The 72,089-nt window shown below is 39.2% G+C and overlaps 1 long non-coding RNA gene across 1 annotated transcript; it reads left to right on the top strand.

The window, feature by feature from the left end:
* The first annotated feature begins 28,142 nt into the window (after positions 1–28,142).
* On the top strand, positions 28,143–58,128 carry LOC137167169 (uncharacterized). The gene is made up of 3 exons (XR_010924036.1): positions 28,143–28,300; positions 54,619–54,714; positions 57,916–58,128. It is a non-coding gene; the product is annotated as an uncharacterized lncRNA (long non-coding RNA).
* Positions 58,129–72,089: the final 13,961 nt, after the last annotated feature.

Genomic DNA, 72,089 nt, shown 5'->3' with positions numbered 1-72,089 from the left:
TATTTTCTGTCTTATCTACCCCATTCCTAACCATTCCTAATATTCTGTTAACTTTTTGACTATGGCTTCACATTGAGTAGACATTTTCCTTCCTCTGAGATCACTTTCCTGAATGGTAAAAGCTAAAATAGACCCCATCATTTTTCATGATTACCTAAGATTATGTTTTCCAATGTGCATTACTTTGCACTTATCAACATTGAATTTCATGTGCCACTTTGTTGCACAGTCAGCCAGTTTTGGGGGATCCCTTTGTAATTCTTCCAAGTCCACTTTGAACGTAACTATATTGGGTAATAGCATGCCCTCTGCAAACTTGCTATTTCACTGTTAACCCCTTTCTCAGATCATTTATGAATATGTTAAACAGCACAAGTTATGGTAAAGATCCCTGGCGGACCCCACCACTCTCTCCACCTCTCTCCACTGTGAAAGCTTGCCTTTCTTCCTACCCTTTGTTTCCTATCTTTTAACCAGTTGAGTGGTACTTCCCTCTAATCCCATGACTACTTATCTTGCTTAAGAGCCTTTGGTCAAAGGCTTTCTGAAAGTTCAAGTACACTATATTAACTGGATCAGCCTTGCCAACATGCTTGTTGACAACATGCTTGTTGACCCCCTCAATCTAATAGATTAGTGAGGCATGATTTCCCTTTACAAAAACAATGTTGACTCTTCCCTAACAGATTGTGTTCATCTATGTATCTGATAATTCTGTTCTTTACTATAGTTTCAACCAATTTGCTTGGTACGCTGTCATGACTGGGACGTGGGTGGTCTGACCTGGTGGTCAGAGCAGAAGTGGGGAGTCAGACCAGATCTAATAGCAGAAAGACAGAGTACAAGACCAGCCAGAGGCAAATCAGATGTCAGGAGGCAGACAGGGTCAAATTAACAGGTATTAGGAGCATATAATGCCCCTGTTCAAGTTCAGCTGCTATTATAGCAGCTGTAGGCAGGTCACTGGGTGGCATCTTAGGCCTGCTTAGGTCTTAAGAGCCCTGTGGACCAACATTCAAGATGAGTTGTCTGTGACATACCAAAATTAGGTTTACTAGCCTGTAATTGCCAGGGTTGCCTTTGGAGCCTTTTCCTAAAATTGGTGTTACATTAGCTACCCTGTAGTCATCTAGTGCAGAGACTGATTTAAGAAATAGGTTACATACAACAGTGAGTAGTTCTCAATTTCATATTTGAGTTCCTTCCGAACTTTGGGCTGAATACCATCTGATCCTGGTGACTTATTACTAGTTAATTTTATCAATTTGTATCAGAACCTTTTCTATTAATACATCAAACTGGGACAGTTTTCTTAGATTTGTCTCTTAACAAGAATGTCTCAGGTTTGGTAATTTCCCTCATATCATCTGCAGTGAAGACTGGTGAAAGAATTCATTTAACTTCTCTGTAATGGCCTTGTCCTCCTTGAGTGCTCCTTTAGGACCTCGATCATCCAGTGACCTTTCTTTAGCAGAAAGAAAGGATTTTCACATATAAAGACCAGTAGATTAAATCTCTCTTTCTGGGCATATGAGTTAACATTTATTCAGAAGTAGGTGGCCCCCACGTCCCATTTTTGTAGCTGTCTTTTGACCATGACTCTTCTTGTTTGCTAATGTAAAATTGCACAAGTGCTGAAAAGGTCAGATCGTTTAAGAGCATCCTTCCAGGCTCTGTGGAATTTGGAGCAAGATTGACTGACTGAAGAAAGTAATGTACATTATATAAGTTTACAATAAGGATTGATTTTGTAAATTGATACAGTCAGTCTATAACATTTAGAAAAAGGATGTAATCTCCTGTGTGATGCTTTACTAAAAGTACAGTGAGAACAGGTAAAAGTTTTAATTTCTTACATTCTCACTCTAAAAGGAAGATCCATTTTAATGGCACATCAGTGGAGGAAAAAATTGCATTTCTATTTTGCTATTGAGCCATAAGCGTGCCCATCAGCATGGCACACACTATTCTATACCTCCTAAAACTGTTGCAGTGAAGCATTAAACTTGAACTATACAAACTATACAAACATTTTCCGATCTTCTGGATTATTTTATTCCATCGTCAGATTCAGTAATTGTGGGTGCTACAGCATAATGCACAGGTGGCAACCTCATCTTTTTTTCATTGAAACATTTTGAAGTTGTCACCAACAAAACAAAGGAAAAGGTAGGGTACCTTGAGTTATGTGGGCAGGAGGTACATATTTCACTCCTTTAACACTTCTAGTTCTGCAAATATTTCCTTTCTGAATCAAATTTTCAAAATCTGTCTTTTATGTTTGTACAACTTGAAGTTAAAGTCACACTCTTAGGAACAAGTGAAGGGCATTGAATATATACATTCTAAATATATACATTCTATAAATAAAACTTTCACACACAAAAATAGACAGTGTTCACACCATCAGTGGACTTTTTCAGAATGACTTAGATCTAATGTGATATTTCTAACCTTGATACTACTCATCTTGATTAAAAATAATGAAGTAGTAGTGAAGGCAGAAATTTCAAGTTACTTTCCCACTAAAGTAAAATTTCTGGCTAGAACATATATTCTTTAAAAAAGCTGATTCGTGTTATCCGCATATCAGTAGATAACATATTCCAAATCAAATATATTGGGCTTTATAAAAACATGCTGTTCCCTAATGTGAGACCAGATGGTTCTTTAAATATAATCATCACTATTAATTATAAAGCTACAGTATAAAGTAAAGCTACCAATCACAGCAGTAAATACAATTTCAATTTGGTCCCATGTTTCATGGTTGTTTTTTTCTCCTGAGCATTTATATTATGAAAGTTCCTCAAGTCCTCTTCCTTTCCAAAAAAGCTTTATTCATTTCCTCGTAGAGAAGAATCGTTGGCTGCTGTTCAGTTGTCCTTGGGGCTCTCAAATACTAAAATTATTTCCTTGCATTCTTGATCAGGATGTTCTGTTTTCAGTGGAATGAACTTCTTAGTTAAGTGAAGATTTTCCCAAACAAAAGCTGAAACATAATAAAACTGTTTAAAAGCACACCCTCAATTTAAAAATCACTCTTCTGTTTGAAAAAATTGTACCTATTATTGATACAAGTAGCATCTAAGATTATGACAGCTAAAAGAAATTAGAGACAAAGATGTCTGATCTTTGTTTGTTTTCTTTGTTCAGCTGTATTGTCAGCTAGGGCTCAGTTCCTCAGTGCTTAGGTACATGAGTAACTTTACATGAGCAAGTAGCCCCACTGAAGTCTTTATGTAATCTGCTTTCCCAGATGTTTATGCAGATCTTTCATACAACAAGTGAGAAAAACATTTTCAAACATAAGAAATTGAAATGGTAAAATCATAAACATTAACAGGCAGAGAAACTGAACCACTTACTGCATTTTAAAAACTGACTAGGATTCAAATTAACAATGGCCCTTTGGTCTCAGAATTGTTGGGTTTGGAAGCAGTGGTTAAATCTGATCCCATTTTCCAGGTTGGGCTATGATAATTTTCAGTCACATTCTTTCTGCTCAAGTTATTTGTTTATTTCAATTTATCCAATACCTATCCCAAACTCTCATCAGCTATAAAATGTGAAGTCTTCATTGAAATAACTTACTTCTTAAATTTTTAGATTTCCTAATTCATTACTGGTTATTGCCATATCTGCTGCATATTTGCTAGCTCTACAACTGGACACTAATAGCTAGATTTTCATAAATTCTCAGTATTCAGCTGCTCTCATTAACACATAACATTTGTCACTTTTGGAGAAAGTAGGTTATAGATCCTATCCAAAGCCCAATAAAGTAAATGGGAGTGCTCAGCATCTAGCAGCATTAATTAACAATTGGAGGAGTTGGTTTCTGAGCATTTGTTAAAATATGGCCACAAAAGTGAAGTGGGATTGTCAACCAAACAATATGAGCTTGATATACAACCCACAGAAGACCATAAATATAGTTCCTATTACTTCAGTTGGTTTTGGATCAGGCCCTATTTTGACCTTAAGGATTTGGCATCACTAGTGAGTTAAAAATCTATACTTCATGAGTTTCTGTTAACCCAATCCCAGTTTTCCTATCCAAATAGAAACACCTATCACTCATATAGTTGTGGTAGTAATATGAGTTGTGGCATGACTGGCGCAGTTATATGGCAGTCCTCATGTTACATTAATACATTATAAGACCAGAAGGGACCATTGTGACAATCTAGTCTGAATTCCTGGAATATTTATTCTAAATTTATCAATAGTGAAATAGGTGATAAATCTGAAGCCTGATGGTTATCAATATTTGTTACCATCTACTGAGATGAATGGAAGCACTGTGTACCTCCTATAGTTTGCATGTCTGTCATAGACTGAGGATGGCAGGGTTGCATCTGGTCACAATCAGAGTATCTTCCAGGTTACTACACCCAGAGGGTTAGAGATGTAATTATTTTTTTAAATGAAAGCTTTGTGTTCTTTTGGAAAAACTCGTAAGGGCGTGAGGGAAATTCTGGAAAAGCATATCACTGAGTTTTGGCTTGGTCTGATTCCGGATCATCAATTCACTTTTTCAACAGCAAAGTCACTTTTGTAGAGTGAAGGAGGAAAATGTTGTTAGAGGCAGAAACAGAAGAGTTCTATGTTGAAAGAGATCAAATGATTTTATAAAGATTCTCAATGAGACCTAGTTGGAAAACCTCTGTCAAAACAAAATTTAGATGAAACACTGGTGGGGGGAGGGGGGAGGGAAATGAATCTGTTTGTGATATATGTTTTCATTTTTTGGCCAGCTGTTCCTAACTCTGCCTTCTTAACATGATGTGTAAGAAATGGAGAGGATACAGAGACTCACAAATTTTCAGCCAAAGATATAATGTGCACACTTATAAAAATGTTCACAGGCCTTCAAATCAGATAATACTACATACAACTATTAGTGTGCACAAACAGTTGCCCAATTTCAGTGCATCTAGGTTCTGATGGACACAATGGGTGTGAGTACAATGTTGCAAGTGTACTTGTGGCTGAAACAAGATTTCAGAGTCATGGTATCCTCAAAGATGCTGTCAATACATTTATATACCTATTACAATATTCTCCACACAGCAAAAAGTGTCCTACATAAAGCAATACTCACAAGCTTTGATTTTCTTTTAAGAAAATGGAGGGGAAATCACTCCTTTTGTAGAAAGAAAGAATGGCTTTCTAATTTTGGGGAAGGCTTATAAAACAATCCATGTATATACATCCTATAGGGAGAGTACAATATTGCCTCTGAGATTGTTTTGTTTGAATTTTTTTATTTAGTGGTTTTTGTATACCCTGACAACTAAATGAACAAAACATTTTAAAAAGACACAGAAAACAGCTATTAACTCATTCATTCTAGAAAAGGAGATTTCCTGTTTTTTAAAGAAATTTATTTAAGGTGCCATTTTGAGAGGCACCGGACTATGTGGCAGCAACTCTTCGATGAGCAGTGACATCACAAGGAAAATAATGAATCTTTAAATTCAGGGGTTATACCCTATGACTGGAGAATTGCTATTATGGTACATACTTTTAGGAAAGGGGGGGGCGGGGGGGAGAAAGTGATCCGGGAAACCACCGGCCTGTAATTGCATGCAAGGTATTGAAACAAATTCTGAAAGAAAAAGTAGTTAAAGACAAAGCGGTAAACAGTAATTTGTGGTAAAAGACAATATGATTTTACAAAAGGTAGATTGTTCTAGACCAATTTGATCTCCTCCTTTGAGACAATAACTGATTTTTTTTAGACAAAGAAAATGCAGTAGATCTAATATACCTGGATTTTAGTAAGGCATTTGATACTGTTTCATTTGGGAAATGATTAGTTAAATTGGAGAAGATGGGGATTAATATGAGAATTGAAAGGTGAATAAGGAACTGGTTAAAGGGGATACTATAACAGGGTCATACTAAAAGGTGAACTTTCAGACTGGAGGGAAATTACTAGTCGAGTTCCTCAGGATCGGTCTTGGGACCAATCTTATTAACATTTTTATTAATGAGCTTGGCACAAAAAGTGGGAAGGTGCTAATAAAATTTGTGGATGACACAAAGTTGGGAGATATTGCCTATACAGAGGACTGAACTATCACACAAGAAGACCTGGACAACCTTGAAAACTCGGGTAATAGAAATGGGATGAAATTGAATAGTGCAAGGTCATGCATTTAAAGACTAACAAGATTTTTTCTATAAGCTGGGGACTTATAAGTTGGAAGTAACAGAGGAGGAGAAAGACCTGGGTATATTGGTTGATCACAGGATGATTATGAGCTGCCAATGAGTTGTGGCTGTGAAAGAGATTAATGCATTCCTAAGATGCATCAGGCGAGGTATTTCTAATAGAGACAGGGAAGTGTTAGTACCATTATACAAGGCTTTGGTGAGACCTCATCTGGTTTCCCATGTCTAAAAAAGATGAATTCAAACTGGAACAGGTGCAGAGAAGGTCTACTAGTATTATCCGAAGAATGGAAAATCTACCTTATGAGAGGAGACTCAAAGAGCATGGCTTGTTTAGCCTAACCAAAAAAAGGCTGAAGGAAGATACATTTGCTTTCTATTAAAAAGATCAGAGGGATAAAGCCCAGGGAAGGAGAGGAGTTATTAAAGTGCCAACCCCTGCATGGCACCATTGCCCTGTGGGAATGCCCCTGTAGAGCAATCCCATAGAAGTGAAACTTTTGTAGACTTCAGTAGGCAGAGCTCTTGATATAAGAGATTTTTCAGCTGCTCTGTTTGGTGTGAGGAATACAAGATTAAGGTTATTGTCCTGCCACCACTAACTGAAGCAAGGAAAAGATCAAAAATAATTAAACGTATTTAAAATTAAAGTGGTGACAGTGAATCATATTGTTAAAATGCATATAAATGTGTAATTGCTTATAGTTTTAAAGGCTTTAATAATAATTAATAAAGATAGTGTTAAGCGGTTATGGGCAGGAAAAACAAGATGGAGGTTGCAGGCAATCACAGACAGAACAACTAAAATGGTGGTCTTGGAGCAATTCGGCCTATAGAGAGCAGGCAGGCTGCGGTGAGAAAAAGATCACTCCAAAGTGTGATGGGAGAGGTCAGTTAAAGCATAGTGCAGGTTTTCAAAAAGGACCAGCTTGATTGACAAATGAGTTTAGTGGCTGTGATTGTTTCATAAGATGGACCAATAAGGAAGACTGATGGATGAGTATGCTAATGACAAGAATCGAGAAAAGAACCAATCAAAGTAAACCAAAATCTGTATAGAAGGCAGAAAGCTAACAGGCTTGAGTCAATGTGAGTGGAAGGTGCTGGAGTGGACATCAGGAGAATCATCAGGAGACATCAGAAGCTGAAAGATAAGACCTGAAATCATGGAAAAAAAGAGAAAGAGCAGCAGACAGAACAGAAGGACCCATTGAAAGAGCAGAGGGATGGAAGACTACAGGAGAAATAAGCATGATGATTCTCAAAAGGAAACAAATAGAATGTATGAGGATGTGTGTCTGGGATAATAAAGTTGGATATTTGTCTGTGTATGTGTATGTATACTGTTCTAGTGTATAGGTAACAATTTGCTGTCAGTGCATGCAACTTGCTGCTACATGTGACTGTCTATTGCATGTAGAATGTAACTACTTAAAAGCTATTTCCTATTGTATAATAAACGCTATACTGAGTACTTCAGCATGTATATGAGCCAAGGGAATTTATTTTACCTTTTAGTATATGTCTTTTGCAGAAATAATTTATAATGCTTTTAGATTCATTGTATTAAAAATATTGCGTTAAATAAAGATTATTTTGTTATCAAAGATTACTGCTTGAGTGTCAATCCTTTGAGCAGAAGGCTGAATCTGTGTCCTTCCAAGGGTCAACAGAGTTAGTCTGTTCTAGGGAGTTTTCCAAAGGTCAGAAGAAAACCTCTGGTAAAACCCTGGCAATTCCTTTAGGGTGGGCCACCTCCTCTCACCTACAAAAAACAGAAAAATTGACAACTGAGTTACTGATGTAGTCAGGCCATTGTCTAATTTTGGGGGGTAACACTCTGAATGGGAGTTTAAGGAGCAGAAATGATTGGTGCTAGCTATTCTTCTGGTCTGCAAGGGATAATCAATTGAATATTCCTTTCTTGTTTAAAAAACAAACATGGTTTTTGTTGGGGGTGGTGGAGCTCTGTGAGGAGCACAACTAGCTCCCTGTCTTATTGCTAGGCAAACCAGCAAGCTCAGTGTGCCCAATGAGCCTTCTCCAAATGGTTGTGCCTCCTGATTGGGCAGTAGAGTATGTGGCCTGCTGCTTGAGCCTTGCCTTGACCTCAGCAGCATAGTAGCTGCTCAACATGTACCATGCCTGCTGCTGCAATTGCCATGCTCCTGCTTCCAATCCAACTCTAGCATGGTTCCAGCCCTGGCTTACCTCCAACTTTTCCTCCAGTGTTACTCTAGTTCTGTTCCAGACTCAACTCCTGTCTGCTCCAGGCTAGTCTTTGCTTCCCTGCTCTCCCAATCCTGACTCCGATTCTGACCTATGGCTTGGCTTTTTTACCTTGACTTGGGCTTGATGTACCAGTTCTGATCTCTGGCTTCTGACTCTGGCTTCACCCTTAGCCTGGTACCTGACTCCTGGATCTACACTCTCCACTACTCTGAATTGCAAAGGCCCTGTTCCACCCTCTAGGTTGGCCATTTAGGACCCACCAGTTTATAGTTTGAGCAGCTTACAAAGACCAGATACAGTGAGGGCGCAGGTTTAACAACATGGAGATCCCTTTGTAATGACTGCAGCAAAAACCCAGCTCACCCTTGTAGACTATGTTGAGGCCTTACAGGAACTTCAGTTCTAGGTTGCTGCACTACAAGACAGTACTGCTACCCTCCAGGCCTAGGCCCAGATCGTGGCTGGGGACACCCCACAATCCTCACATTTACTGTTCCCAAGCCCAACATCCCCCTATCTGACAAGTTCATTGGGGACTATGAAACAATTCTGCCTGCTGTTTATCCTGTGACTGCTGTCCCAGACTGGTTCTCAGTAGGACTTGCAATTAGCATAGTTATTGGAGGGTCCCTGACATGGGCTAGGCTTGCCCTTTTTAGAATGCTTTGTCCAGAGTTTGTCCAGGCAACGACAGGCATTTTTAATTACCCTAATAGACAGCACACTGAAGAAGCTGCACTCCAAGCCCTCAGGCAGGTGTCCTACCCTGTTTCCACATACACAGCTGAGATTTGATGCTTGGCAGTTGATACTCACTGGAATGAGGTCACGCAATGACATTATGTCTGGCAATGACTCAATAATTCTAATTAATGATGAATTAGCTGAGGTGAAACCCCTGCCTAGCACAGGAGTCTTGATTGATCTGTGTATTAGGATTGATGACTGGCTAACAAAACGAGGCCAGGAAAAGAGGCACAACACCAACCCTCATGGAATTGGAGCCTTCTGTTCTATAGACCTCTGGGTAGTCATCTAGACATCGAGCTGATGAAGATTGAACAAGTGTGACCTCTTCTCTTTGCTGATGAAAAGAACCAGTGTCCAGCTATAGGACTCTCCCTTTACTGTGGGGAATGCAAGCATTTGTGGTAGGGTTCCTGGCCAAGAATCAATGCCCCTCGGGGTAGAGAAACACCTTAATTCAGCCCTTATAGTACTTCACTCTGCCCACAGTGAGTTACTCTGCCAAAAATCCGGATAAACCCTAATGAGCACATTACTTCACTTTTTTTTCCCCTCCACCTTCAGCACCCACCAATGCCTGACTTCTGCTTGGAGGCATTGGTCAACTCAGCCAATCTGTTAACAACAGTGACCAAGAAATTGTCAAAGGTCAGGGGATTCCTATCTGCAAAGGTTCCCTGAGCTCGTTGAGATCATTGAAGGGTCACCCCTCTTTTCTGGGTCCATCGTGTATCAGAGGACGCCCCTGGAGGTCATCACCAGTGGCGGACACTGGGAAATTATGCAATTCAGGGTGCTAGGCACCCTGTAGTCATCAGTCATCATAGGTGCCCCTTGGCTCATCACCATGACCTCTAACAATCAAGGATAGTGTTCTTCAGCTACCTGTCGTGCCAACAAGAATGCCTCCTGAACTTCTGTCCATGGGTGATGGCACTCGATGATGCTTTCCAAACCCTGACACTTCCAGAGAAACAAACAGTGGGCCCAGCCATCCTTAATATTCCTGTGAAATACCTGGAGTTTTGCCATGTTGTTCCACAAACAGAAGGTGGACACCCTACCACTCCAGTGCAGTAATTACTGTCCTATTGAACTCTGCCAGGGTTCCCTTTGGATATATTTACAATCTGTCTGGGATGTATTTGTCCCTCCACCTCCCCTGCTGCTGTCCATATTGTGTTGATAGACAAGGAGGATGGCTCTCTCTGACTCTGTGTTTATTACCAGGTCCTAAATCAAATCACAATACCCAATCTATATCCCTCCCCCTTATAAATGAGCTCCTGGATAGACTTTGATTAGCCTGGATCTTCAAAAAAGTAGAACTGTGTGAAATATATAACTCGGTCAGAATCCAGCAGGGATACAGCTTTCTGATCCAGATACAGGCATTCTGAATATTTAGTTATGTTGTTTGATCTCTAAACCGTCCCATTATCTTGCAATATTTTATGAATAACCTCTTTCAAGGATATCCTTGATCAATTAATGGTCCCTATCTAGATGACATTCTCATCTTCTATGAATATCAAGATCTCCATGACCATCACATACGTGTTGTTCTAGATCTGCTTCTCCAAAACCAACTATTCCATGCCTGAAAAGTAAGAATTTGACAAAGACAGTGCAGTTTTTGCATTATGTCATCTCCCCAGCAAGGCTTGCCACGGATTCCTACTAGTTAACAGCAATCGCAGATTAGACGGCAGCCTAAAATGTACATGGAGTACAGCAATTCCTGGGCTTTGCAAACTTTTATAGAGGATTCGCTGAGAGGTTTGCCAACCTGGACATGCCCTTAATGTCTCTTCTTAAGAAGGGGGCCAGATTCACCTGGTCCACCAAAACGCAGGCTGTTTGGTTACCTGAAAGGAGCCTTCATATCTGTTCCCATCCTAACACATCCATGGTGCATGGATGCCTTCATCATTGAAACTGAATCCTTAGACTTTGCAATAGCCGTGTTCCTTTCCAAGTTGGCGGGTCCCGCCAGCTACTTAAGTTGTGCTTCTTTCTTCCAGAAAATGATCCCTGGGGAGAAAAACTATGACATATGGGACAAGGAACTGGCTGTAAGGGCTTCCTTCTAGGAGTAGTGTCATTGTCTTAAAGGAACACATGTCTCTACTCAAGTTTGTATCAATGGTAAAAACCTAGAGCACCAGGCAGCCTGACATTTAAATCAATGCCAGATCTACTTGGCACTTTTTCAGTCCATATTTAATTTTGCAGTCACTCACCATCCATGCATTATGAATGGAAATGGAGATGCCCCATCCCACAAGGATGAGCACCACTTCATCAGAAAAATAGTTGAGGGCCATCTGACAACCACCATCCACTCTCTGCTCCCCAGCCACCAGTTGGCAACACCACTCTTCTAGTCCTCAAAAAAACCCAGTGCCACCCCAGCATCAAACTTCCATCTATAGCACAGCTTGCTCTGGGAAAACAACGAGAGTCCTGTAGCACTTTAAAAACTAACAAATTTCTGCAGGCATAAGCTTTCGTGGGCTTCAACCCACTTCGTCAGATGCATGAAGTGGAAATCACAGATAGGAAGTATAAATATATACATCCAAGGGTAAGAAAAATAACAATGAGAAGGGCAAGTGCTAACAAAGTCAATTCAGTTAGGTTAGATGAGGCCTATTCACAACCATTGATTAGAAGGTGAGAATATGTGAACAGTGACAATTACTTCTTCTAATGAGATAACCATTCCAAGTCCCTATTCAGTCTGATTGTGTCAAGTTTGCATATGAGTTCCATCTCTGCAATTTCTCGCTGAAGTCTGTTTTTGAAGTTTTTTTTTTGAAGTATGGTAACTTTCAATTCAGCTACAGAGTGTCCTGGAAGATTGATGTGCTCTCCTACTGGTTTATGGATGTTACCAATTTTTATGTCTGATTTGTGTCCATTTATTTTTTTGCGTAGTGACAGTCCGGTTTGGCCAATGTACATGGCAGAGGGGCATTGCTGGCACACGTTGGCATATATTATATTAGTAGATGTGCAGGTGAATGAGCTCCTTATGGTGTGGCTGATGTGGTTAGGACCTGTGATGGTGTCACTAGAGTCAATGTGTGGGCAGAGTTGGCAACAGGTTTTGTTTCAGGGATAGGTTTCTGGGTTAGTGTTCTTGTTGTATGGTGTACACTTGCTTGTGAGTATTTGCTTCAGGTTGGGGGGGTTGTCTGTAATCCAGGATAGGCCTGCCTCCCATGGCTTGAACGAGTGAGGGATCACCTTCTAGGATAGGTTGTAGATCCTTAATGATGTGTTGGAGAGATTTTAGATGGGGGCTGTAGGTGATGGTCCTTAATCTCCAACAAATTCGTAAGGAGCTCATAGAGTAAATGGCTGCTGCCAAGGAATCTGATAAAAGCTATGCTGATTGATGTTACCAATCACCCCAGACTTAAACGTAGATGATAAAGCATGGCTCTCAACCCAGTCAACCTGTCCCTCTGCCAAGCTAAAGCAACCTTGGACCCTTTCAGATCACCCAGAAAATAAATATAGTGACCTTCCAACTTCAGCTCCTGGAGTCCCTCAAGATCAACCTAGTCTTTCATGTCTCCCTTCTCAAACCATTCATCAACAACTTCACTAGCTATCAAATCCTGAATTCCCAATTAGGTCAGGGGTAAGCTCCAATGCCTAGTAGATTGGAGGGGGGACAGACCAGAAGCGCAATTCTGGGAGCACTTAGAAAACATCCACACCGATGCCCCATTACAGGAATTTCACCAGTGATAACCTGAGAAACCAGGACCAACAGCCTTCAGAAGGAGCTCTATGGGGCAACTCAGAAGGGTAAGGTAGGCCCATTGAACTTTCTCCAAATAGTCATGCTTATAGATTGGGCTGGAGGGCTTGAGGTTTGCTATCTGAGCTACAGGGCAGCAGTACCATATCTACAGCTGTGCTTGCCCTGTTCCTGCTTTCAGTCCTTGTTCCTACCTACTTCCACTCCTAACTCCAGCCCTGTTCCAGCCCCATCCTGTCTGCCTCCCACCGATTACTTCAGCCTTGCTGCAGTCCTGTTCCAGCCTTGATTCCTGTCTGCATAAGTCAGGTCTCTGCCTCCCTGCCCTGATACCAATCTTGATGCTGGTTCCAATCCATGGTTTGGGTTAATTATGGAATTTATTGTTGACTCCAGTCCAGCAAAGTACTTAAGCACATGCTGAATGTTAAAGTGGCATTTTATTTTTAGTGTTCTAGCTCAACCAGAAGTTAGTACAAGTGTCTCCTGAAGCTGGGAATTACACCCCCAACCTGAAGTGTAGACATCCCTTTATTCTGCAGTTTTACTGACACATACTGTTGTTGCTCGTATCACTGGGAGGCATTCAGATTCTATGATGACAAGTGCTAACAGGAGAACTTAGAAAAATAAACAACTTGAGTGAAAATCATTGATTTGCAAAAGTACACACTGGCAAATGACAGGATTCTGTAAGTATTTTCTGTAAGTCTCCCCTATAATTCAGTCCCTATTATGTGAGCACAATACTTACCACACATCTTTCCAAAAAGCATTCCTATAGTAATTAACTTCATTAAAGGGAAATATCCCTCTTTTCCCTCCTGCGTATCTTTATAGTAGTTTTCGGGTGGTGTTCACCCAAAACTCCCATAGAATGGCTGTGAAATTAATTAAGAATCAAGCTATTTGGCTTGAGAGTTTTAAGCTTGTAAGGTGTTTGTGTGCTTTTTCCTTAGGTAATGAACATTTTGTTGTCTCTGAAGACTGCCAAAAAAACCCAACTATTTCATGCCATTCCATTGTATTCTGACATATTAAGGAATAAAGAGCATATTATTCCAAGAATGTCTTCATTACCCAGAAGCATCAAAGGTCAGTAGGCAAAATATTGTGTTATTCAGTACATGTGTGTATACAGACCCTCTTCAATAAAACTTTAAATAACTTTCAGGCAGCACAATTTAAATATTGAGAAAAATAATTTGGGAAAAAATGTTCAAGTTACGTTTTCCTATATAACTTAAACTCTGCCCCATTGCCTGTTTACATTATGATAGCCTTTAGTCACACATCATCATATTTCTCAAATATAATACAATTTGTTCTGAACTGTGTAGCAATATATTGCAATATTGTTTTTTGTTTTCTAACTTCATTATATTAATTGACCTAATATTCTAGCAAATGGAGTTAGAATACGAGCTGATTTATGGCAGCTGAAGATCAGAGCTTTCTATAATTTAACAAAATGTCTGTTCCTTCTGCAGGACTGATTGTGCCATCTTTATTTACACTGAAGAGCACCTGAGTCCAGAAATGCATTTCAAAGAAATTGGTGGTAGGATTTGTGAAATAAATGAATAAAGTTGTCGGAATCAGGCCCTTAATTATGTATTTTAATAACTTGAGACTTGGTTGGGCAACTTTTACACTGATGAGAACTTATTCAAACAAGTAGTTACATTTAGACCAATGGGACATTTTGTAAGTATTCATCAAAGCATCAGCCTTGTATATATATGATTTTTCACACATCTGTTTTTTCACTTTCCCTGCATCTGTGTGTTTCTTAGTATGTTTAAGATAAGAGATTTGATGTGCAAATGAGACCTCAATTTGCCTACCCCTCAGCCTCTGCAACAGGGAGAGATGCAACAATTGTGTGAGGCCCTCTGTGTTGGCCACACAGTAGGGGCATACACTCCTGGCATTCTCTCCCTCCTTGTGTGTGTAAAGATCTGTTGCAAACTGGCCATCAGGCCAAGCTAGGCTCTAGAGCAAGTTGTGTTGTCTACCCTGCCAGTCAATCTAAATGATTTCTGAATTGATTAATTCTAGTTTAAATCAAGATTCAAATGGCAGACAATTAAAGATTTAAACCTGATTTAAAATTCAAACCTCAAATAAATGCCTGTGTAATGAGATTGCAGTAATTTATCTGGAAAAATAGTTGGGTTTTTTACGTGCTTCTTTTGCCTGCCATTGATTTACTTTAAAAACATTCGGTAATTAATGTGTTTTTCTAAAGTAAAGAACAATGTTGTATAAGTCAGAAAATGTCCTCAATCCAGAAACAGTAATAGATATGTGGACTCTCCCTAAACGTACTGGGGCATTTTCCATTACACAGCCCAGTGTTAGAAATATAACTACTTACTTGCATATTTGATCTCATCAAATCCATAAAACAATTTATGCTAGAAAATATCATCTTTTTATATAGTGGATTTGTCATTTTGTTAGGGAGGCAGATACTGTTTGTTGTTAAGCTTTAACAATATTTCTAGGGCTAAGTAATATACAGATATTTGTACAGAATACTAGAAGAAATGTAGACAATATTTCTGTACCACAAGATATATATATATAATATAATAAATATATAACAGTGGTGGCAATGATCACTAGTAGAGAAACAGATGATCAATAGCTAGGATGGTAGTGTGACAAAATTTGAAAAATGAAAAATAACTAATCACATGTTATTTTGCTGAGTCTGGCTTTCATTTTTGTATAAATGAAAACTCTGGTACATTAAAGGTAAACAAATATTTATTACCTGCTTTCTGACAGCTGGAATCAAGGGAAGACAGCCCAGAGTCTTAGCCCAAAGCCTAACTAAACTTTTTGAATGTGAATATATTGTATTCAAAGAACTGCCATATTCCTTGAAAAAGTTACCTGCAACAAACATTTCAACTAGTGTGTGACTGGGCGTCTACCCCTCACTGGCCTGGAAAGGGTTAAGAAAAGAGGGCCCTTGGAAAGGATATGCAAAAGGTAGCCAATGGGAAGGGGCTATGTGGCAGCCAGTCAGGGCCCAAGAGGACGGTAGAAAAGGAAGCTGCAGAGCAAAGCAAAGGGAGTAACTTCCAGGAGCTCAAAGAGGGAGGACTAGCAGCACCCTGGACAGAGCAGTGGCTGGCTGAGGACCACCAAATGCCCTGAAGCAAGGGCAGAGAAGGTACTGTGGCTGCAGGGAAGTTGCCCAGGGAAATCCACAGTGAAAGGCTGCCACACACAGGGTCCCTGGGCTGGGACCCAGAGTAGTGGGCAGGACTGGGTCCCTTACCTTTTCCCCCAATTGCCATTGGAATGGTGGAAGGACTGCAGTGGCCAGAGTGGGAGGTGGCTAGAATGGACTGAAGAATCTCCCGGAAGGCGGGGGAACATGGATTCTTCTGGAGGGCCAAGTCATGAGAAGGACGGTGCAGCAGAGCCAGGATGGAAGATGAGAAACCCCAGAGATAGCTAGCAGAAGGCACCAAGGCAGTGAGTTGTGCTGTGTTACATAGTGCAAATAGTATAATTATGTACCTTTGTCCATGAGGTTACTTAGGGACACATTTTGTGCACATTTTGTGCACAGATTCCATGGCTTCAGTGGGAATTGTCTGAGGGCAGAACTTGGTTCTTAAAATACAAAGTCTTCAAGGGGAAATATCTTTTAGAAGAACAATTTTGCCCTTCAGTCAAGGGAAGAGACTACATCTGTGCGTGAGATTATGTAGGACTTTTTATACAACCACAATCCTGATCTGAGTTGTTTTTATTTGAATGGCAATGTCATGGTCTTCATAATACAGTAATGTTAGGGAACTCAGAAAATCTGCTTCATCTAGCAAACATACCTTTGATTGCTTTGCATTCTTTGTAGCTGATTGTACAGCATCATGGCTCATCCACTTTAAGGCCAGAAGGGACCATCATGATCATGTAGTCTGACTTCCTGTACATTGTAGATCAGAGCACCTCACCCTCCCACTCCTGTGATAGACACTTAACCTCTGGCTGAGTTACTGAAGTCCTCAGATCATGGCTTAAAGACTTCAAATTACAGAGGATCTACCATTTATGCTAGTTTTAAACCTTGCTCCATGCTGCAGAGGAAGGTGAAATTTCCTCAGGGTCTCTGTCAATCTGAACCAGGAGAATATTCCTTCCCGAACCCAAATATAGCTATCAGTTATGCCCTGACCATGTGGGCAAGACCCACCAGCCAGACTTCTGTTTGTTTTTGACTAAAATAAGTAACTAGTCATTGGAATTGACCCTGGACATTTTTATTTTGTAAATTCACAAAAAATATACACAGGTATTTTTTATATTTCTTCTTTCATGTTCCCTTTGGTGTTCTTTAACATGTATTGCATTTACTTACTTCTACTCTATATAAGCATTAGTGTTTAATACAACAATTGTGTTGCTTAATCATCAAATCATAGTTGGCTGCAGCCCATGAATGGCAAACAAGAGGTTCCTCTTTCCTTTGATATCACACCAAAGACTTTCTCTTTCCATATTTACTTTTCTGAAGCAGAAACATAAAATTCAGGGATTTGTCATTTTCTATTATGATTCATCAGAAGAAAGATGCTCCCATAAACTCCAAAAATCTATTGTACTTCTCTTTTGAGCAGAAAAATGTCTTAAATTAATGTGCACGGCAATTAGAATAGCTCATTCAAACTAGTGTTGCAACTTTGAGAGATCCAGAAGGATTGGATTTCTGGAGTGAGTTCCTTCCTGGCTGGATGGGAAACAAATGGCAACAGAATCAGAATATTCTTTCCTGGTCTATACACAGAAATGGAGCCAGATTTTACCAAATCTGTTTCTAAATTGAGTTTACTAAATTAGCAAAATTCCCTGATATAGACTCTCTTAAATCTGTTGGAGTAGCTAATACCAATGTACCTTAATCCAGATTCTTACAGAATTAAGCTAATCAATATAAACCACTGAAACTGATTCAAAAGTTAAATTGGCACAACCCCGTAGTGTGGATACTAGGTGAATTTAGAAACGGATTTAGTGAAATTTGGTACAATTTCTGTGTGGTACAAGTTCTAGTCCTAGAACCCTCTGTTCACAATTTGCACATTTCAAACATGACAGCAAAAGCCATACACAAATAAATCCACTTTCAGAACTCCTGCTAGCCACACTCCAGATTCAACTTCTCAGATAAAACTGACTGCTTTAGTTCTCTTCTCAGGAGATGTATTGCCTTAGTTTTGGTATGTGTGAGTGTGGGCATACCTAGTCAATCTCAGGAAAGAATTACTATTTTGCTATAGCTTTGTCGCAAACCTATTAAAGAGACTGATTTTTTTAATTTGTTTTTTTGTTTTGTTTTTAAACCAGGTTTTCACTTTTGTTGGCACAACTTTGCACCTGCGTTTTGTTAAATCAACAGTGTTGCTCCCACAAAGAGCAGTGACACAATGAAGGACAGGCATAAAATTGTCCCATGTGAAAATGAAATTCCACTGTAGGAAACTAAGCCCCAAAGACCTTTTTGTGGTCACTCCTTTACTTAGGGATAAATCAAAATGTGTAAATCAAAGCCACTGACCCTCTTGCTGGTGTCCAATTATAGTCAATGTCCGCCTGGAGTTGTCTCATCAGGGATTCTCCAGCCAGACAAGAGAAAAGAGTTTTTATATCATGGATAGGAACAGAATCACTGCCTTGAAAACAATAGGTTTAAATGTGGTAATGAATATAAGTGGAGGCAGCAAACAACTATAGTTAATGATAGCTAATACTTTTCATAAGCTAAGACCCTATTATAATGAATATATTTTGGTGGCTAATTAATAAATATTATATAATACCTGCCAGATTACAAAATTTGTATTTTATTGAACTAAAGTTATTAGCTTCATTTCTTCACTATCTCTGTCATAACCATTGTTCAAAAATAGATACTGGGTTTAGGCTTTTATGTCCACGTTAGGCACCTACGTGATTTTCAGAAGTGTTGGACAGTCTACAGCCACTACTGAGTGGAGGAGTTAACAGTCATAAATGTCAAAGTTTCTGCCATTGATCCTTTTTTATACAAAGACAAAAGCCACATGTCTTTGTTTTAAATAGAACTTTTATTCCTGCAACAAATTAATTCTCAATACATACAGTGGTGCTCTGGGAAATGCTAGTGATTCTATAATTTTCCATATTCTTGTCTCCACAGTTCATTTAAAAAAAAAACAGCTTTAAAGTAAAAAAAAATAATTCTAAAGGACCTCATCATAAACTTATGCTGTGCTCTGACAGTCTTGCTCTTTATAACAGAATTTTGTAGGCCATGTTAGTTCACTTACACTCGCTCACCACTATAGTCTTCAAATTATGGTTCCAAAGTCATCTGTGCAAATCAGCTAAACCCTAGTGGGACTGTGCAGGAATAGTAGAGAAACAAATTTGACCTGCAGAACCACTGTTACCGGTGTAAAATGTGGAAAGGATGTAGTTTGACTATTAGAGCTCAGGGTGAGTATAAGGGGTTACCTGCCCAGGGGGAAAGTGGTTTTAAAAACAATAACAAAGAATTGCAGGCTGAGCCAATTTGATATGGAAATCAGTTAGACACAAGGAACTTGGAAATCCACAATATTATTGGTTTATAGTGTCACTTTGAGGACAGGACCAGACTTCACTTGGAGGGAATACCAGCCACATAGCAGTATGACAAACTGATCTCCAAAGCCCTGGAATATATGCCAGTGCAGTTTTTAAAAACAAACAAGAAAAAGCTCATTAATTTTAATTTAATCAAAATTGCATGTATAGAATAGATTTAAAAAAAAAAAGGTTGTCATCCGTGGTCTTGAGGAATGCTATACAGAGATTCCCAAATAGTAGACTTCTCCTGTCTTTGAGGAGCCATGAGACCTGTTAAGGAAGTATGCACAGATTAGATACTGAATACTATTTTTGCAATTTGTCTCTTTAATGTCATAAAAATTAGTATCTGGAGTGAAATCCTGGTCCCATTGAAGCCAATGAGAGTTTGACCATTGACTTCAATAGACGTAGGAGTTCACCCTTTGTGGTGTTCTTTATTGTTGGCTGTTAAATTATCAGAGACAAATAGGGTAATGGTAATTTGTTGTGTAGACTTATGATTGTAAAAAAACTTGAAATGCTGAGCTGCACGGTTAAAGGCTGGTACTTGTGCATCCCACTTTTTCCTTATTTATACAGATGATGAAAACTTAGAACCCTTTAACTGTTATAAAATTTGAAGTCATGCAGAATTTAAGGTAAAAAATGTCAACCATGGAGTCAAAATTTTAAAACTTGGAGGCTTAGTTTAACTTTAGGCATGTGAGTTTTGACCTTTAGCCTAAGTTCTCAATATTCTTTCTTAAGGTTTGTTCAGTTGTAAATGTGTGTAATGGTGGTGGTGGAGGGGGAAGTGAGTAGACAATATAAAAGGGAAGGACACAATTTTTTTTCTTGATGAAAAATTTCTGGTATTCAGGTTTGCTGTTAAATTCAATGGTTCAACTATTTGATCTCACACTGATTTCAGTGGGCTATATTCTGCAGTCCTAAACTGAGCAGGACTCAGTGGACATTTTCCTGGATTAAGGACAGCATTTGACCCATTGGGTTCACTGAAGTTGCTCCACTTTTCATTGTTACTGAGAGCAGGATAAATCACATTGTCATCTTTACCCACTATCTAAACTGTACACAGATAACAGCTTTCCAGAATCCTAATCTAAATTCATTTGACTATCCCCATTCACACTTTTTAATATCACTTCACTCTTACATCGTGGAGTTACTGTACAGCATATTTTAATATTACTCCCTCCTCCCACTGGTTCACTTGAACAAATAAAGTATTAACTTATTTTACCTAATCGTATGTCTCCCATATTAATTATATAAATTTGCCTTGCTTTTGCAAAAAACAATTATTACTTACTTTTTTATTACCTAAAATTGCTTTTAATTATCTCATCAGTTTCTAAAATGATTGGAAACATTGATTCATAAGAGCACTCTTTCATAGTTGTGTAGGCTGCTGAACTCCATTATATGCAGAGCTATTTGAAAATTTTCACAAATCTGCTGAGCTTGAATCTTTTCAATCACCAGTAATATAACAAACCTACTGCACATTCTGAATGTTGTTCCAAATATTTTTGCAACATTTCTTTAATAAGACACAATTTTTCCTTCCATGGAAGTTGCCACACTATTGAAGGTCTCAGAACTTATACACATTAAAAAAGAAACATGGATCAATACCATACTATGGATCCAAAGTTGAGAGACGTTCTGACTAAACAGATATGAAATCCTGGGGCTCTAGCCAACCTCTAGTTAAAAAAACAAAGGAAATTTTGGAGAGGATTTGAACTCTTTTTTTCTTGTTTTCCCTTTGACTTTTTCTCCGTTTTCTGGGCTTATTGTCCTTTTGATCTTTACATTTTGGTTTGTTGGATGGGTAGGGGAAGAGGAGGAGTTGTCTTTAAAAATATTGGAATTTTGGGGAAAAAATGTTCATCTGTGTATTTGAATGATTGTAGTCTATAGCACTTCAGAAAGTTTTGTAGTGCCATTTCCTGTATTGTCCATGCAAGACCTTAGCAATAAGGAAAACATACTGAAAGTAAATTCAGTAAAAATCCAGTACTAGTGAGTGCATGTGTTTGGTTTGAGGGGATTAATTTACAGTACTGAATATCTGTGACTTCAGAGTTTTGTGATAATTGCTTGACAACTGACACTATTAGAAATGTATGATGAATTCTACACCTCAGTAGAAGGGCAAAGATGTAATGGTTCACTTTGGTGTCAACAATTTAACAGGCAGCAATAATTCTTAATATAATTTGGTAAGATCTTTCTATTACATTAATTCTTTCCTAAGATCAAACCAATTCATTGTTTCATGTATCACTTTTCTACTATATACAGATCCTCTACCTCTTTTTCAACACAAGCTTTGTCTTGCAAGTAGCTGAGCACTCTCTATCCCTTCTGAAATTAATAGGTGTTTGGGCTCTGAGTTATCATCATTATAAATCCTACACTACTGTGATGCTATAAGATAGCATTAAACATAAAGAAGTTCTTCTGACACCAGTATTGGCCCTCTCCCTAGCAGTAGCAGATTGGCCTGACTTTGCAAGTCAGCTTCCTAGTGAAAGAGAAATCAGTGATGCAGAGTTGGACTATATTCTAAACTGAATTTCCTTTCTATTATGAAATCATCTCCTCCAGGAAGTTCAGTCCACATACTAATGCCCAGTTTTCAAGAAACTATTCTGCTCCAAATAATGCCTGCAAATACAGAAAATAAGGAAGAAAACTTTTTGCTACCTGCAAAGATCTACTGGTTAACTGTAGTTTAGGAATAGGGAAGTGTCCCTTTAAGCTGTTTGTGCATCCAGTAGTGGTGCTCACTACTCTTTGTTTTGGAAGCCACCAGAAACCATTTTGATCAGCAGTAGGTATATATTTAGGCCTTGCATGTTTGTGTATAGTCGGTTAAATACTGTTATTTGGGACTAAATTGATCTGTCATGGTTTCTTCATATCTTTGGTGTGTAAAGGGAAAAAGACAATTGTAGCCAGATTAACACCACAGCATTTCTTCAGACTGAAAACTAGCTTTCATATGGAGAAGAAGCTGTGTAACCCTCTAGGTTTTACGTAATATATGATGGGCTTCTATTGCATTTACTAACAGAGGCCCTGATCCTGCAATCTGGGCAGATTGCTGCTTCTGTGTAGATCACCTAATAGAAGTGGAGCTCTGCACCAGATCTAGACCCAACTTACTGCTGCATAAAATAATTTCAAAGTCTAAAATAATAGTTACTTTAAAATTGGCTTTTTTGAACACCAGTAGAGTAAAGATCCAGGTGTGTGTGTGTGTGTGTGTGTGTACATGATTTGAAAAAATGTAACAACTTTCTATTTTTGTGCATATTTAGTGCACCAATCACCATTGTGTCTAAGTACTACAATATATTTTTCAACAGTACTCAAAGCCATCAAATGGACAAAGTCATGTAGTGTCCTAAGTACTTATTGCTTACATATTGTGTTTAATGACACTATATAAATAGCTTGCATGTATGTCAATGCCATAATAGAAAACACAAATAAGGATACTCAAATTTGATACTCTTTTCCTATCTGGACTTTAAAGAAAGAACTGAAGAGTCAGTGGGTTTACTAATGATATAAATGTCTGACTACAGAACATAAAATAAATGGCAAAGAGCTTCCAATTTCTTGACAAATTAGAAAAGCAAAAATCCTTGTTAGAAAAGCATTTACCAAGTGATAGAAAAATAATAGTTTCTGAGACTGCTGACATCAGATATGGGTTTATTCCTTTGTTTTTATTGTAGAATGGAAACCATATTCCATATTATGACAAGGTCCACTTTGGCTTTCCTGCAAAAGTTCAAATCTTATTTATACTGCCCATTGCAGAGTGACTGGCCCTTTAAGGGAGAGACAGATGGGTCCAGAATCCCCAGGTGGAGAAATGAACAAAGTCATGTGACAGGTAGCTCATGTGGCTAAACAAGGCCTTCTTTGGGTAGGGTTTGGGAAAGAGAAGACTGAATCCTGCAGAGAACTAGAAGATGGAGACTGCACATAGGAAGTCCTGGGAACCAGTGCTTGGTGCAGGCTGAGTTCTCAGGCCAGTGTGTAGGCTGAAAAGTGTTTGAAGAGAAGACACACTCAGGAAGAAGGGGCTGTGCCCAATTTGAGACCAGGTGGAAGATGTTTTTGAACTTCAAAACCCCATAAGGGGTTGACTTTTGCTTTAATGACTTAGCTAGAGGGCCAAACAAGTATCTGCAGCAACCAAAGCAAGTTAGAAGGTCAGGAAATCCAATGTGTGTGAGGGGAAACTGAGGCAATGGCTAGCCTAGAACTAGACCAGGTAAGTGGTATGGCTATAGTTTCACTTGTTAATATAAAATGTAAAATCATCATGGTGTGTAAAGTGTCAATCTCAGGAAGGAATATACCTCAGGGGTTTCACCTAGGCTTTCTGCACAGCTGACACCTAATTCAGGTTACCCACAGACAGATTTAATGTAAATGAAGGGGATGGAGAAAATAAAAATAACCAGCATTAAAAGACATAAAAATGGGAATTTTAGTGTACTTCATTCACCACCATCTATTTTGGTTTTGACTCCATTAACATCATTATTAAACCCTAAAACTCCAGGGTCAAGATAAATTATGATGATTCCCAAAATGGAAATACTTATGCCTGACTCCCATCAGCTGAGGTTAAATATAGTTACACACAATTACATAAAATAGCATTGGTATGGTTGCAAAGTCAAGCACTCAAAAGTTAGGAAAGTCAGAATTAAGGCTGTCAGTGCAACCTCCATTTGACCCCCTTGTGTATATGTATTATGAGATATTACTTGATCATGTAATTAATTACTATGTTGCTTCATCACAGGATGGATGAACTTCAATTAATGAGCAGCTAGTTAATATTTTGTTTGATACTCATTGTTCAGTGTATGGCCTTGTCCAGCCAGTGCTAGTCCCCCTATCTGTCAGTGCCAAACTTCCCCCTATCCCAAACCTAGTTTGTGGCTTATACGACTAGCTCACTTGCTTGCATATTTATATTTGTTTTATTATAATAATTTCATGTTGAAGTATTATAGCTGTAATGCAAGACACCTACAGGTCACATCCTGTATGAAAAGCAAAGGCTGTTCACATACATATGTTTGGGACCTTTGGCTCAGAGAAGTAATGCGTTAAAGGATAAGACATTTATGATTATAACCTTTGTTGCAGGGTTGATTGAAGAGAGCGATTGAGCCAGTTGGAGTGATAAGGAGTGTTTGTTCAGTTACAGCTTCTAATCCAATCGTTCCCCTCCACTACGTGTCCAATGAAGTGAGCCCCAAGTTCACTACTTTACAACTTTTTATCTAAAATAATATATAAATACACACACTTCTACAATGCCCCATAAAATCCCTATTTGGTGATATAAATGGTTATAAAATGAATATTAATGGCTATGGGAGGCATATAATTATACCCGCCCCTGTTTGTTATTTACCACTTAATCTGCATAGCGAAATTCATGGTGAAAATGCATATGCCATTTTAACAGCAAGAATGACCATAAATTTCCTTAACAAACCATCTGCAAAGGAAGAATTAGGGGGAGAGATCTCAAGTCTTTCTTAACAGGCATGCTGTCAGGGAAAGGAGAGATAATGCTCTTCTTACCACATTCTTTGTCCAGGTGGTGAAGGGAGGAACCCGACAGGGAATGTAGCCTGCCTGTATTACAATCCCATTACCATGGTACCTATCGGTCAGGTCATTTTGCCGTGCTCCAGACTTTCCTAACTCCAAGGCCAGAAAGCTGCTGTGATCAGCATATGATTATTGTTTGTGTAGTACATGGCCCTTTTAGCCCAAGCCAGGGGTCCCATGGAGGGAAATTCATGTCCAGAAATGTGGCCGAGCACTGACATCCTTTGTGCCCACGCCCACAGTCTTTACCCTAGATAAGTCAGGAGGCATCAAGACGGGGGGGGGGGGGGGCTGTCTCAGTTTATGCCCTGAGTAAACTTCACAGATACACGACATAATCCACAGAAAGTGCCAGAAATAACATAGGTGAGATAAGCAAACTGTCTGGAAAGAATAAGGATATGTCATTAATACACACAAACCTGCCAGCCTATAGAATAAGTGTAGCTTAATAATTTGTGGATGAAGAAGCCAAGTTTGGACTTAGAATGATGACCCATATTGTTCAGGGTATAAAGAGGGCAAACCATGTTAATTGGGTGTGATCAGCTACTTTTGGAGGGGGCTGCTTTTGTGTGGGTGTGTGTTAGGATCTATGTTCTTAGTTTATATTTAGTACTATTCATAGTCTGTCTTATAGCTCTTAGCTCTCTAACACTGCCTAGCTCTCCACGCCTCCACTCAAGAGTTAAGGAACTGGACATCTCTATCAACCAGGTCATCAGGGAAGGGTATAGTATATTAATCCAAAGTGTACAATATATATATCACATGGGTCTTTAGATCAAGGCTATAATTCTAATCATTATCCATTTTGTAGGAGAGTAAAGAATTAAAAGCTGGACGAGTAATCAGGCCTAAGCTACAGGGAATGGAGTCATGGCACAGGCAAAACCTTGTTTCTGTTACTTGGTGTGAATTTCAGCTAGAGTCTGTTATCTGCCGTCTTTTCCTCCCTTCTTAGCCATTTGCACAAGGAATGAGACTAACAAATAACTATTCTCCCTTCTGTTCAAGGTCTTTGGTGGAAATACAACATTATCTTGCATATAGTATATTTTTAAAAAATGTTAGTACATTTCAAGGTAATGTGCCTGATCTCTGTATGGTAATCCTGTAAACAACAAACAGGAGTGGGTATAATTGTATTCATTATATAGTTTATTAATATTCATTTTATAGGTGTCAATGTAACCAAATGAGGGTCTATGGGGAGTTGCTGAAAATGTATACATTTACATACTGTTATGGATAAAAGAATTGTAAAGAAACTCCCCTGTTGCTCACTCACGGAGTCGAGGTGGAACAAGCAGGCAATAAAGGGTTCCATCTCCCCAATTCAGCCCTGGGATAACCTGTTTGGCTATTTCTAACTCATTTGATTATTCATTTGTCTATCATTTTTATGCTATCTTAATAAAAGTCTGTAAAACCATACATATTCAGTTATCAGTGTGAGCATTCCTGTCGTGCATCCCGGGGGTCCTTGTAAAACTCTTTGTAGCCTCATTCTGAGACTAGAACCTTTATCTTCTGATCAGATCCATTGGCGAGCCTATTACCCCACTCAACACCCACAATCAGTTAACAAGTCCCAGTCCTTTGCTCAGCTCCTCATTCAATTTCTCTCTCCCTTTCCCCCTGCCCCCACAGGCTTCTCCTCCAGTCCATCTTCCCCCAGCCTCTTCCTGCCTAATTATCCTAGTCTTTTTGCTCAGTCAGTGCTAGTTCTTCCCCAATACTCCAGCTCTTCATCAGATCTACCTATCCTCACTGTCGCCCCTATTCATCCCCCCACATGCACACACAAATACAGATACTGGTTCCTAGTCCCCCTCCAAATCCCACTCTACCTGACACCTCTAGTCCCAATCTCAGCAGGCTCCTTATCCCAATACTCTCCTTTCCTTCACCATATCTGGCTTTTGTCCCCTTTTCATTCAAATCAGACAGCAGCCTGTGTGATACTAAGGCATCTTAGAAAGCACAGGAGACCAGGTTCCCTTTCTTCTGTTCTGTTGCCTGGCTCTACCCTAACCTGGAGCAGCTGGGAACAGAAATTGCAATGAAATACCTTCTGAGCCCCTTTAGAGAGCATGCTCAGTTGCTTTATAGGAATGACATGGCAAAATCTGGTCAACACTAGGAGCTGTGAAAGGCTCAGGCATGAAGTCAGAACCTTTAGCAACATAGCTAAAATCTAAGAAGTCTGTATTGACCGCATGGGAATTGCAGTTTTTCCCCCCCCCCCCCCCAAAGGTTTATAATTTGAATGGATTTTCACAGGAATGGTGAAAGTCATAAATACACCTGACATATCCACCTCCTTGCCAAATTTCAATCCTTACACCAAAGCATGGAAGGGAGAGAATATTTCAAAGAAAAGGTCTCAAGAATTTAAGATGGATAAAACACATTTTTCCCTTCCTTATCAGAATCAGTTGAACCATTCTGGCTGAAATGATCTCCCAAAAATAGCCTGAGGCAGGCACCCAGCATGGAAAATTGCCATTCAAATGGCTAAAGTTTTGCAAAGTTATAAGCAACTGAAAAAAGGTCTTATGGGAAGTTGACAAACTGTAAAAATTGGTGCTACCTGCCTGCCTTTAGGAGCCCAATGTTTACACACTTGTTTTTGAAAATCTTGGGCTATATTAACAAACACTAGTTTATCCAGACCTGTGCAGGCTTTAGTCACTTCATTCCTCTTTGCTTCAGAGCAGTGTGTGATGGGGCAGAGAGACCCTACACCAGCAGAGAAAGGGTTAAGGAGAGCCTATGGTCTCAGCTAGCCCCACCCTGACATACCTGCAACCAATCCCAAGACTGGAAGGGGAGTACAAGAGAGACTCTCAGTTCAGGGCTGATTGACTAGGAAGAGGTCAGAGCTCTGCCTAATGGTTGCTTTGGCTGTGGAGTTGCAGAGAGATATGTCTGCTAGCGAAAGAAGCCAGTGGGGAGGAGTAGTTAGACTTCAAGGAGCAAGCAACACACAGACTGAGAACCAAGTCCAAAGGAAAGAAGGAAGAATGACCCACAGGAAGACTGGTGAACAGCCCAGTAGTGAGTTGGATTTGCTTTTTGTTTCAGAACATTTTGGAGCTTAGCCTCTCCACCTCCCAGAAAGGAATAAAACTGAAGGGACAACTAGTTAGATGGCAGAAGACTGCCTCAGTGGACACTGAAGGCTGAGACTTCTTCCCCTCTGGGGAGACCCATGTGGAAAGTCCACAGTGGAATGCTGCTCCAGCCATGCCACTATGCAGTGGCTAGTTGATTATGCTGGTTTTAAGCTCTTTTTACATAGGCCTAGAGGTTAACCCTGAGAGGAGCCTTTTATAAATTTAAACAAGTAAAATTAAGTTTCCATTGTCTCATTAGGAGACAGTTGTGGCTGACCTTATGTAAAAAGTGGTCTCCAGCAACCATCACCAAGTTTGCAATGTACTTTTACAAGTCACAGAAATAATTAGGCTGCTTGTCAGAGGCAGATACAAGCCAACTGTGGAGGGGCATGTCTAGACAAGATATTGGCTAACTAACCAGATCTGGAGTAGAACTGTAAATGCCTATTGCTCCTTGAGACGCTCACTCACTTTATTCACACCTATATGTACTTTCAGCACCTATGCCAATTCGCTAAAAGTTCTAGCTGCTCTGTAGGTGAATTTTTACTGAGCTCCAGGAAAAAAAGATGTTCCTTTTCTACAGGGGAGACAATATGAAGTGAACTGTACCCCATTTGTGATGGGATGGCTGGTGCAATGAGTGATGGCACTAGGAAGGAAAAGAAATCTGCAAAATCCATTTCTCTACATAGAATGAAAGCTTGTGTTGATCAGTACTCAAACAGAGGCTGGGGTTTCCTGCAGCTTTCAGTTCCCAGAGGGAATTTTTTAAAGAGTACACCTCTAGCTTCCTAACCTTCCATCAAGAACTACTCAGTTCTCTTCCTGCTGGGTTTATGTTCCCGATCTCAGGGAACACACCTACCAGCTGGCAATTGCCCTTGCTACAAAGCAGGGGTTTGAGTAGGGAGTCTGATTAAAAACTAATTGCCAGAAGTGGCTGGGCCTCCTATTGCCATAAACTGTCACACTATTGCTAAGCTTTTCTTTTTCTTTTATGTGACAGGATAAGTCTTACTTTTCTAAACTTTTTTCATTAAAACTCTAATTTATAGCTGGACTCCAGAGGTGTCCATAGAATCATAACTTTTAAAAAATTACCCAAGGGCTCAGTATGAAATTGACAATTTAGAGTTGAAATCTAAATAACCAACCTCATAACTAACTTGTTGCTGGGGGGAAATCCCATTGAAGTTTTGATCCTTAATCACACTATTTGCAGATAGCCATATGCAAGAAAAATGTCTTGTCAGATAAGCTGAAAACTTATTTAACAGATTACAATCTTTTCCACTGTAGTGCATGTTAAATGCCAAATGTTATGAGCAAAAAGTAATACTAGACTAATGTGATAAGATAAAATAAACAGAATCATTTTTCAAGTCACACTCAGAAACATTGGATAAGACATTATAGGTAGGTATTTGGGTTATTCTTTTCTTTTTTGGGATTCATAAGGCAAATGAAAGATACATTTCTCCTTCTTTCTCTGTCTCCTGAGATAAGTGCTTATTTATATAGTATTATATAGACTACTCATAGTAGGCCAGCTGGAACAATGGCTGAAAGAATAAAGGAATTTGCACAGATGGGTTTTGCTTCAGAGTCCATGGAGGCTTTTTAAATTCAATCATAAAAGGTAAATTCCCACAGCTACAGTAGGTGTGTGATAGGGAAGAACACCTGTCTATTCTCAAACCTTCAGATTCACTGTGCTGGCTCCCTGCTGTTCCCTCCAAAGGAAACCAACTGTATTCCTGCTGCTTATTAACCTTAGCACCATTCCCCCTGGAAGTTGTTGATGATCAATTAGGCCTTGCTACTGGTTCCATACAGAGATCTGACAGCCTCCCCTGCCCATCGAAGCAGTCTGTGGAATCTGCCTGTATAGGAAAGAGTTTTAACTGAATGCAGTAGAAATGCATGCTGCAGAAAATCAGAGATGTACTGCTGTATTGGCTGGAACTCCAAAAAAATCTGTTTCCATTTGTCTGCTGATGGCAGAAAAATCATGTTGGTGTTGATGGTTCAGTAATGAAACACAGGGGAAGTTCCAATTGCACAATGCAGCACTTATGCATTACTGAAAAGACAGGTAAAGAAGCTGGCACCACCAGAGGCCTATTGGGGAATAACAGGTACTCCAAATAGAGTGGAGTGGGACAGTGCTACTCAAATAGTAAAAGCTTCCCCAAAATCCCATGAATATAGTATAAAAAGTGCATGTGAGTTGAACCACTAAAATGAGAGTTCTGGATTTTCTCACAGAATTTGCTTGACATGAAGTTGACAGTAGTATTTTTCCTCTAACCTAGGCTGATTAGTCAAAATAATAGTAGTTTGCATGTGGAATTGTTAATACACTGTATTTTAATTGTTGAAGCTGTGGGGTCTGATTCTTATTTATACACAGGTCCCATTCTGGAAGTGTAAAAGAGCCTTAAAATGGGCACCACAGGTGTGTAAAGGGGCCATGGTGCCTATTCTGCAGAACATGGAGTACAAGCAAGTTTAAGTATGATCTAGAGTGAGTTGACCTCTCCCTTTTACATCTGCACTACTTAAATGCATATATATGTTAAGAATGTGTCTAGGAAGGTGCTATGCACTGAAATGCTGGTGTCACAATTCTTGAAGTACATTTGCTGAAATTTGTTCTTCTTTCCAATGATATGAACACAGAACGAGTAGTGACATGATCAAATTAGCCTTCCTAAATGAAGGCGTAATATTTAAAATGTTCATGAGACTCATTAATGGAAATCAATTGTACCCTTTAACTACAGATGCAGTTCTTATGTGATAATATCCCCATCTCCCTCTACTGTTGATCTTTGTCACTTGATAGTATATAGAGACTGTAATGCCTGTGCTGAAATCATTTTATTTGTTCAATAGCTCAACTTTTTCCCAGTGTTTTGGACTGAAATCTTAAGAAGTGATAAAACAAAATATGTGCATTATCTTTGATCGCTCTAATAACTATCTCCTCTGTATCTCAGTTGGGTACTCTTAACGCAGGGGCTCATAGTGAGCTTTATGAACTACACATGTCATATAAGACTGCTACATAACTCAATGAAATTATAAACACCTGTTTAGTAACAGTCTGTATTTTCCAGAAGAATGTGGACTCTGACACAGCTCCAATGTACAGTATAAAAGCAATGGAAAAGTCCCACTTAGGGACTCCTTCCCATATGCATCACATGAGAGACCAACAAGTCTATACAAAGGACAAACCCACATGACCCATAATTAGAAAGAGGTCAAGTAGCAGTCCGTAACAAACTCACAAGTAACCTGGCTCTGAAGCGCCTCTTGAGACAGAAGATATCCCCCTACATTTAATCAACCGCACACACGAATAGCCCTACTACTTGCTCGCTTTTGCAATAGCAGACCCTATACATGGGATGTAATACATATAACAAATTAAGAACTGAATTGTCAACTCTCTTTTTTCCCTCATCTTTTCTAATTTTCACTTCTTCTCTGAAGATAATCTGCATGGCTATAAAGAACTGCTTTTCCTTTAAGCTATAAAAGATCGAGACTTTCTAAGTTCATTGTGAATAAATTAATAACCTCTATCAGGCATTAAACTAACTGCTGAAATGTATTATTTATGAAAATGAGAACTCTACATTTTTAAAAATTAAATCAATATAAAAATATCACATTTAGTAACAAATTACTTCTAGGAAATGTTTGTCAATGTACATTCTAGAAGAGACTGAGTAAGGGATAGTGATTGTTTGTGCTACCCCCGGAGCAAGACGGGATCTGAATTTCATTCAGAATCATAACTTGACCCTCCTCACCCTTTCTCTGAGAGGAAAGTAATCCATGAAATATAACGGGCTGGTGCAGATTGTTTCCCCCTCTGAATTGGCTCAGTCACATTGGCTGGTGTATGGAAGGCATGGAACCAAGGCTTTGCCCACCTGTACAGGTCCTCAGCAATGACTTTTCACCCAACACCTCAGCCTTGTGACCCTCAAACTTGTCCTGTGCAGAGGAATAAGGGGCACCTTACTACCCTTTACAGCCCTGTATGGGTGCATAGACAGGATCACAACTGATCACCCTAGAAACTTTTAAAATTTTAATTAAAGAAATGTCAATCAACAATGATTATTAAAAAAAAAAAGTCCCTTTGCTTGTAGCTTTGAATTATTAATCATGTTTGTTACAGTACAAATATGTATTGTATGGAGATTCCATGGTCTGTTTGCTGTAGTTTGAAAGTCGTGGTGGTCTGATAAGTTATTAATCACAGAACTTGGACAATGCTGGGAGCTATGCTAACCACAAATATGAAAGTGAAGAGTGGCTAGGCAATGTACTGTGTAGTTATTTTTCTTTGAAAGTATGAGGATCAGGATGGTCAGGGCCAATTCACTTTGCCCAGCTTGCAGCTTCTGGAAGCACCATCCCAGGGGAGGTTGGTAAAGTAATAGTAGAATATTTACAGCTCAGCTGCAGTGTCATCTGATTTGCAGTATAAGTTGCTGACTGAATGCTCTGTGAAGATAATGAGGATTCAGGGTAAATGTACACATACCAGCACCATACATAATTCTTAAAACACCACATTCTAATTAACTGAAACCTGTCCCTCTGACATGGCAGAGCTGTTTTAGATAGACTATGGAGCAAAGGAATTCTGTGATGTCCAAACTACCATTTGTATCATTCACTATTTTGTATACCTGCCACATGTCCCCTTGTATTCATTTCCTCTGTAAAGTAATGAGTCCCAAGCTTTTCAATCTCTCATTGTATGGAAGGTTTTCCTTGCATGCAATCTTTCAGTTCACCTGTCTCTTAACCTGCTCTATCTCCTCAATATCATCCTTGAGATAGGGTGACTAGAAGTAAAAGAAGGATTGTTCAGTGACCAGGACACTAGGTCATGGAAGATGTAGGTTCAAGTACTTGCTCCATCACAAACTTAATGTGTGACCTTCGGCAAGTCACCTATTCTTCTGTGACTCCATTCATCATCTGTAAAACACAACTAATTGTGCTTCTTCTTTGAGTATTGTCCCACACAGGTCCCACTCTAGGTGCGTGTGCAAATAACATTGAATTATTTTGGCCAACAGTGACGTTGGGGCTCTGTATGCACTCTGCACATCCTCCAAACCCTCACTTGCTTCGTAAGGTGGGCTCATTTGAACAATGTGTATTTTAATAATGTCATAGTCAAGGTCACCCATCTAGGAACCAGCAACATAAGTCACATTTATAAAATGGAAGACTGCATCCTGTAAGACAGTGATTCTTTGAAAATAACATAGGGGTCATGTTCGACAGCCAGTTGAAACTGAGTTCCTAATGTGATGCTGCAGTTAAATAGGCTACATTGGCTGTGTAAACAGTGAAATATCAAATAGGAGTAGGAAGGTAGAATTACCTCTGTGTTCTGTGTTAGTGAGACCATTACTGCAATACCATGTCCAGTTCTAGTGTCCACACTTAAAAAAGGACACTGACAAACGGGAAAAGGTTCACGGTTCACAAAAGAGCTACAAGAATGACTTGGTCTAGAAAACCTGCCTTATAATGAGAGACTGAAAGAACTCAATCTATTTAGCTTATCTAAGAGGAGGTTAAGACTTGATGACAGTTTACAAGTACCTATATAAGAGAGAGACTTCACTTCAGCCTAACAGACTGGCAAACAAGATCCACTGACTGTAAGCTGAAGCTAGACAAATTCAGATTAACAAAAAGGAACAAAATTTTAACAGTAAGAAGAATGTTCCAGTGGTTAAACTTACTTAGGGATATGGTGGATTCTCCATCACTTGAAATCTTTAAGTCAAGACAGGATACCTTTTTAAATGATATAATATAGCTCAAACAGAAGTTGTGGGCTTGATGCAGAAATTATTGGTTGAGGTTCTTTGACCGATTATCTAGAAGCTCAACCTAGATAATAAGAGTGGTCCCTTCTTGCCTTAAAAAAATCTATGAATCATCTGACTTTTATAACTATGCTGGCTGTTGTGTCTCTTGTACTTAACATTTTAGGAATGTCTGTTAAATGTTTAGACTGTCCCTAATTTTGACGAGTTGTCCATCATTTAAAAACCAAACTGACCTCCATTTTAAGCACAACTGCTCTTCTCTAACTTTTATCATTGTAAATAACTTGTCTCAAAGTGAGACTCAGCCAATATTATTGCTAATGAATACTACATTATTTCAAATGTTTGTGCCGTTATTTTTTTTTCTTGTGGCCCCTCATTTTTGGTCTTTTTCTCAGCTTTGAAACTGAGCCCTTGAAAGGTCTGGAATATATATAGACCATTTCTTCTGTATAATTAACAGTATGTTATCTGTAATAAAGTATGTTAGAAATATACTGAGGGCACACTCACTTACAAGCAATTATTGTGCCTTTTAATATACTTATCTGCAATTATGAATTTCTTGGCATAATGTTCCACCTACACATGGTCTTTATATATATATATATATATATCCAGAAAGAGGTGGAAACTCACTGTTTATATGCTTGTGCTTTGAGTCACTGACGCAGGGGGAAAAAAACAACTAGTTTTCATGACCATTCATCCTGTGTTGTTTCATTGGAATTTATTTACATGTTGTTCATTGTATAAAATTAAATAAACCTTTCACTATGTATCAGGGTCTATTATGCATGATTTAAAACACCCACAACAATGTTCATTTAAATAACACTGTCTCCAGAAAGCAAACCCAACCATTTAACTAAGAATACATTACTATTCCTCCATAAGGCAAAGATGTGCATAACTAAGGGAGTTTTGCACGATTTTGCTTTATCAACAGTTTCTCACACTAAGAGGGCAAGAAAATTACACAGTCTGGTACTGGAAATTCTCTGACAGAAGCCTTCAGACAATTAACGTGTATATGGACTGTTAGCTCAAGCACCTCACTTGACTTTACTTCTGTTGGTGGATAAGGAAAGAGTGAGAGAGAGTTACTGAGATAGCTAGCGATTAATAGCAGCACTTTGAATAGCACCTGGTATGAAATATGTTTCTTCAGCTTCCACAGTTAAGCAAGCCCAATATATTCTACCTGAAACTTCTGAGTAAATATTAAGAATGGCCACATATAGTCCTCTTATTTAAGTTAATGACAAAACTCCTATTGGCTTCAGTGGTGCAGGTTCAGCCCTACAAAGTGCATTGCAATAATGCATTTGGGTGTCAAACAAGGCGGGTATGGGATGGGGGTGTGAGAAACACTTCTGGGCACTGATGCCATCTGGGAATCCAGCAACAATCAGGAGTCCAGAGAAAACTGAGTTGTTGGGGGGCACATCTCAAAAGTGGGAATTGATTGACCCTATCATACTCACTTGTGGCTGCCCAAATCAACCAGTATCACCACCATGGTAATGTACTGAGCAGCAACCAGTTTGTGCTCATCTAAGTCTTTGCCATGCACTGGGAAGGTACATGCCTCCTTAATTCTGTCCCCTGTTGAATACTGTACTAGATAGACTGAACTGCTAGCAGCTGGTAATGACCTCCGACCCCTCTGTTCTAAACTGGGTTTGAAGCGGTGACCTAGAACTCAGATTCCACAGTCCATTGCTCATTACCAGTCATCTGAGCTATCCGTTCACTTAAAAGCACAGTTGTGTGCTCCAGCCTGCTGAGGGAGATTAGCAACTGGCATCAATGTGTACTATTTTTAATAAATAGTTTTGGCTGAGAGAGAAATCTCATCCTGTTGGGCCATGCTGACGTCAGTAGGAGCCTTGTAAGGGCTGAAGAATTTGGCTTAAGGTGTCATGCAGTGGAAAGAGGATGTTGCTAAAGAGGCAGAGCTTCAGCATCTTTCAAATCTGAATAAGGATTATCCTTCACAGATAAAAAGTCATTCAATAAGCATTGCAATCCCTAAGCCATCAATAACCAGGAAAACCTATGTTTGGACAAACAGAGCTCTTTGTTACCCATCCACTCCCCAGGAAATTGTGTAGTGTATTCTGACTTCAGAGAAACTATTATCTATAGTATACACAGTGGGAAAACTAAAGGTATACTGCACATTTTTTTAAAAAGAGCATTATTTATTTTATATCATAAAGAGATGTATTGAGAGATTTTTAGAGGCTTCATGAATTGAAGAGAGAACAAAAACTAAAGAAAAGCTCTTATTTGATTCGCTTTTAAAATGTGATCAGTACTGGAGGTTTTCTCAAATTGCCCTTTTCACTACTGAGTTAAAGATGGGTAAGACCTTTAAGTACCCCATCATTCTTTAGAATTTCAGCACATCTGTTAGCAACTATTAGAACTTGTTTAAAGTCAACAGCAGATGAATAAACCATATTAATGACTTTATTTTCCAACCTTTTCTGGGTGTGGAGAATTATCACTACACTGGAAAAAATGAACTTTCTAAAAAGATACATGTGACACAGACTTTGTGATCTGAAATGGCTATGCTATAGGGTAGGAAGTGCTGGGACCAACCTAAAATGATGCCTCCAGCTCTTCTCCCTACCTTTTTAAAGTCAATATTTTAAAGTGTCATTGCCCACGTAGCTCCATGATTGTATTTCATTTTTGAGATCCCTGTCTCAGGATGAAATCCTGGCCACCATGAAATCAATGGCAAAATACGCAGTGACTTCACTGGGGTCACAATTTTGCCTGAAAGGCTAGATTCACAAAGGGAACTTGGGTGCTTAACTGCCACTTTAGACACCTGAGTCATTGAGGCACTCTTAGCATTCACAAAACCCCCACTTGGCTACCATCTAACCCTCTACATGCATAAGTTTCTGCCGAAGAAGTCCCTACAGCACCTACATTTCTGCCACTGAGCATGCAAAAGTTGTCCAAGTCCTGTTACCGCTGGGCAGCTCACTGCCTAATTAATGCCTATGCCCCAGCAGGAGTCACAAACTAGCTATTCCCTCACCTATCTGGATGGCAGGGCCTGATCTGCTAGACATGTGACCCAGGGACCCCTTGGTGCTTACTGATACAGGACACAGAGGTGCAGAGATTTTACAGGGTTCCCCTGGCTCAGATATATGCAAAATAGTGTGTTAAGTGGAAGGATGATCAGTGGTATAACTGTTAATGTGGAGCATGCTGCAAGTGTCCAGTCGATCGGGGATTGAACACTCTTGGGAGATGTTCGGCGTGCTCGAGGGTTGGAGTGTCCATATCACTAACCTGTAGTGTGGCAATGGGGCCTGCGAGGCTTAGAGGGGAGTGATTGTGTTGTCCATGGGAATGGAGTTGGGGAACTGACCCATGGTAAACACAAATAAGGCTTTTTTGTGCTAAGGATAGGTAGTGTGAAGCTGCCTCTGCAGGAAGTGTCATGACATGGTCAAAGCAAGCCTGTTCAGCACAAAAGACAGCGGAGGAGGAAATGTTCCCTTCCTTCATTTATACCCAATAGTCCAATGGTTACAAAATTCATTTGGGAGGTGGAAGACCCCAGGTTCCAATCCCCATTCTGCCTGATTTGCCACAGGGACCTCTTGAACACATGTTTCCCAGCTAAGTGCCCTAACCCCTGGGCTGTTGGGATACTCTGTGTGGGTTTCTCCTGTTGAAGCTGTTCCACCTTGACTTGGTGAATATTATTTTATACAGAGAAGAGAGTGGGAATGACTCTATAGCCTGGAGATAGACACTCACTGGGAGGCTGGGATGTGTGTCCAATCTCTGCTCCAAATCAGGCTGAGGGGGGATGAACCTCCATATCCCAGGTGAGTGCTCTAACCACTTCTTGGTCATAAGGGGACTACCTAGCTACCTTTCGATGGGTGGGGCTTAGGCCACCTCCCTCAGATGGCATAGTCCTTCTGACTATCTTAGGTGCTCCCCACTCAGCACGTTGGCTTTGGTGACTCCCTTTTTAGGTTCCTAATTCTCCCATGCATCCTATAGGGAGCCTGGGTGTCTAACTTGGGGTTGTGAATTCCACTAGGTGGCAGGGCACCTAAAAGTTAGGCACTGCAATACTGAGGCTTGCTACACCTGCATCCCCCTTTGAATTTAGCCCCAAGTCTCCATCATCTTTACCATCAAATCCTTTGATTTATTTGACATTGTGTCCTTACACCAGTATTTACTGTAATCTATAGTGGAATGTGTTGCCTGCTGTTTTTATGTTTGATGGTACTAAACCGCTTACAGAAAAGTTGCTACTGTACAAAATAAAGTTGCATCGAATTTTCATGTGCAGTTGAAGGTAAGGCAAATTAACGTTTTCTCCAGAAGGAAAAGCCAGTACAAATGACTCATTATCTTCTTAAACCAGGCTTTAATAGCAACTCAGAATGATCAGCACAAATGCCTATAGAGGCCATGTAGCAGCCAGAGATCACTGCTGAAAAAATTACTTTGGATAATTCAAGGGTTTGGATCTTATGATGACCTGCTGTTTTCTTGATGAGCCACATTATTTTGTGATAGATGTGCAATGACTTGAAGTCATTGAGAGCCCAAGTTCAAAACCAACCCTTCGTGTCAAAGCACCGTCCATATGGCTGTTTTAGAGTGCGAATGAAAGCCCCACTAGCACAAGTCTGTGGCCCTGGGCTCAAAGGCTTGTTCCCCAGTTCAGTGTTGATGTGCTCATTATGGACATAGTTTTATGGATGAATATTTGATGGATCGGAATTTTTTTAAAAATGTTTTGATCAAAATACATCTAGTTCGATTTATCTGTGGCCACATCTTTGATTGTACTGTGTAATGTCTTACGTCACAAATGGACTCACTTATTTCAGGAGGACTTCTCAAGGAGTAAGGCAAGCAGAATCTGATAATGTCTCTGTCCTCTTGCTTTTGAAATGCAGTAAGGAAAAAGACCTTTAATTTACAAGTTTGAAAAGGATTTTTTTAATTCAGAGTTTTTTGTGCTTTTAGTTCCTATCTTGATGTATTTATTCTAGAGATTTGTTTGCCTGGGTGTCTTTTGTAATGTTTTTTCCTAGCTTCCTACATCTACTGAACCATAAAGAAATTCCAAAATTTGATTTTGCTGTCAGCTATTTTATATATCATAATAACTTGTTTTACCACTTCTTTATGCTCCTGTCTTACAGTTATCATTTACGATTCCTTCCTTTTAGCATTGACAGGGATAAGTTACATTTCCTATAATCCTGCTTCTTTACAATTAATGTAGTTCTGAACACTATTAAAATGCTGTACCTTCATAAATTGTAACTTGCATTTCAAAAGAAAATATGTATGTATTTAAATTTATACAGTTCTCAGCCTCCATGTTTGAAGCCCAGGGCTTGTTCTCTCTCTCTCTGATCAATATACCCTGGTTACATTGTGCTTCCTATAGCTAGACCAGGACACCTACACTTTGCAGCCATCTATAACTTGTAATGATACTCTGGTGAAGACTCAATTACCTGCATACAGTTGTTGCTGCTTAACTGTTTCAAGCTGTAATTACTTGGAACCTAAATTACATTGCTTCTTTGTTTGTTTTTTATCAAAAGTGACATAATGGTTATTGATTGGACTATTGTCTTTCCTTTTCCCAGTAGCTGTTCAAAATACCTGTCACAAGAGTGAGAAAGGAAATGTAATTTACCTTCCTTAGACTTTTAGCATCAGCCATGTATTGCCTGCAATCACATATTATACACCAGCAATAAAAATATGTTGAATTTATTTTTATTTGCTCAAAGAAAATGGATTCTTATTTTCATTCTGACTACACTCAAGGAATTGATTAATAACAGTTCTTCAGATGTGTGCCTATTATTGTAATGCCATTTGTCTATTCTACAGCAAAGTTCGTGCCACCATTTACATTCTAAAACGAAGGTGAGATTTTTTTTTGAGCACTGAAATGATACAGAAGTTAGGTACCTAATGGCTTTCTATGAGAATTGTGTGCCTTAGATGCTTCTGAAAATCCCACCCTAGTTTTCTTTAGTGATTAGCTAATTAGCTTCATCAATCCATCCATCTCTGGGGCAGATAACTTTAACACATTTTAGGAAGCTTCTTCCTATCTCCCCAAATGAAGGAACCAGAAAATGGATGTGAGAAGATCAGGTAACAATCAAGTCTAGGACCATTTAATGTTAAATCCAAGAAACATCATAGCCTGTGGTGACTGGGTTAATCTCATTAGGCCAATAACTTGGAGCAGATCATAAACAGATGGAAGAAAGTACAGATGGAAGAAAAATGAAACAACTGACAAAATGTGAAAATGAGCTCTCTCTCCCCCAGCTCCCCTTCAGGTTACTGTGGGTTTTATACTTCCTCAGTCCATGAAAAACTACCAGGCTGTTCAAAATGGTCTCTTCCAGAGCTTTGCAGAAGCTTATCTCCCACCACCACCTCCTGCCTCTGAACTCTGACAAACTTAAGTCAGAAACAAGGCAACCATAGGTATCTCAGATGGATCAACAAGTATCCAGTTCTCAGAACGCAGATTCTCTTTAATGTGACTCTAGTTAAATGAATTTTCCAAAAATTCTAAGGTGGTAACCTATAGTCTGTAAACCTGCTGCCATCTTTCTCCAGGTGAGAGGCCTGTCAGTTGGTCCCATTGTCCCAAGAGCCTGCCTATGATTCCAAGAGGCAGTCAGTTCAGTCTCTACTGACTTCAGTTTTGACAGTATAGCATGGGGAGAGGAAAGAGCTGGAAAGAAGGTTCCAGCCTCTTTAAGGCTCTGTCACTTTTCAAAGGGATGATTCTTATCTTCCCAACAGGACACAGAGTACTAGTTTCTAGGCTAGGACTGTAATAAAATCAGGTTCCTGTACGTACTGCAGGCAGCTATAGGCTCGTCTGCAAAACGGTATGAAGAAACATGACCATTTTAGCAAGGTTATTCAGTACTTCAGCTTCAGTTCTTCCCCTTCCAGGCTCTTCAGGTCACTTCAGAGCTGCAAGACTGTACATGAATTATTTTGTAGTGATTAAGTAGGTCATAACTTTAGGGAATGGCTTCCAACCATCCCCTGCAGGAGATGATGTAGTTAGAAGGAATTGTATGGACATACACATTTCAGTTAAAGCTGCATACACTATATATTCTGCAGTTTAATGGTGCCTCTGAGAAGCAAAAGTTACCATATCATTAATCTCCTGTCAAGTAATGACTTCCATGAGAATTTCATTGTCCAGTCCAGGTAACCTTTAAAAACTTTCATTTCCCATTATGAATAGCACCAGGAGAGGGAATTGGTTACTCAATGTTAAGCGGAGTCCAGATTACCCCAGACAACAGGTGAAAAGCAGATTTAGATCTTTATGTAGTGTGTTTTTCATCCATGCTTTATGAAAGAAGGTTACAATAATTATCCTCACTTTACATATGGGGAAAATGAAGAACAGAGAGGTAAAGTGACTTCATTGTAGTGGTTAGTTTAAAAAGGTGGCTCCTCAATCAGCACAGTGCAGAGACAGCAATTTTAGTTAGTCCATTGAAGTCGGATCAGTTGGTTTGACAGTCAGGAGTTTATCATCTTCCATTATAACCATTGTAATTGTCATTGTGATTTGTGGTGAACTCCTACAATACATAGACCTAGCAAATGTTTGATTGAATCTTGCTTGTTAAATCCTAAAGAGATGAGTTATGTGGGATTTCAAGTTTGGACTTTTTTCTATTATGCTTTACACACAGGGACAGCACCATGATTTTATAAAATTGCTCCAGGAAATGACATCAGATATGTTCATTTATTGGAGCTTTTACATCATTTCTGTAGTGAATGCCTTTCAGGGGGAGGACTCTGAAGAATGATTTCACAAGGATTTCTGCTTGGAAGATTTCCCTAGGTTGCCAGTGTTCTAACACCCACTTCTACTTGATTGTTAATTGATTGTAATTATAAAATGTATGCCACTTTAAAATCATATGCAGGTAGAGAAAGTATGGCTGCAAAATTTCTTTTTAATTAAATCTATAACTAGCCCCCCAAAATGAGCATTTGTAGATATTCATCATAATGTTCCATAACCCATTTCTTTATAGGAAAAAATAACTTGCTTATTTTCTTTCAAATTAAAACAGAAATCCCATTTTGGAAATATTTTAATACATCAATTTGCTCAAAGTTAGTCAAACAATGCAATTGCTATGGCAACAGGATTCAACAATGTAACCTTTTTTTGGTATAAACCACAGTGCAGAATAATTTTAAGTAATCAGATAAAGAATAATTATGCAAGTGGATTTAAGCAGTTTACTCAGCAGGGATAGCAGTGTGGTTCTTACCAACTTGCCTTTCAAGCTTGCAAACCCTTTAGCATTAGGTTGCTAATTTGCTAGTCCAGGTGTTCTGCATTGTACCTGTCTCTATGAATACCACTATACTTCTTGAGGGATCACATTGTCAGGCCATGTCACTGTACCAAGGGAGATTAATTTTTCTCATTGAGTCTCAATAAATGTAATCATTACCGAACTGTTTTAAAATGGATGTATATATTTGATGTATATTATTAATTTCATCTAAGAAATGCCTTTGGCTAATCTTACTTTAATGAACGACAAAATTGCAAGAAACATGTAATTAATGTGATGTATGTTTTGTCTTATAACTGTGCAGTTTAATTAAAGGAAATGGACTGAAAAACACAGATATTAAAAATAGGTTGAACAACTAAAGTCTTATTTTATCAAAATACCAGTGTTCTGGTTATATTACTAAAAAGTAGCTTTTTTTAAGGGAATGAAAGATCAATCTTTCAAACACTCTGTTTTGTGAAAATAAAGAATTGTTTGAACAATGGGTTTTTGTTCTACAGTTCTGACTTGTTTAATTTAAAGAATTAGAAGGGTTTATTTTTTTAGTAGTAGTGTTTAGAAACAACTTATTGTAGAACCACTCCAAATTTAATGAGGGATTAGAGTAATTAAATCTATTTATCTATTAAATTACATAAAATATTCCTAACCGCTTGTTCTGGGCCATATTCTGATCTCCCACTATTGTAACTGCAAAATAATTCTATTGACTTCAATGCAATTACTCTGGGTTTATACAGGAGTAACCAAGAGTGAAATCCAACTATCTGAGTTTGAGATACTAAATACTAAATTATTTTACATCCACTGATATAAATTGGTATTTACTGACTATATGGCATTGAGTTACAGCAGTTTAAAAAAAGGTGTGTGTAGTGTCAAGTCCTATTTGTATTGTCAAATTTACAACTAAAGCATAGTGCCTGCTCTACCCAGTTACCTGCTGGAATAGTTAGAATATATCATTCATTTAATGAAGGGGACTCAAGGATTTGGTGTGTGACTATTACTAGCCTCAACTGAGAGTGAGGTCTGCAGAGACCTGGACAGAAGAGCTTCTGTTGCCAGAGGCTGTTGATTTCAGGGAGCTCAGTTGCAGCAGGCACAGACAAGACCGCTTCACGCGAAAGGCAATAATAGTAAGTTGCCTCACAAACCTGTGTAGTGCTGGGGAGCATAACAAAGGACTATCGTATAGAGGCTAAAATTGTCCTGTCAGTGGTAAATCTGAAACAAGGTAACTGGGAGTTATGCTACCCGTCCTTTCTTGTATACTGTAAAACTGGACATTCAGCCTTTAAGCCTTTCAATACACTGTATTAATTTAATTGTTTGTCTGCCAAAGCTCACCAGTCCTTCTGGCTGCACACACCTGAAACCAGTTGGAACCAGTTAGTATTAGTAGATATAGGAACCAATATTTTTCGTAGTAGCCAGCTGCATTGCTAGTTAACTCCATTACATACCGCTAAAATGGACACCAATAAAATTCAGGGAAACACTTTTTTCTGTGTAACCCATTTGTTTTTAGGGGCATTTGTTGAATTTCCAGTAGAAGTCAGAGTTGCTGGAAGATTGAATGTTACACAAATGGTATCTGTCAACTCAATGAGGATTTGACAGTGTTCCATCCTGTCATCTCATCCTTCTCCACTATGTCAAAACAGTAAGACTAAGATTTATGCTACTGTTTTAACTCTTGTATGTGGAAAAGGACTCAAATTGATGTTGTAAAGCAGTGGCTCTCATCCTTTCCAGACTACTGTACCCCATCCAGGAGTCTGATTTCTCTTGCATACCCCCAAGTTTCATCTCACTTAAAAACTACTTGCTTGCAAAATCAGACATAAAGATACAAAAGTGTCACAGCGCAGTATTACTGAAAAAAAAAATTGCTTGCTTACTTATTTTCCCATATAATTATAAAATAAGTCAATTGGAATATAAATATTGTACTAACATTTCAGTGTATAATATTTAGAGCAATATAAACAAGTCACTGTGTGTGAAATTTTAGTTTGCACTGGCTTCGCTGGTGCTTTTTATGTTGCCTGTTGTAAAATATCTAGATGAGTTGATGTACTCCCTGGAAGACGTCTGCAATACCTCTAGGGGTACATGTACCTCTGGTTGAGAACCACTATTGTAGAGTACAGTAAGGAAAAAAGCATTGTGATGGCAAATTATTGATCTGCCAGCCTCTTTAATAACTAATTAACCTGTTATAAATCTAGAAAATAAAACTCTTTGATTACTTATATGAAATGACAGGGTACCCATAAAATGTAGCTGTAAAGAACTTTCCCTTAAATCTGTTGTAAAGCTTCTATCACCTGAGAAAATAGAATCCAGTTTTGTTTTGTTTTTAAACCTATATTCCATTACTAATCAGCAGCTTTACCCTGCCACTGATTGAGATTAAGCACTTTGGCTGCGGCTGCTGCTTCCAAATGCACCAACAATTTAATTGCATCATGCAATCAATGTTAATGGACAGTGGCAGTGATGTATCAGTAGAAAAATAAAATCTAAAAATGGTTTGGAAAAAGAAATAGACAATTTGTGAATAGTGCAACTAAATGGAAAAGAGTTGGGAAGAATATCCAGCCACAGAAGTATTTGCTATGGAAACGAACAGAACTTTATTGCATACACAGAAACTTCCCATTGTGCTCTTCAGCTTTCCTGAGGACGACACTTTTCTCTTCTGAACTTTGCTTTGGGCTTCAATTGTCCAGCAGCTTATTCAGTAAAGGCAAAAAGTGCTTCTGCCTGGCTGAAGAGCCCAGTCAGCTTTTCAGAATGACTGGTGTGACCAGATGTCCTGATTTTATAGGATCAGTCCCGATATTTGGGCTTTTTCTTGTATAGGTGCCTATTACGCCCTCTCCCCTCATCCCTGTTTCCCATAGCAATTTCATCCACCCTCTTCAGCTGTTCTCTGAAAGGAAAACTAGATTCTGAAAGCCAAGGACCACCCTAAGAAGCAAATTAAAAAATTATTTCAATGGGGCCAGGATTTTACTCACAATATTGGATTTTGTGCCAGCATCAGGTTGTATCTGGGTCCAAATGCTTCCAGTCCTTAGTTTCCTAGGTATCTACTGGGGACACAAAAACTAAGCTATACCTCTGAATCCAAATATTCATTGGAGGCAACCCTTTTGCTGGCTTGGATCTCTCTATTTTAGGACTTTTTTTTTTAATGCAGCCAGCTATGGAAAGGTAGGACTAGGGAAAGGAGAATTGGCAATTCAATGAAATTCAGGAAAGTACGCCTGTGCAACAACCTCATAGATTTTTCATTTTTCCACATATTTTTTCTTTAATTGATAATAGGCGGAATTGACATGGGGTTGATTGTTGTTGCTGCCACATTTGTTGAATGAGGCCTATAATTATTCTGCAGAAGGCTAAGGGGGAAAAAAAAAGTGAAGATGATCAATTTAACATTCTGTATTTTTTATGTGTAACATTTATTGTCAAAAGTATGGGAATAGGAACAATAGCCTTTTGGAAGTCCTCTACCACTCTTTAATATATGCAATGTAGATGCAGTGATTTGATCTTTAAAAAGTCAGAATTTATCCCCAATTCCAAGCTCCCCCAAGGATTGAAAGCCTGAACAGCACCATCCACACTGCTATTTTTTAGCATGCTAGCTCGAATCCCACTAGTGCAAATCTGATTGCCCAGGCTGGGAATATCACTCCTAGCTGCAGGGTAGAAGGTATCCTTCAGGGCTCTACTTGGGGAGTGAAAGACAGAATTCAGATTACAATGAAAATGAGTGAATATAGTATCTACTACTACTGAATTATTTACTAGGTGACGTGAAAGGAATGACAATATCTGTTACAGCTCTTGGTCTAACATACATAATACAGCACATATGGGCTACAAATCCCAGGTATCGGTCTCCCCTGCTGAGACCATCATTGATTGGCTTCTGTTGAATAGCTTTCCCATGCGATGCCTAACATGGTCTTCCTAATTCTTTTGATTCCAGTATCTCTGACATGATCTACTGCATCTAAAGAATTTATTATAAGCTTGTTGTTTTAAGTGCTGGGCCATATTCTGTGGTCACGGTGCATGTTCAGACAAAGTGTAGGGTTGATGATGTGCTGCACAAAATCCCACCATATCTGTCTACTGTTGTCTGTCTTCTTTGGTTGTGGTGCCATTGGTAACAAGAATGCCTTGCTTAGTAAAGAGAGTGAACTGTGCCAACGCGGAGGCCTGCCATTTTTGATGTTGAAGTATTTGCTGATTTGTAATGTCTCATGTCAAATGTTCTACAAGGGCTTACACCAACACCTCTCTGTGACTTGGATCTGGTTCATAATGCAGCAACTTATTTGCTCATTGGCTTGAGCTACTTTAATTAAATTTTTATCTGCTTTGTATTGTCTAACTATACAGAGATGAGTAGCTCTGTTAATTCTTTAAAACTTTTAATGATGTGGCCCCTTGTTATATCTGAGACTTCCTTCTTGAGCCTTGACATGATGGGTATTGTGCACAGTCATCAATCCTCATTTAAGGAACCTCCATATCTTAAGCCTATATGTGATTAAGCCTTTGTTGTGATGGGTCCTAGAATGAGGATCCACCTCCTCTTTGACATTTAATTTCAATGGATTTCTCCTTTCTATTTATCCTAGGCTACAAATGCAATTTGAACCCACTTGATCTCATGTGAATTACACCCCCCTCCTTTTCCTGCTTTTTTCTTCAGTTATGGACCTCTTAATTGATTGTTTTCTTAACTTTATTTTTATTTTTTATATTTTGATTAATTTAATGATTTAAAATAGTTTCTATTTTAACATTCCCAGAGACCTTCAGCAAGGGTCTGAGAGTGCAAGAGGGAAAAAGTCTTAATTCCATAATCATAATTCAAAAATTGAGTATTGCACAAGAAGATTTTGCATAAGACATAATCACATTTTATGTTTGAATTTTCAGTTAGGTGAACATGTTCAAGCAAAAAGAGAAATCATGTTTCATTCATTCATATTGCTGTGCTGGGTTGTCTCCTTCTGGAAGGTGTTTCTACTGATGATTCAGTGAAAAACACAGAAACCTGATTTGATAAAGCCCATACAAAGTTTTTAAAAAAATGCCTTGGCCATTAATGTCATATCAGAAATAAAACCAGGAAATCAGTAATACCCAAAGGTATGTATATGTCAGTAGTTTTATTTTGCAAGTTTTCATGCCAAGACTTTCTTTAGTTTCAGGCTGCATGTGAGAGTTCAGTTGGTTTTTATCCATTTTTGTTTTGTAGCATCCCAAAGTGTGGGAGGTCCTGTTGTGGTAACCGGGCCTATGCATTTACCTTACTTGTAAACTCATTTGTAAAAAGTGAGTGAAAGGTAATAATGACCTGTTGTATAAAATTGTTTAAGAAAAGAACAAATTAATTTAAACAAAGGGTTTTATTGATACCACTCAAGGACTGAGTTAAGATTATAACTGGTAAATAAAAGGGAGAAGAGGACTGAAAATCAATTAACCAAAATTGGTGTGTCACAAATTAGGCCTATTTGTGGAAAAAATAATGAGGATGGATTATTCTGCCCAACACTCCCTTTTGGGGCTTTGCAAGTAAGCAAATGTAACCACAAACAATTTTCATGGTATATGTAAATGTACAGCTTTAATTGTGTAAGCAGCAGAAGGGGTGGTGGTGTCCATCTTTACCCATTTTGTAGTGAGAAGAGCGGGTTTGTGTTTAAATATCTTACAAACATACAACAGCAGCATTTTTAGCTTTATTTTATCTATAAATGAAGTCAATTATAAATCCGTAGCACAGAGCTCATAGAAGGGTAGAGACTCTTGCTGAAAAAGCTTACAATCTCAGTTTTAGACATCATTATTGGTGAGGGTGGAAAAAGCAGAAGAAGGGACAGGGGAGGAAGAAGGATAAAGCAATCTAATAATGTAATTACTCAGTTTAGGTATGTGTATTTTCTGGTAGTTTCTTTCAGAAAGAACTCAAATGTCGTTGAGAGAAAAACTTGGTAAAATACACCAAGTTGCACTTGACTCATCTGGAAACCATTTAATTTTACATAAATTGGCCCAGGTTTGTAGGAGAGTGGCCCAGGAATGCTTGTTTTTCAGGGATGTTTGTGTTTGATTTATATTGAAACCATGAACCTTGTTGTTTGGCAATGAAGAGGTGGGAGAAATTCTAATCACATTATTTCCTGTTGTTCAAACCTGAGACTGAAAATCATTTATTAACTGTCCTGTAGATAATGTCATATCTATAAAAGTATTGCTTGATATATTAGGTGCACTTACTGTGCCCCAATTTATGCCTAAGCAGTTGAAATATTTCATTAGTTATATTACTAGTTTCCACATCCCCAAAACTGCTCTGATCTATATTATCTCATTCATTATTCAGCTGCTCATTCTGATCACAGGCTACAGTGTATAACAAACTCCCACTCTCTTTATTATCCTTAAATCTGATCCAGAATGGCTAAGGCTGTATATTTATCATGGCTATCATTGGAAATCTATACATTGTGTGAATTTCATTTTTTTAAAGTGTACATGTTTGTCTCACCAAAAAAATTTATCATGCCTTTTTAATTTAGCTACAACAATTTTAAATGGACTCATACAGTAATAACAAAATAAAATAACAAATAATCCATCTGGCACAGAGAGAGGGTCTGCAATGGGATATACAAACCCTACTGTGGGCCAGAACGATGTAAAGGGCAGTACTGGGTCCAGGTAGCCCTGCACCTCTAGCCCTGAAGTGCATGTTCCAACTGGAGAAGGGACTGAAAAGGGAGTCACCCAGCTCAGAAGGAAAGAGACAGGTCTGTTCTCCTCCCCAATCTTGAAGGCTCCTGAGCAGAGAATAAACCTCCCCGAGGGAATAAGATTCTATGCTGAGCCTGGTTGGGACTGATAGTTTGGTAACTCCCCCCCACACACCTTATGTTGGACTGGAAGCTGGGAGAGAAAAGCAGCAGTAGGAAGTGACCCAGGGAAGGTGACTCAGAGGGCACCTTTTAGGGGTCAGACACCACTAACAATTCTAGGGCCCTGGGTCAGAGTCTGGTGGAGTGGGCAGGCCTGGGCTTCCTTACCACTGCCTCCACTGCAGGAGGGACCCAAACCATCTGACCACCCCTTTGCACTTCTGCTTAAAGGAGGACCAGGGCTGCAAGACTAATCCACTGGGAGGGGGCACCAGGTATGCTAACCACTATACCACCTAATCCACCAAGGACTTGATTACAAAGTCCCTTAGGGATCACTGCTTTGTTTACTACCAAATGTGTGACTGACTTCTAGTAAGTTACCATGATGCCTGTTTCATGTGGTGCTGGCTGGGTAATAATATAAGAAGACTCCATATTTCTAAAAATAAACTGGCTCTTTATTAAGAGCAAAATGTACAGATATGCTGTAACTGCAGCTAGCATTCTAACCATGTGCACATAGACTGACATATAAAGCTATTCCTTATCCCTCTCTTTTCCTTTATTCACTTTTTAATACTTTTCCGTTAGATTTTTTACCCAACTTAAGGGCCAGATTCTGCCAACCAAACTCCTGTAGAGTAGTATCTTATTCAACAAGTGATCCCCTTGATTTCAATGGAGTAAGATAGTACTCATCTTGAAGTAAAGGTGACACAATCTGACTCTAAATTACTATATGCTTTCTGGAATTCTTTCCTGTTGAAGGAACCTCTGTGTACATCTATAACCGGGTTTCTTATAGTCCTTGTCCTCTTTCATGCATTTCGGTGGAGATGCTTTAGAGCCAGAGTGACATAATTATTATTTTCTATTTTTCCCTATTTTCTGATTTTATTTTTTGTATGAACATTTCCCCCTGTTTTCCCCTCTGTGCTTTATAAATGTGAGAAACATGTGAAAGTATTAGAATAGAGTTGACTCGTTACCCAGAATTCCTCAAATCAGTAACTTTTAGTCTCTGTGAGTTGGTACCAGGAAATAAACCAAAGGAATGCAGTACTTCCACCTGCTCTATGGCTGACACAGACAAGTCCAAATCAAGTGCTTTTAAATTAAAGTTTTACTTCATTAGTCTCCAGCAATTCCAATCAGAATCACTTTTACCAAAAGTCTCCAATTATTAGTCTAAAGAACATACAAATACATACTCCAAAACTTGATAGTTACCACTAAGTCTGAGGCAGTCTTCGGGTGAATCAGTCACAGATGTCCAGGTGGCCGGTCCTTCTGTCTGCACCTGGAGATCTTTTTAAAAATATCCACCACGTGATCCGCCTAATTCAGACTTGCTACCTCCCTCTTATACCCCAAAAGTTAGAGAAATGTCAATCAAGAAAATGTTAGATAGCTAACCAAACAAATCAATCACTGTGCAAAAGCAGAAGTTAGAGACATGTTGCACAAAAAAATATTGTTAAGCAATCAATCTTAAACTGTTAGTCTGATAGCTAAATTTCCCCATACTGCCAATTCTAAAACATATCCAGACTTCCCATTTTTCACAGACATAAGTCCCAGCACATTCAGAAAGAGAGATCACATAGAGTCAGGCTCACTTCAAGTGTTCAGGATCTATTCCCCTGCCCTCCTGGTTATGCTAAGTTCCTGCAAAGGTCTGAAAATGACTAAAAGCAGCAAGCAGAATAATTGATAGTCCAGCCCAATAATTGGCAATGGCTTGGACACCTGACTGATTGCTAAAATACCCCATACAGACTCATGTGTGGGATACTATAGGACCAGTGTCCTTTGGAGAAAATGATCTTCTGGATTAAAGTTATAACCCACTGAATATAGCCTTTGACAGAAATAGACTTGTTATAAAGTCTCTCAGAAGGGTGTTTAAAAGAAACTTTCTAATCATTACTCTATCCAATGTGAGTAGAGAGAGGAAGCATGGAGGATACATAGTTTTCTGAAAAATAGCATATTCATGCACTTTATTATATTGGAATAATTTGTAAAGAAATTCAATTATCTTTAAAATCCTTCCCTGCTGTCACAAGATGACAGGGTGCAAATGAAAATTGGAACACTGTTCATTCATTTTCCCTTGAGAAAGAAATGCCCTGAAGGGGAAGAAATTGATAAATTGATTTGTAAGAGTCTGACACCACTGTAACAACAGAGCAATTTATATAAAAAAGAAATAATTACTACAGGAGAAAGGTACTGTATTTTAAATGACTAGAAGTAGAAAATATTAAATATATAACATGGTTATTTTAACAGTCTTTTAACGGCATCACTGAGCTGAAAAGCTGAGAGTTATTGTTGAAGCTATTTACCATAGAAGTCGGTAAAATTAGCACCAAAGTGTGATGTATGAGTTGTAGAAACGAGAAGAAATCTGAGCACAGTGACTGACCATCACAAACTTTGTACATGTGTGAAGAGAGCTTCCCAACCACTGTGCAGCAGGATAGTGCCTAGTGGGTCATACAAATGGAAAGGAGCCCCCAACTAGATCTTATCCCACTCCTTGGTCTCTAGACTTGTATGAATGCAGTAAACTCTGTTCTGCCTTTGCCTTGTCACATGAAGACATACCCTAGACAGCTGCTGCAAGCTGATGTCATCAGCCAACATGACATTTAGTGCAGCCTACTCTACTAGATTAATATTATAAGAGACAGGGACTTCACTGATTCTATGGATAATCAACCCTGTAGGGATAGGAACACCTTCATAGTGTACACTAAGGAGAAAACCAATGTAAAGGAATAATTTATACAAACATAATTCTCATTGCCTAATGAAGAACAAAATAGTCTTATGAGCTACTCGTACGTTAAGGTCAAGGCCACTATCTGATTCACTATGTGCAAGATCGGAGTGGGCAAAATACAGCCCACAGGCTGGATCCATCCCATCTAACTTTTCTGTCCGGCCTGCCATGTAGGAGCGCCATGCTGGAGTGTCAGGCAGCTTTTGGCTAGTCGGTACTCGAACTTCCTGCTTCTGATCATGTGAAAAGCTGTTTTGGGATTCTGTGAAGTACTGGAAAGGTGAATTAATAGTTGTTTTTTTTTTTTTGTTGTCAGACATGGATATGGTGTTCAAGCACAATGAGACAAAAGTAGTGTGGGGGCTTTTAAAGTTGCACACTAGTTAACTTCCAAGAGTGCTTGGTAGTTAGAGGCAAGAACATTAAGTTGCCTAATACAATGACTAAATGCTTTATGGAAAAAAAATACATACTCAGATTTCTTTCATTCCAAAATATAAGGAAAAGTTATTTTCCTCAAAGGGGTGCCTTTTGTATGTAGCCATTTGGAGAGTAAAATAGCCATGTAAATAAAGAGGTCTATTGAATTATTTTTTAAAGCAACATGCTTATTCTACAGATTGTGTGATACTAATCACTGGAAATGAGATATCTGCAGGGAATTCTGGTAATATCTGCAGGATTCTTTTTTGTTTCAAATCTATATCTCTGTCACAGAAATCTTTGGACTTTCTACAAAGATTCTTTTTTTTTTTTTATTATACTTAGCTGTACTCTGATATTTTAATACCCTGGTTTCATAATACATGAAGAAGGTTGTTCAAAAATGTTCCTTATTAAACTCAACTGTCTTCGCTGCTGGAACAAAATATGCAGGAAATTTGTAAATCAAAACATTAGGTGGTCACCTGTCAAAGCTCTTTGACTGATGGTAGTGTAAAATCCAGGTAGTGTCATGGCCAGAGCAGTGCCCCCTTCTAGACATTCCTGGCAACTGACGGGGGGGGGGGGGGGGGGGGGGCAGGGGTTGGGGTAGGGGAGGGGGAGGAGAAAGGTGATGGGGAAGAAGTCTCTCTCTCCAGCATCCACTGATGCAGGCTCCGGCCCACTGGCTAATTGTCTCTTCGGTTTTATCCCCTTTGCGGGTGTTAGACGGGATCATCCTTGAAATGTTCTACAATTAAAAGCTAACGTAACTCACATATTGGACTGTCCTCCATCCTTCTGGTTCCTGCCCTTTCTTTTGAGTTTGATTCCTAAACAGTCTCTAATCTGTGTTCCTCCCCAGTAGTTGCCCCTGTTAGCAGGCCCATCTCCCTGCAAGTAAAGCGCTCTTTGGGCAAAGGACCATCCACCTTCTTGCCAGTCAGCCTGAACTGAACTGAGCCAGGTTCTCTTCTTTCATTCCCCCTCCAGGCTTTGCATTGGCTGCAGGTGGAGAGAGAAGCTAACTGAGCCCCTAGGCTCTCCTTAAGCCCTGCTTTGTTGGTGTGCCTCTCTGCCCCAATGCAGTCCATTTTCACCATAATTTTACACTGATTTTTTGGTTTTAGTTTAATAGAAAACGTCTTGCTGAACTAAATATTCAAATAGAATATTAAATGATTTGTAATTATCTAAACCGTGAACCTTATATCTGTGTAACGTTGTGGCATAAGAAGTGCATACAGCCATCCTGGCAGCAGATCAGCCAAATATTTCTATTCCACTTATCAAATAATTCAATACCAATCATTAGCATGTAAGGCTTAAATCTTCCACAGTGTATATGCACAAACATGCACACAACCTATGATGGACATGTCATACTTAGATTCATGTGAATGCCTGATAAGTTGTGAATATAGTTTAGATGTTTACAAAAGTGTGTGCACATGTCTATAAAATTTGGTTCATTTAGGCTTCAGCATTGCAATGTATGGAAGAAATAGATGCTGTTCTGAATGCTATTCAGTAGTGATTGTGGGCATAGATACATGGATAGAGTTAAGGTTATTTGAATGACCATAACTGTATATTTCCATATGCGCCAATGTTTTTTTTCCCCTTTTAAGTGTAACAATAACTCTGAACTTTCTAACACTATAATAGCTGAACTTTTTGACAAAACTGTAACATTCACTTAAAGAATATTTCCATAAGTAACTGTTAGATGTTCACAGTCTTAATTCAAAGTTAAGAATAATTTGCCTAGGAATCACACATTCTCTCCATTGCTGCAGTCAAGGTTGCAGGCCCTTGGCAGAAGTAGACCCTCCTGTGGTGGTGAACAAGAAACCTATGAGCAGCCTCTAACAAGCTGGGACTGGAGCTTTCAGGTACAGTCTGAAAAGTGGACAGAGCTGGTCTGGCATTGGGAAAGTCAGGGCAAGACAAGATGGTAGATCTACTAATGAAGTGTCATTCTGTTCCCAGGATTGCTGATCTCAGACATTCAGTATTGAGTTGTCTCCAAAATCATACGATTTTTTTTCTTTTTTAAATCATGTTAAGCCACATGTTGTATTCTTTTTATTTGCCCTCAGGTTTTTGAGCCACTAGGGTTCACATTTCCAAATGTTTCTTAGCAACCACAGGGGCTTACTTTAAATTAAATGAAGGCTCAGATTCTTATTAGTCACATTACTCCAGGAGCAGGGCTTTAAGAAAAACACCAAACTTGTAATTAAAACCATAAGAGTTGGCAATACAGTGTTCCTATGAACCGAATATTAATGTGGCCTTCCACCTGTGGAACCAATGAATGAACAGAGGCACTAAGTGTTTGCTTACTCCAGTTGGACTGAGATTGGGTCAATATAGAATTTACATATTGAAAAATGAAATTAAACTGTAACAGAAAATTGTTAAAATTATGGCAGAGAAAGATATGGGACACATGTTTTATCGGCCAACTTTGTCATGCAGAAAATCCATTTGGAAACAGATCAAACAGATGTCCTGATTTCTAACTTGTATGAATGAGCTGTATCAGCTGTTGGATACAGGATATGCCTGCATATATTCCAGACACACATTTAGTAATTCTATTACGGAGCCTGGTGTAGCCTCAAGAAAGAGAATGTACTTATTTGGATCCATGGTATTTGATAGTGGCTTGTACTTCAGAAGGGTTAGAACAAAGATGAATGGCATAAGAACAATGTGTTACACTTGTGAGGAAAGAAGAATCCTCCTGGTTAGCCATTCATTACACAACTATATAAGATCCAGGAACTTGGAGAGGGTGGCAGGAACAGACTGCAGTTAAATAATGGCACAAAGACAAGTTCATAGGCAGGTGGACTCCTATTTTGGACATATATACTGACAGAAGCCCGATACTGTTAGGAATTTTGGGCACTAAGCAACTTAAATGATTGGAACCTAAGCTATACAAAGAAGAGGATCTCTGATGTGGTATCTCACTCATCACTTTCTCATGTTTTAGACTCTGGTCCCTTCCTGAGTAGCAGAGTGTCTTTTAAAAGCTTTGGGGTAGATCCTCAGCTGGTGTAAATAGTCAGTCATAGCTCCACAATGCAGCTACAACTATTTACTGCAACTGATGAACTGGCCCTTCATTTTGAATTTCACAACTATCACATAAAAAGGAGAAAACAGAGTGCTTCCCATTACGCATATCTGATGGCCACTTTCATTTACAGCCAGTTGGATATCTAATGTACATGGCAATGCACAGTTACAAAGGACAACGTTGTCAAACCCTTCCTCATCTTGGTGAGCACATACATCAGTAGTCGTGTTTATTCCTGTTCTGATAAGTATATGAACACTTAATGCGAGTAAGGGTTTCACAACTGGGCTCATGGTTTAAAAACTAAGGGCTGAATATAGTGTAGCAAATGCATTCACATGCAAAAGAAAACTTGAAAGTCCTTTGAATGCACAAAGTTTATTCAAAACAATGAGAGTCCTATGGCACCTTAAAGACTGACAAATCTATTTGGGCATAAGCTTTCGTGGGCAGAAGCCCACTTCGTCTGATGCAGTTTATTCAGAATATTTTGAATATATAACTCAGGATATTTTTCGCAGTCTCAACATATTTGTTGCACAATATCCCATTTAGCATTCTCCGAATTCCACTTGGGAGAAGAAGAAAATAAAGATTGTGCTTCTTGTTAACATCCTTTATTGAGATCTGTTTAAAAGCCCTTTACATTGTAATATTACAGTAACTGGCAATACATTTGTAATGATCTTGAACTGTAAATCTGGGGTTTGGATATAAAAAGGTGTGACCACAATTATTTTTCCTCAATAGTAAGGAGGCTCAGCATAAAATATGAGGCAGCATACATAACTGTGCAAATATGTATTTTATTCAGTTACTTTCTTCTACCAAACAAGCAAGCCAACCCTGGTATGCCAAATTCCTTAGCTCAAAGTGGCAATACTCCATTGAATGCAATGAGGTTGCATCAATCAATGTCACTGGTCAATATGGTCTATAATTTCAAGATATACTAGCACATACATAATTTATAAATGTTAAGTTAAAATGTATTTACAATTTGAAAATAATTCATCTTTTTTTAAATTTAAAAAAATGCCCAAATTTGTGATACCAATATTAGTGACTGGCAAACTCGAATATAGTCAGAGGTTGGTTTTGCCACAGATTAAAAATTCAAAGATTTAGAAATTTTATCAAAGCTCATCCAAGCTTCTTGTTTCTGCAAAGTTGTTTTGAAAATCTTACAAGATTTGCTAGCACTTGAGCTTTACCCAAGGGCATCTAATCCATGAACTGAACCAATTTTGTGTTAATGGTGGGATTTTCAAAAGCACGCAACACTGGGCTAATTGTTCCAATGGGTGTTTTACCACTGACTTCAATGAGATGATAGGCAAACACTGAGTATTTTTTAAAATCTCACCATCAATCTATCCACTTTTATATATTTACATATCAGCAATTCCTATTTAGATTAATAATCTAGTACTGTGATCATCTAGATCATCATACAGGACCACTGTGACCTCTTGTATTACACATGTTACAGAACTTCCCCAAAATAATTCCTGCTTGAAGTAGATCATATCTTCTAGGAACAGATCCAGTTTTAATTAAAAAATAGCCAATGATGGAGAATCTACCACAACTCTTAGTAAATCATTTCAGTGGTTAATTATCGTCACTATTAAAAATTCGCTGTTTCTTTCTAGTCTGAATTTGTTTAACTTCAACTTCCAGCCATTGGATTTTGTTTGTCTGCTAGATTGAAGAGTCTATTATCAATTTTTTGGTCCCATGTAGATTCTTAAAGACAACCCTTAATGCTTTCTCTTTGTTAAGCTAAGATCTCCTAATATTATTGCAGTTTATGATTCCACATGTAGCCAGAAGAAGAAACAGAAATTTGTCCAAACATTTCAGATCTTTACCCATTTTTATAACCCATCGCTAGCTAGATTTTTTGTAAAGGTTCCAGGGTTTCATTTGTTTTTGTTGTCTCCTATCCCTTCTAAATGTTCAGTTTTACTAGGTAATTTAACATCATTTTAATCCATAGGCCTTTCATCTGAAGTATTTGGAGTGAAGTTCTCACCTCTTACACAGTCAGCAAAAGAAAATGGATCTACAATGTATATTAATGCAGCAATAAACTAAATTACATTGTTTTAAACACCAAGTAACTCTTGGTAGCGTATGGTATAGATTCGCTAGGAAGAAAACAAGTCACTATAAATATAGACCTTCTGCAATGCAACTTTTTTTATCCCCACTCAGCTCCAAAAAGTATTTCTATACCCTTAGAGATTTTCACCATGTTAAAGCAAATATCAGTATCTGTTGTTTTACATAGATTGTAATCCATGTGAACTGGCCTCATTAGTTAATGCAGCCCTAGTGTGTATACTTTCTTGTAAGACCAACTTTACCTCCTATTTCTAAATTAAACTAGTCTATGATGCTTGAGTATTAATGTCATGTGGTAGAGGCAAGAACAAGCAGCATTGGGCATGTGTTGCTATGGAGGTAAATGGTTTATTACATTAGTAACAATCTGGAAGTGATGCAGGTTGTTAGCTGCACTACTTCCAAGTGTCATGAAAACAATGATAAATTTTCAAATGCCTTCCAGCAGAACTGAAAGGGAGTTCTCTACAAATAAACTGATTTTCAGAAAGTAACTTTATAAGCGCATCAATGTATGTAGGGCCAAATCTTCCCATCTAATGCATAGCCTGTATACCAGCCTATACATTAGATCTTTTCATAAGGGACTGTGTAGGAAATGTTCTTTCTTCTAGACTTAATACACTCCATTATCTTTACTGAAGCAGTTCTTGCAGCTTCAACATGACAACACACTCTCATCCCTCCTACTATTCGTTGATGCACAGGGGAAGCTTGCTTCATGATGCACAAGGTTTTGTGGTGTAGCAGGTATACAAAACCCCCAAAGCAACCTCCTACTCCAGAGCCATCCACTTCACTTCTGAAGCAGAATCATATCAATTCCTCCCTCTGGGGACAACTCTGCACCCTCAGATGAAGAGACTAGATTGTTGCCCTATACCATCCACACATGACTAGTCAAGTTCTTTTGTACTGAAACTAGAAGTTTCACCTTCTCAGAGAGTTAAATGCTACCTGTTATTCAGGCAAACATTTTAACTACAATGTTTTGCAATTTCAGGAGTATTTTCTGCTCACACTGTTCCTTAGCCTTTAAATAGGCTTCTGTTCGCAGTAAAATGTAAGCTCTTGAGACACATTCTAGATTTGTCTTCCATAGTGTAAATCAATAAATTTATACTAGACAAGCAGATTCAGACTTAATCCTATCACACAAAGGACATCTGTTAATTTGACTCTGCTATAAGGCTGGGTCATTGCTACAAAAGTTTCTTAAATCAAGAAGAAAGGTTGCCAAGGAGTATGGATAGTCTAATTAACATGTTTACATTCATGAATTTAAGCTGTATTCTGCTTTTATTTAGTTAATTTCAAGCAAACATCAAATGATTTGAATCCCTTATCACTGTATGTAACTTATAAATGTTCCAAGTATTAAAGCTTTTATGGACCTTTTTACTAACTTTTGCCCTATTGCTATTGCAAAAAGGACTACTCTAAGTCTTTGGGAAACTGTATTTAGTGACAAAACCATGGAATACATTATTATATAAATGATTCTGTGCATAAAGACTATGCATGTACAATATACGGGCCTAATATGTGATCATGTCTCCCTCTAGCGACCATACGATCTTCAACTACCTGACAGCTAATGGAGCTTCCTTTAGCTAAAAGGCTAAGGGCTTATGCTTTTACTGCTGGGAGCCACAGTTTTAATTCCTGCTGGTGACCATTGTGTCTCTGTGTATGTGGTTCATTACACACATTACTATAGCTGCACTGAAAATATCATTACACAAGTTTATTATGCAAGGTAGTGATTATGTAGTTCTGTGTACACACAGTGTACTCAAATTTTTTTGAAATAGATTTTCACATGGTAAAATACTAGACTTTATTACATTCTCAATTATTTTATGTGTTTAGAACACTGAATACCTACTGTCTAGAACCATAAAATTATGAGAGCAAGAAAAGATCCAGCACAGGTGACTAAGGTCCTTATCCTGCAGACATTTATGCACCTTCTCAGCTTTAGACATTGGTCTCCTTGCACTCATAAAGTCACATATATGCTAAAGTCTTTGCAAGATTGGGACCCAAACTACAGAAAGACCCAAGCTACAAAATTCAGATTCAGATTTTGAATCCTGTCAAGTTGGAATATTTGATCTGAGGTTTCAGTTTTGGCCCATATTTGCTAATAAGATATTAAACTATTGGTTGGTTAGTCCTGGGCCAATATTCGAAACGGTGTCAGAAAGAGAGAAAATGTGTAGACAGTTATTTTTTTTTCCATTTAAAAAAAAATTCTGTATTCAACTATGGATCAAGTTAATCTCTTGCCATCAAACTGATTAAAACTTTGTCAAAGAAGCCTGCACTGGTAGTCACAAGTTTTTTGTGTGGGAGAAAAAATGGAGACAAAAGCAGTATTGGATCAAATCAAATTGTCCTGCTCCTGGTAAGGAAGACAATCACAGTTTTCAAGTGTAACGATGCCTGCTGAGCAGTCATTTCTGTGGACTCAATCTGAGACCTCTGGATCCAAAAGCATGAGAGATCCACCAGATCAAAGGCATTAATGGATTCCTAAATCTCTGTGGTTTGACACTAGATGGGAACAAAAAGACACACTGTGTTAATATCGGTTGCACACTTCCCTTGGCTGGGGAGACTCAAATCCTGAGCTTCAGAGATCTATAGTTGTCCAAATGACAGTGTGGACCATCAACTGAAAATATGCCCATGGATGAGTCATTGGAAATGGGGACTGAACACACTGTGCCTGCGTGGGTTACACAAATAATACAGAAGACTATAGCATACACAAGTATTCTAGTTTATGGAAAAATTGCTGGAGTTACTACAGTGAGAATTTTGAGTTGTTAAATTTGACTGTTCCTCCATTTACTTTATCAGCCTAGACAGTTGTTCTTAAAACCAGACTTTCTCAAACTCTACTAAATAATGTCTGAAATTAATCATTAATAACCATGAACTAGCAGAGGAGCAAGTTTCAATCTTTTTTTTTCTCTTGAAGGTCTTTTTAATATATTAAGCCACTTGATTAATTTGAATAAATAGTTCTTTGTTTAACAAACCAAATTATGGTATAATTTAATTCTCTAAAGTTTGGTGTCTGCAAATTTACTTAGTAAGGAAATATTCCTATAGCTTTTCTCTTGACTTGCTTTATTTAAAAAAATGAAATCCACTAATTTTGATACATTATCTTGTGTTGAATGATTATTCTAAATTATCTTAGATGACGCAGCATATGAAATGGAAAAGGCATTTTTAGGATCAGATATCAAGGATCTAACCCATTTCACCAAACCACAAGGTATTCAGTCTAGAGTTTATGCTAGTTCACTGGGGACAGGTTTCTAATGAAATAATAAGGAATTCCTTCCCCACTTACTGTTTTTAAAGTTGTACCACTGTAATGTATGTTATTAGCATCAGAACTTTTTCAGTCATTTTTTTACTGTTTAGTTCTTTCTCAGGGTATTGGTTTACACAACATAGGGATTGTCTTCACTTCATTGTTATCTCCGGTTATAACTTAAATGTCATCTCTAACCTGACACCTGACTACACCCCAAAATTTCTAGTTCGCTGTAACTGGGGCTTTAAACTCAAAGTAGGTAGCCCATCAACATGCTGCTCTTCTGTGCCCTAGAGAACTTCAACTTTGATAAACCTTCACAATGGACAGACTGGAAAATAATATTCTGCCAACTTTTGAATTACAAACAAACCCCATAAAGAAACTGGAGATATACAGGTATCTTCTTTAAGATGGTTTGCTATGGGGAAGCAGGGAGAGCACATCTTTAGATCCTTTTGACTTTACTGAAGTTAGTCACAAAGATGAATATGAAAGGGTTCTAGCTATATTTGGTAGATATATCTCAGAGAAATGTGGTTTATGAAAGAGCATGTTTTCACCAGAGTATTCAAGAACCATGGGGAAATGCTGAATGTTTTATAAGAGCTCTGCATGCACTGGCTGAAAATTGTCATTTTTTTGGAGTGCAATCCAGGAAATATCAGAAACAAGCTGGTTATTTGGTTAACAATTGAGGGGGGAGGGGGAACCCCAAACCCTTCACAACAACTACAACTGCAAAGACATTTAAACCTGCCACAGCTATTAAAGTAGCAAAGCAGTCTAAGCTGGTGAGACAGCAAAACCAAGAGCAACTTGCCAAACTTGAAAAACAAGACACTAGCTTAGAAACTGTTAACAGATGCAGCATGAGTACTAAAATTCATTACCGCAAGATTCCAGAGGGAAGGAGAGAGAACTCTCAGGCTAATGGACAAATTCCAGTCTACATGCACAAGGTGTGAAACAAGTCATATCCCAAGAGATGCATGTCCAGCCAGAGGCACACTGTGTAACAAAAGCATGAAATATGGACATTTTGCCTCTGTTTGCAGCACCAAAGAAGTCAGGGAGTTGACTCATATTTCAGACAATTAAGAGTCATTATTTCTGGGATCGATCACTTGTGATGACATAGAGCCTGTCTGGAGAGTGAAATTGAATATTCATGGCAAGACTATTGACTTTGAAAGTGACTCAGGAGCTGAGTTCACAGTCATCTTAGAAGAGATTTACAATCACCTTCATTCCAGCCCATAGCTGAAGTCACCTGACACAGCTCTAACTAGTCCTGGAGGTATTCTGAACAGCCTGGGACACCTTACCACAGAAACAATTTGCAAAGACAAAAGCTTTGCATTCAGAATGTATTTGATCAAAGGAACATAGATCTCAGCCTCAGTGTGGAAGCCATGATGGGCCTAATGAAAAAAGATGGAAGAATTTGATTAAATGTTTGGTGATATTGGACTTTTGAAACAAAATCCAGTACAAATAACCTTAAGAAACAATGTTAAATCATACATACATACAGTGTACATACACCTCACATGATTCCTCTCCTATTACTTCAAAAATTGGAAACTAAGTTAGAGAATGGAGCGTATTGGCATAATCAAGAAAATGTTTGAGCCAACACCGTAGTGTGACACTGGCTGGGTTAGGAGGACCATTTATAATGTGATTTAATATCAATATTTCAAAATTACAATAATTCCTAAAAGATATGCAATGTCAGGTACCATTAGAAAAGTTAAATTTGCTAAGTGTGATTATATTGTTTATGTGTAGGTGTCATATGTGTAATGGAAGTTATAGATATGTTTGATGTATCTGTATTTCAACTTGTGCTGTGTTTCTGGGCAACTCCCCAGACAGCAATAATAAGCTGCTTAATGGCCCATTAAGAGAACTCAAAGGTACAATAAGCCCAGGGAAAGAACCCAGGGGCTATACCTTATGAGTCACCAGGACTTACTCATGTGACCCTGGACTCCATCTGTAAGCAAGGTCTGAGTGTCTGAGTAAAGGGGGGCACATTATTTGCATGGGCTTTGTATCTGCATGAGTACAATTAAGTACTTAGCATAATTTACCTATGTGCAGAGCATAATGGGAAATGGTTAGCAGGGCTGGGTTTGGGTTACAAACCACTTTTGTGTTAACTGCTGGGGTAATGAAATGTTGTCCTTCAATTGTATGAACAGATGTCAGCAAAACTGTATTTAGTCTGTTATGATAGAACACTTCACCCTAAAATAGACAGAGCTCCCCAAGGGTGGCAGGCCGATGTTCCAGCCTGGAAAAGGTGGAGGTGGAGGAGTCTCCTATTGGGATTGCAGGGGCCAAGCGAAAGGGTGGCCCCCTGGCAGGGAGTGACTCTCACCTCCCATTGTTAAAAGGTAGACTTAATGACTCATCTTAGAGTCTTTTGTCTCTTGAAAGCAGGGACATTCCCTGTATGACAGCAGAAGGTTTACCGATAAGCTGAAATCACTAAGAGCTGAAATCATTAGGAGCTGAAATCACTAAGAGCTGAACTTTGCCTGACCACTAACAGAGCTGAGTGGGCAATAGGAAACTCTGGTGGGAGGCTAGCACAGTCGGTGCCAGCCCAGTCAACAAGGGGGGGTCGGCACAGTCGGTGCCAGCCCAGGGCGATCGGCGGAGGGGCCGGCACAGTCGGTGCCAGCCCAGGGCGATCGGCGGAGGGGCCGGCACAGTCGGTCCCAGCCCAGGGCGATCGGCGGAGGGGCCGGCACAGTCGGTGCCAGCCCAGGGTGGCCAGCGGTCGGCGGAGGGGCCGGCACAGTCGGTGCCAGCCCGGCCAGTGGTCGGTGGGAGCCAGGTGCGGTTGGTGCCAGCAGTCGGTGGGAGATCGGCCTGGTCGTTGCCAGCGGTGGGGACTCAGTGAGGCCTACAGGCAATAGGAGACAGCAGCAGAGGGGGCCTGGACAAGCCTGTGTTGGACCGGTGCGGCCTACGGGGCGGAGTCACACCTGAGAGGTGGATATTGCAACTACGACGGTCAGTACAGGGGCAAGAAGGAAGGGAGAGGCGAAGGACACACCCTGTACTCTGGGAGGGGTTTGGACTCATTGAGTTCATTAACTCTGTCTGCACTGTTTCCCAAACCAGTGCAGTGTTATCTCTGTTTTGCTATTAAAGGGTTTCTTTCTACACTCAGACTCTGTGCTTGCGAGAGGGGAAGTATTGCCCTTTGGGAGGGCGCCCAGGGGATAGTGTGTAATTTCCCAGGTGATTGGGTGGGGGCTCGAGCCAGTTTGGTGTTGCATCATTTACCGGGACCCCTAGATATAGAACCCGGCCCTTGCTGCTGCCGACGTGGTCTGGCAGAAGGGTTACACATCTTATTTCTGTAAACTTCCATAAGCAGCATAGCAAAGGGACATAAGAGGCAGTTGCAACACATCCATATTGTCTTCAGCCAGTCTTTAGTCTTCATCTACCTCTGGATCAACAAATCTGCAACTGAAGCTGTGAAACAAAGGACTAAGACCCATCCAGGTACAAGCCTGCAATCTCCACAATTCTAATGATTTTTATAATAAACCTTTACTAAAGGATTAGTTACCACTCTGACAGCCAATTATTTAGTATTTTGGATAAGATCCAAACGTATATTGATCTGGTAATGTGACTGACCCTTTGGGGTCAGGAGAACGTTTCTGGTAAAGAGCATAGAGTTTTAAATAACTTATCTCTTTACTGGATCAAGTGGCTGATTGGGAGCCAGAAACTGAAATGCAATAAAGGGGGCTGTGTATCTTTTGTTCTGGCTCAGTGGTTCTCAAATGGTGTTCCGCGGAACCCTAGCAGAAGGGTTCCGCGAAGAAACTGTACCGCACCGCCGAATGTGAGAAAAATCCGGTGCCGCCGAACAGCTGCTTGCGCGCCGCCGAACAGCTGCTTGCGCGCCGCCGAACAGCTGCTTGCGCGCCGCCGAATCAATCAAACACCGCGCCATCGAAAAGCGGAATATTTCCTTGACTTTTCGGTGGACGGTATGGCATGGGCGGGCAAGGGTTCCGAGGGTATGGCATGATCGGGCAAGGGTTCTGTGGGTGGAAAGAAATTGAGAAATACTGTTCTAGATTCTTGATAACCAGTATGGGGAATCAGAAGCAGTGTCTGTGGCTGGTTGGGGAGTCAGACTTTAGCGTCACCCACCAGGGGGCTGGGAAAATCTGCTGTCCTTTTGCACTTATCTTGGCATTTTCAGGTGGCTACGCTAGGCACGGATGGGACACTTGGTACCGAGTGGTACCAGTTAAAAAGAAAAATGGAAAATATGAACCTACATGTCTGGATAAAAAGGATGGAAAACTTCAGTTGTCATAAAGAAAAAGAAATCAGCACTCAGATCACATGTGATTGAGACCAACAGCTGACATCTACAGTTTGTTCCTCAGAAAGAACAGAGCAAACTCTACAGATGGCAGAGGCAGAACACGAAGAAGACACAGAATCCAAACTGTCCCCAGCCAGTCATTACAACTAATGAACAGCTAGATGACCAACTTATGTGTTTGGGTCATGTAATTAGAAAACCACTATGATTCAGAGACACTTAATAGACTGATACATACTGAACTTCAAAGACAGTGTGATTGTGTAAATATTGTAAATGGTAAGAAGGTAGAACTAGAGAGGGGAATGCAATAGAATGGTAAGGCAGTATTATACTGTTCAATGACTGGGTGGCACTGTGTAAAATACCTTATTTAAAACTAACCTAACCTATACCCGGTAAAGCATTAAAGGATCTTATGATTAACATATCTGGGGTGTATAAGCAAGATGTGTATACACAAGCTGAGTAGAGAGTCATATCTGATGCAGGGACGTGACAAGTACTACCATACGAATAGCCAGCTGCTTTCAGAAGTCTAAGTTGCCAGAATACTATTTCTGATTTTGTCAAGAGGCTTATTGAAGTAGGACTTCAGTACTTGGCCCTAACAAACAAATAACATCATTTTAGTGAGCCACAGATGTCTTAGAGACAGATTGTTCCTATAAGTGTTGGAATAATGGTGTGAAAAAGGCAGGGGGAAAAAAAACGCAAAACCTTTCTTTTCCCACTTTGTATGCCAGGAACAATCACAGCCCTTCTACTGGAGAGAATGCACAGACTGCTCCTTCTGTGTGCCCCAAAGTGGATGGGAAGACACAAGGAGGAAACGAGGCCCAGTGCCTTTCTGTATCAACCCATAAAGTGGGCCTGTGCACTGGAAAGCTCGAGAAGGGATTGTACCTCACTGAGGAACAACTCCTTCCGAAGCTCCAGTTCAGAGAGTGCAGCAGCACCCCAAACTCACGGCTGCAGCTAAGTACCAGAGGCAACCTAGTCCTAGTTTGTTCTCCTGCAGATGTGCTTCCTTTCCCATTTCCTCTAGACTGATGTTACTACTGCCCTTCTCTAGATCCTTCTGCTATTTTCTTCCATCAGCTCTGAGCAGGGCCCCATGCCCTACTGGCGGCGAGTTCCGCGGACTTGGCCGCCATCCACTAGATAGCTGTGACTCTTTGTGGTTGTGGTGTGTGAATTATAATAGCCTATAGAGTGTGACCATTGAGCTGCTTGCAATCATATTGGTTGTTGTGCTTTATCCGTCCCGCATCCTCTGCCATCAGCAGTGGAATCCTCCCTGTGTCTGCTATCAGCATTGGAACCCAACCTCTGAGCAGGGCCCCATGCCATAGGCTGTGACTCTTTGTGGTTGTGGAATTTGCCTATAGAGTGAGCTGCTTTCTTGTGCTGTGTCAAACCCTCCAGCTACCTGCCAGCAGCTGCTAAAATGCAGGTACGTGCTGCCTGTATCAGATTTAGTTTCAAATAAATGTTAAATGAAAACACATTGATTAAAATATTAATAGTAAGAACACCATCAATATTAGTAGCAGTGCTGATCTGTCCTTAAATGTTTGCTTCCACCCTCTATTTAATAATTCAATATAGCAATTTGTCGCAGATTCCCTGTAGAAATTCTATAGAATTTAGGTCCATCATATTGCAATCAAATCAGGCCATGGCTATTGGACACTGTGAAACCATTAGTGTTCTCTAAGTGCTATCAGCAATTCCAAACATGTAGAAGTGTTTGGAAGAACAGAAAACAACATAAATAATGGAAGAGTATTTTATTTGTTGCTTTTTTTTTTTTAAACTACCTTTCCACCAATAGCAAGATTGTTGAAAAGTCTTGAAAATTTAGATGAAATTGTGCATCATGTACACATAGATATCCATTCAATTTTTGCCATCAGTTTTAAATTCTAGTAAATTAAAACTATCTGGATGTAATAACTATTTTTTAAAGCAGAGACTACTCTATATCTGTCTGCCACAAATGTGCCATTATCATTATTAATTATTTCTATCATGGGAATGAGAGAAGGATAAAATAGACAACACAGCAAGGAACCTTTAGTATGTAATTACTAGCTGATTCTCGTTCTGAATAGGACAAATTATATAAAAAATTCCTTGGAGTCTAAACTCCCTTGGAGTCTGGAGGGCCGGGGGGGGGGGGGGGGGGGGGGACGGGACCATGACCAGGGGTATTTTGAATGCCATATTAAACTTGCTAACCTCCCTAAAGCTCTATTTAACTGCTTTTTCAGCATTAATGGTACTCTAACTGCTTTTTAAATATAATTAGCTGTAGATTCCTTTTTGAGGTCCAAGTAATAAAATTAGCAACAAATATGGGACGACTTCCTTATTCATTCAGTGGGAATTCGCTTGAGTGTGCATCAGGTTTCAGCCCATTAGGAGCCCTGCTGGACTAGGGACAGAGTAATAAAAACAAAGGAGTCCACCGTGTCATTTAGGATCAATTGTAAATGGGGGGAGGGGCAGTGCAGAATCACACTTATCTAGAAGAAGCACCAAGAGGCATTTTGGTGGTGCATTTATGCTATTATACCCCTTCATGGGGTGCTGAATACTCCTGGCCAGGGCAGATCTACTGAGACCTTCGCTGTGTGTAGGGGCTAATTCTGCCCAGCCCTGATATGAACCACATTCAGTCAGGGGCAGGTTGTGGGGGGTAGTTCTTTACTGCCCACCCGGTGGCACATCTATATAAGTAAGAGGCAGAAAATAGCCCTAAGGATTCTAAGAATTTGCTTGCTTAGAATTAAGGTTTCTGAACCAGCCCAGCTAGGGGAAAATATCACATACTAATCCCAAACAGCTTCTGAAATCTAACATTGTTTGTTTTTAAAATTATTCACATCTGTTGCCTCCCTACATGTCCTAAATGCTTCTGTTAACATTTTAATACCTTTATGTAGTGCTGTCAGCTGCAGATCCATATGCAAGTACACTTTTAATTCCACGCTTGTGAAACCTTGTCATGTAAAAGTGGCAAAGAATCACAGAAACAGTCATTTTCTTCCAACACTGAACAAGAAACTCTTATTAAAATAAGGAGAACACTATAATCCCTAAATTATTCTGCCTCGCCTTGCTTTGCTGTAGAGCTTCTCCCTACAATCTTCTCCTGCTCCTTCTGACCTGGCTTCCTGCTACACTCTTAAAGAAACAGTACATGCATCATAAAAGTTTATAGTACTTACAAGTAAGAATTTGCACAGAGGAAATTAGGAAACATTTGTATTACATAATGAGAATACATGCAGTAAAACTTATTTGCTAGCTGTGCATCTAAACATGCTTACCAGTAACTTCCACCATGACAATGCAACTGGTCTTTAAATTAAACTAAATGCACCTTCTGATTTAGGCACAGGCAATTGGAAGGATGTGGTTTTTTAAAGTAAACTTTTCTCCTTTCCATCAGTGTGACCTAGATTGAACTGTCACATTAGTGCCTTTTGAACAGCTCAACCAGTTGTTTCTAACAGAGATGTGGAAACCAGCTGAGCCCCCTGATGAAGTTTTCTGATTGAAAAATACTATCATGATTGTAGACAGATTGCCTGAAGCAATTTTTGTACAACAGGCAATCAGTCAATCAAACTACTGGATAATTAATCTTATGTGCTGAAATGATCAGCTTTACTATAAGAAGAACCTATACCTTTTTGATGGGTATGGTCTTCAACTCTCCACCTGAATTTCCCATCTCTTTCTACCATTGTCATTCCTAGAGCTGGAGGGGAGAGACTATAGCATTTACTGGGAGACCAACTGTGCAACACATCTTTGCCTTGCCTCAGAAAGATCTGGTAAGGCTACATATTTTAATCTCCCGGTGGCCATGGTAAGATTTGAATGGATGTTTTCAGCCCTCTTAGCTGTGGGAAACACTAATCTATCACGTCTCTAAGAGAAGATTCAGCCTGGGATCCTACCAGAGCAATATGAGGATGGAAGGCACAGGGGGGTGAGACAACTACACAGGTGATCCTTACCCCTTCTACCTACCACTTTCTATTTGGAGTAGGTGTGGTATTCTATGGCATCCCAAAGTTGGAACATCTCATAATGCATCCCAGCATGACAACACACTAATTTCAAACAGAAGTGTGGCTGACAAAAAAGACCTGCATGCAGTGAGCCCTGCACTCTGACAGCTGGAGCTGCCCACGGTTAAGAAGTTGCAGGAGTGTTCCTCAGTACAGAGAATCCTTCTGGCAACCAGCATTGTATGGATATGTGTGTGCATCCTCTGAATACAATGAAGTTACACCACCTAAAACTGGAGTAAATGAGTGGAGAATTGGTTCCTGCTTACCGTGAGGATATTTCATGAGGGAAAAAAAAAGCAGAAGGGAGAGAATGAATTATGAGGAAGGATAGAGAAAGAAATGGAGAAATATGAAAGAGGAAATTCAAGAGCTCAATGGAAAGAGTGACTGAAGTGACGGAAAGGGAAAGAAAGAAGAGAGAAATATTATGCGAAATTCATTCAACATGTCTTCATTGACTTAATTGCATACACCACAGCTGTGATGAAATCTTGGCCCTGCTGATATTAATGGGAAACTTGTCATTGATTTAAATAGAGCCAAAATTTCACCCACAGTGTATATGGGAACTGCTCAGGGCCAGATTCTGCCATCCTGACTCTGCGACTAGTCCCACTGATTTCAGTGGAACTACATGCTGAATAAGATAGTACTCAACATGGCAAAAAGAGGTAGAAATCAATCTGAAATTTGAAAAAAATAAAAATAAGGCTAAAAAATGCCTACGTTAAAATCATATGGAAAATAATGTATGGAGTGCATGCTAAGTGTATAAAGTGGAAAGTTAACTTTGTGCTTACTCAAGCACATATATTGCATATACATACAATATGCATAACCACAGTACAAGAGCCATTTATTGAAAGAATCATGCAAATAAATATATCTGATTTTTTAAATTCAGTTTATTGAGCCCGTTGCTTTCTGAAGTGGAACATTGAAGATGCATTTTAAAAAAAAAAAACCCACACATACAAAAAATACCCAGCACTCTATTGTTATACCCATTGTCAGTTATATTGCACTCTTGAAAGTCAGAAAGTGTATGTGACATTGGCTCAGAGGGTTAGTTACAGAATACAAACATTTTCACCGCACTGGTTTAAATATCACTCAGGTGTAGTCTACCAATCAGAGCTCAGATCTGGGAGTCATCAGGACCTTTCTTTCAATAGCAATCTCTGCCATTAATCTAGATGTTTATAATTTTGGGCAAGTCCCCTGACAACAGTCTAGCCATCCATAGAATTGGCACAATGATACTCACCCACCTCACAAGTGTTTGAATATTAATTGGTGATTGTAAAAGTGTTTTGGAATCCTAGTATGAAAGATTTAATAAGAGTGCAAGGCTTTAACTTCCAGTAGTGTTGCTGGTCTCAGTTCAAATCCTAGAAGACAGTTGTTTATCTTAGTTATCAGTAACAGCTGTAAAAACAACGAGAGTCCTGTAGCACCTTAAAGACTAACAAATTTGTGCGGGCATAAGCTTTCGTGGATGGCAACCCGCTTCGTCAGATGCGTCTATTTTAGAAATCTTATTAGGGAGGATGAAAATTGAATGGAGACAGAGACTGGGTTACCCTCCTATTCCTAGATGTAGTCCGTCTAGGTCAGAATTTAGGCACAATGATGTGACAGTGTTGGATTCCCTAAATGCACTTTAACATTTTTGATGAATCAGGTATGACACATTTCCAGACCCTTCTAGCAGAATACATAAAAGTCCTAGGACCAGCTACCACCCCCCTTATTCACGCAAGTAGCCTCATTGCTTCAAATAAGACTACTAGTTATTATAGGGGCTGCAGGATCAGTCTCCTATTCAACAACAGAGCTGGGAGTCTTCACTTTAAAACCCGAAGACAATTATCATTTCTTCCTCCACCCACACCAATAGCTTCCCATGCTACCTCCATTTACATAATTAAAAAATATATCCATACCAAAATGTCAGAACTAAGGAGACACTGTCCATAGGACTTTCTATGGCTCATCTGTACTTTTACTTCTAAAATTTATGAGGAATTCTTGTCTGATTTACCAAATACCTTTTTCAGAGGAATCTTTTTGAGAAGCAGAATTATTTTTTGAGCAAAAATAATGGGTGGGGAAGGAGTAGACTGTATCCCCAAATGAGCATTCTTTGACAAGGAAAAAATGAAGTAAAGATTAGGAATGGGGTTATTTAATGTGAAAAGAAGTGGAAGTCTCTGAAAAAAGTTTGTTACAAAAAAAATAGT

Source organism: Emydura macquarii, unplaced genomic scaffold (genome assembly GCF_026122565.2).
Source record: "Emydura macquarii macquarii isolate MOO-44397 ecotype Brisbane River unplaced genomic scaffold, CSIRO-AGI_Emac_v2 contig_320, whole genome shotgun sequence".
NCBI lineage: Eukaryota > Metazoa > Chordata > Testudines > Chelidae > Emydura > Emydura macquarii.
Note: the sequence above shows the minus strand (reverse complement) of the source record. Positions and strands in the feature narration are given on the sequence as shown.